This window comes from Cryptotermes secundus, unplaced genomic scaffold, assembly GCF_002891405.2.
Source record: "Cryptotermes secundus unplaced genomic scaffold, Csec_1.0 scaffold262, whole genome shotgun sequence".
NCBI lineage: Eukaryota > Metazoa > Arthropoda > Insecta > Blattodea > Kalotermitidae > Cryptotermes > Cryptotermes secundus.
The window spans coordinates 911,524-979,258 of record NW_019739214.1 but is presented as its reverse complement, the minus strand read 5'-3'; the positions used below and the strand labels follow the sequence as shown (position 1 = coordinate 979,258).

The following is a 67,735-nucleotide window of genomic DNA, read 5'->3' as shown; positions in this document are numbered from 1 at the left end:
GAAAGATAGATGGGCGGATAGAAGTGACAAGAAGACGAGGAAGAAGACGTAAGAAGATGCTGGATGACCTTGGGGACAGAAGAGGATACTGTCATTTGAAGGAGAAAGCTCTAGATCGCATTAAGTGGAGGAATTGTTTTGGAAGAGACTGTGGACCTGTCGTCTTGACAGATTACTGATGATGATGATGATGTGTCTTAATTAAAACTAGCATGTGTTTCTACCACTATGGGGGTCGTTTTTCTTATATTCTGTGTAAACCGTGTCTTGTGGTGTGTGCTCCCTTCTTAGCTGCGAGTGTTGTAATTACAAGAAGGGAAAATGCAAAATGTATGCAAAATAAACCACTTCTCATAAAGCTCAAATCGAATTACATATAGAGGGGAGGTGGAAATAGTTGCAATCGCGTCAGATCTCGTGCCCTTCATGACTGCAGAACGTCTGTCAGAATGCTAACTCTAAGCTTGCCATTGTATGAATCCGCCGTGAGGACGCTATCAGCATGCGTTCGCCTTGCAGGGAGACAACCTTATGCACTTGTGAATAAGATTTAAGCTTCCTGTGAGGGTATTTCTTTCACGTAAGGATTTCTGCCGTGCATGGTGATGATTATAAATATGATACGTGTGCTCCATAGTGCTATATTTCCACGTGCCAGGAGACTTGTGTCACGCGTGTGTGAAGCACGAGGAGCAAGTCAACATATTGGGGCACTGCTTTCATGTTTAACACCGTACCTTCGGGGGCGATATTTTAAATAATGTGTTGATTTATTAAAATTAACGTAATTAAATGTGAAAATACTTATGATTCATAAGGAAAGCATATACTCGTAAGTATATGATGCTGTCTCGTCACCAAAAGGAAGGGCAAAATTATGACATAAAGACAAGAAACAGATGTTCTGAAAATGTGGCACAGTTCACATATTTGGGAACAACAAATCAAAACCTGATTCAGGAGGAAATTAAGAGGAGATTGAACTTGGGTAATGCTTGCTACCATTCAGTCCAGAACCTTCTGTCTTCTCGTCTGCTGTACAAATACATAAAAATTAGAATATACAAAACTATAATTTTGCCTGTGGTTCTGTATGGTTGTGAAACTTGGTCTCTGACTTTAAGGGAGGAACACAGACTGAGGGTGTAAGATTTGAGGCTTTCACGGCGGTGACTATGAAGAAAGCGGTCTTCTGGGATTTGGCACCGTGTATATGTGGTGTTAACACCATATATACACGGTGCCAAATCCCAGAAGACTGCTTTCTTCATAGACTGAGGGTGTTTGAGAACAGGGTGTTGAGGAGAATATTTGGACCGAAGAGAGATGAATTGACAGGAGGATGGAGAAAACTACATAATGAGGAGCTTCATAACTTGTACTCTTTTCCAAGTATAATTAGAATGATCAAGTCAAGGAGGATGAGGTTGGCAGGGCATGTAGTACGAATGGGGGAGACGAGGAATGCATATAGGATATTGGTGGGAAAGCCAGAAGGAAAGAGACCACTGGGAAGACCAAGGCGTAGGTGGATTGGACAATATTAAAATAGATCTTAGAGAGATATGATGGGATTGTATGGACTGGATTGATCTGTCTCAGGATGGGGACCAGTGGATGGCTCTCGTGAACACGGTAATGAACCTTTGGGTTCCATAGAATCCTGGGAAATTCTTGAGTAGCTGCAGAATTGGCGGCTCCTCAAGAAGGGCTCAGCTCCATGAGTAAGTGAGTAAGTAAGTAAGTAAATAAGTAAGTAAGTAAGTAAGGAAAGCATATCTAAATGTGAATTCTTGAAAGCTGTTCACGCGGAAAATTAAAACAAATAAAATAAGAATGATTTTTAAAACAGCGAAGTAACTTCTGGTGATAGTCCTTGGATAGTTCAGTTTACCATTCCTTCAGGAGATCAGTACTTGTCTTACAATTCCTCAGGGAAAAACCCTTTATCTTCCCTGACCTCCGAGAAACCATAAACAAAGACCGTTGTCCATTCAATGATGCTATCAAATGTTACATCTTGATGAAGGAAAACTGAAATTTCACTATATCAAACAGTCATATTCACAAATTATGATTCAGTCTCAGCGTCCGTCACAAAGACACTGGGTTGAACGAGCAGCCAAAAGGATAAAATACTCAGGTATTCAAAAACGCTTAAATTAACAGCGTCTGCCTGTATCTGACAGCATTATCTGCCGTCCAGTTTCACCAAACCTGTAGCACCTAAAACGGAAGGGCTCAATGCGAAGGCTGCGCGCGCGTTGTCGAAAGCCCCACTGAGAAATTATCTTCTCAAAGAGGAAGCAAGAGAAGGAATGGGGAAACTGTAACACACAGACTCGAAAAGAGAGTTAATTAGATATAAGTCACTGTAGCAACGAGGATAGAAGGGAAATCAGGAACTGAAGGAACAAACTAACAGGAAAAGAAGCTTAGTAAGCAACCAACTTTACAACAGAAAACTCTATATAAAACTCTGCAAACGAATAGGAAAAAAAACGAATAAATGGGAAATTATTAAATTTGACAACTTCTCATCTGAGGACAAAGGAGACAAATTTCGCCTCTTTTCTGAAACGCAATCGTCAAATTAGAATCGCTGCAGCATTTATAGCTCACAGTGTGGGTGCACTGAAGCCATGCACGAGAAGATCCCCGATACGTGAGGATAAATTACCAAAACTATAAGTCATTGCTGAAATCATCCCTAGTCTCTTTTGGCGATTTTCCCAGAGTTTAAGGTACGTTATAAGATATGCAATATGTGGTAGTTGTGAAAACTGAGATTATTATTTCCTTTATACCGCTACTCTGCTTTATTAGATTTCAATCCTTGAAACTACAGCATACCTTCCATTTTATTCATTTCTTTTTTCACATTTATTAAACTCCAGTTCTAGAGAGAAGTAGAACAGGTGTTACAACAAGTCCCTCGTTTCGCCGTCTGCGTGTATGTTTGCGTTAAAGTAAAAACCTTAAATCCATTACTGTCCTTCCCAATAGCAAAAACTCTGAAGGCGCGTCCACATTACTCGTGCTCGTGTTCATGTGACTCGCTATGCTCGAGTAATGTGGACGATATGACAAATCACGAGACAAGCAAATATTAAATTATTAATTTAAAAACTATAGCCAATAAATTAAAATACGACTACAGCCTATACACACTACGAGTAAATATACGGATCCTCACGCGCCGAAGCCTGGGGATCAATTGAAGTAGTGTGGACGAAGATTTACGGGCACAAGTAAAAGCCAGACGAGTCTCCCTACGAGCACAAGCCTGGCGAACATGAGCATGAGCACGAGCACGAGTAATGTGGACGCGCCTTTAAGGACACAAGACAAAACCAGTATTCCCTTATAGGAACTACAGACCACATCTGCTCTTGGCAAAGAGCCACATCGAAGTTGGAAGACCTATTTATTTATGGTTCTTTTCAGTAAGGGCCAGTTCTCGACAGATCTGCGTCAGTTGGAACTGTTTCTGACCGATTTAATACAATTCTGTCCCGTCAACACCAGTATTTATTCAGTTGAAACTGTTTCTGGACCCTTGTAAACAGTCATGCATATTCATCGGTAGGCAGAGCTGGAATTACGTAATAGCAATGAGTATTTATTGATGAAATATTACCGATATAAATAAAACTGATATTGTGCAAAAAATCGCTGCGAAAATCGCTACCGACGCCTACTGATGTGATATTAAAGCATTTCATCTCAAAGTCGGTCATAGTAACCGTTACAAAATTTGGAAACAGGTAAAAAATACGTCAATGTTAGGTACAAATGCAGAAACGCACTTCTTGATATCAATATGCAAAGTCTCCAGCAGAAGGCAAAGAAGAAAATTCTAGGCCTATTTTGCATACTGAACTTTACAGGCGTTGCCAGGAAAATATTATCGGCATGTGGACTCACTCCGACATAGAGAATAAATTCATCATGGGTTGTCAGGATTCATACTGTTCCATGATATGCAGGTAAAACCTGCAGAAATTTCTGTTTTTCAATTGAACAGTGTATTTCTAAGGTTATATACGTCGTATTTTATATTCATATTGTAGCAAGAGCAGCGCGTGCAAAAGAAAAGGACGTAATAATGAATTAACTTGAAATTTTTGCTGTAGTTAACTTTCATTTTTTGACACTGCGTATTTTTTCTTCGCATTATATTAAATTGCTTCCTTTAATTCATTTAGTTCACTTTGTAACAATACCTATTTCTACTTCCCTTCAAGGTGATTCTGGTTAAAAAATGACTTAGGAAGAAAAAACGAGGAAAAATAGAAACTAAAGAAAAATTAATTATTCTGATTCATAACAATTTTGCCTAACATTTTGTAACAGGAGATTAAGAAACCAAGACTGGAAAAAATTATACCATAACGTAGCATAAAATATCCAAAAGGCGTTTTTTTGCATATTATTAAGTTTAGCTGTTTAACTGTGAAAGTAATACCTGTGATTAATTAATTAAGAACCACACCATGAATATGTGTGGGGGAATGGCGGTATATCTTCACAATTTTGACGTCAGCATTAGATGGAGGGGAGGGGTCAGTTTCAAGCCCCGGGAACTTTCCTCCCGGGTACCCATGGATAGGAGGCTTACGCTCACCTGTCGTCGGTTTATAAATGGAATTTTAGTAAAACATAAGATACGTTATAAAAAACGAGCAAATTCATGTTTCAACAGCACAGAACGCATGGTATCTACTTAAATTATGTGACGCTGCATACGGGAAACATGAAAAATTACATGTTGGAAAGTTCTCGAGTAGTTGCGTGATTGGCCCTTTTCGAGAAGGGCTCAGCTCCATGGAGTTATACATATTTTGAAAAGGATATATTTGTAGCCGTGTGGTCTGAGGCGTAAAACATCTTCTGCCTTTCGAATTTTTGGATCCTGGGTTGGAATCCCGCTCGGGACAGGGATATATACTCGGGTACTTTCTGCGTTTGTGTCGTCCTGTGTAGGCACAGGTCTTGCGACGGGCTGATGACCTGTTTTACGGGTTCCATAATGCATCGAGATTCATACAGCACTTTCGGTAAGTAATTCTGAAGTGGAAGAGGCGAGAGAGGCCCTAATCTGCAAGGGCTGAGAAGGAAAAACAGTAGAGTGCATATGTACCGGCCATTCAGAGTTATGAACTAGATAGAGATTTGGACTTGTTATGCTGTCTGGCTGCAGCAGCCTTGCCATTTAGCGATCTCATCCCCATCTCACTGCACTGAACACTCGCAGTAAACACATTTAAGTGTTACTGCCAGAGTTATCATTTTATGGCGTGTGTGAAGAACGCAGACAACTGCGCAGTATCATAATTATTAGTAGAGTCTGCTCTTACGAATAACAGTAGCTTGTTTTGGGAGTTAATGAGGTAAACGAACTCAAAACGTGCATATTAATGTCATTCTTGGGAAGCACAAGTCTTTATTATATTTGGGGTTCTCACAGCGCTGACTACGAAGAGGACAGTCTTCTGAGCTCCAACGTCGCGTTGTTTGAAGGAGGCACGATGTTTCGGACAATGGGCTGCATCTCCACCTACGGGCCTCTCTGTTTTTGGACATTATTCATTGTCCTGTATATTTTCTAAAAAAAATTAAAAAAAATCGTCATGTTTTTTTTTTAACACAACGTTTCGGAGACTGGATTCTGTCTCCGAAACGTTGTGTTTTTAAAAAGAAAGAGGACGTTCTTTTTAGAAAATAGACAGGACGATGGATAATATCCAAAAACATAATACTTGTAGCAATGTACCATCGTCACAAAGTTTTAGATCTTATACCTCTCTGTTCGCGTTTCGCTTACCTTATTCTCCGTCCATTAATTCTAGAGGCGATATGCTCCTCCGAAAAGTCGCAATTTCCCCGAACTATATGGAATACATCGAAAAAGACAATACTCTTCATAAATCTTTGTTCATTAGCAATTTTATTATTATCATCATCATCATCATCATCATCATCATCATAGCTCTAAAGCAGCTTTTTCAGTTTCTGAATCCTATACACAGTCGGTAAAACTCCTTGAACGGGGGATCAGCCCGTCACAAGGCGTCTACCCAGACGCAGAACAACATGAGCACAGAATAAATGCACACAATTCAGACATCCATGCCTTCAGTAGGATTTGAACCCACGATCCCAGTGTTCGAGCGAACGAAGAAAGTTCATGCCTTAGACTGCGTGCCCACTGTGATCGGCAGAAATTTTAGTCACGTTTGATATTAGGATGAATCACTTAGTATAAGAGAGTCAATTTACATAGTGCAGTCCAAATCAGCTGATTTGGGATTGTTATTGGTGTTACTGAATGGAGTAGCGCAAATTGAGGAAACTGCGTTACCGTTTCCTCAATTTGCGCTGCTCCATTCAGTAACTTGTTCAACTTAGGCTGATAACAATTCTCGGAAACTGGTGTTGCGTTGCGATTGCCAGTTTCCTTGGTGTGCCCTCGCCCTAGTACTCCAACATCCCTTCCTCCTCTATTAGGAATCGCCATGTGTGACTACCATATCGCTCATCCAGCAGCACTGTCTTCTGAAAAATAACGCCATGTAATCCTGCAGAACTGAAGTGGTACGCTTTGCAATCAAGGGGCCGGGGTAGCGCAGTCGGTACAGCAGCTGGCTACAGGCTGGAAGGCTGAGGGGTTGGAGTTCGAGTCCCGGTAGGATCAAGAATGTTCTCTTCTCCACGTCGCTCAGACCGGCTCTGGGGTTCACTCAACCTCCTATCCAATATGTATTGGGGGCTCTTTCCCCGGGGGAAAGCGGCCGGGGCGTGAACGCGATCACTCGCCTTCAACTAGTTCCGAGGTCAATAAAATGTGGATTTATACATTCACTTGCCCATACGGCTTCATGGCGCAGTGCTGAATTAATTAAGCACGGGGACAACTTTACCTTTTACCTTTTCACGCTTCATAATCATTGCTGAGGTAGCCTCAGATTGAACATACCATTCATTTCTGGATCAATAATAAACTCCCTGGTTAAGTGCCTCGCAATTCATATTACTGCATGAGAATACGAGGGAAGCGCGTACTGAAGTGCCACAGTAGGAGCGCGTAGGCATGCCTGAGTATTCCGGACGTCAACACCAAAATGTACTTTAACACCTTCTCCGCCCCTCCTCTCGACATACTTGTGAGTGCTCTCACTGGAACTTCAAGCGTCTTTCTGGGTAAGCGTTGGCGGTGAAAGGGGGAGAAAACTAAAGGAAGAAAAACCAAGGAACTGTTGAAACCAAACAGGAACCAGTAACGGCAGGTGACAGGACTACTTACAGGAAACTGTCACCTGGAAGGACGACTTATCAAAGTGGGATTAAACAACAATCCAATTTGTGAAAAGGTGCCAGAAAAAAGATGAATCAGCCACATACATCTCTTGTGGTTGTGAGGGTTACAGCTAGATTAATATTTCATTACCTGGGACACTACTTTATGGAGCCAGGTGACTACGGGGCCCCTTACGCCGTGCCACAGCTCAGGTGGTTAGTCGCCGGCTTCCCACCGCGGGGGCCCGCGGTTCGAGCCCACGTCAGCTAATGTGGGATTTGTAGTGGACATAGTAGCACTGTGGCAACTTTGTACCTCGGTTTCCCCTGGTAATTCTCATTCCACCAACTACTCCATATTCATTATTCATCATTCTGGGCTGGTACAATAGGCCGGAGAGTGGCCGACGTAGCAAATCTCAGTCAACACCAAGAAACTAGAAAAAAATGCTCCTTACGTAATATACTACACTTCTTTCAAATTGTAGCATTGTTGAAAGACTGAAATAGACCAATAGATCACTGAAGGTCGCGGTTCAAGGGCCGGTCAAGGCCTGCCCCTTTATTTATTCCTTCATTCAAGGGTAAAGATAAACAAGGTAATATCGTGAAGGAGTCACACATGGCATATTACAAAATGATTTGGGGGTAAGAACTGTACTGTATACGTGAACAATGGATAATGTGCGAATCCTGAACCTTATGATGCGAATGAGTGGGAGCAAGGCTAAATGCGTGACATGTATTTACGATGTTGTCCTGAATTCGTTCTATACGCCACACAGTAAATTACGATCAGAAGATAATTCAAAGTAACAAGACTGTTGAACTCCGGGTTACGAACCTACATACATAGCCACTGACCCCATGAAGCATCATTCTTTTTGAGAAAGTGACGGTGGCTCATCTGATTAAGAAAATTCCAACATTTTATGAAATCCGAAGGTCTATTATGGTGTTCATATCAGCCTGTCACCGGTTCTGAACCAAACCAATCCAGTTCACAATCGTACAATCAATTTCCTCATTAACCATCTGAATTTTATCCTCTTACCTATAGCGCAGTCGGTATGGTGATTAGCTACGAGCTGGACGACCGAGCGGTCGGAGTTCGAGTCCCGGTATGGTCAAGAATGTTCATTTCTCCATGTCGTCCAGACTGGCTCTGGGGTTCACTCAACCTCCTACACAATGGGTACCGGGGGGCTCTTTCCCGGATGTAAAGCGGCCCGGGCGTGAAGCTGACCACTCGCCTCCAACTAGTGCCGAGGTCAAGAAAATATCGATCTATACATCCACTCCCCCCATACTCCTTCACGGTGTAGTGCTTAATTAATTAAGCACAGGGACAACTTTATCTTTATGTATGTCGATTTATCCCAAGTTGTCCCTTTAGATCTTTCGACGGAAACTGTGTTTTCAGTCCGTGCTGCATGTCCCGACCATCACAATCGCCTCAACTTCATTACCCGAGTAGTATCTGGTATAAAATGTGAAAGTCGACATTATGAAACGGTCCTAATATTCAGCTCAACACCCTCTTCTTAAATCCAGTCAGTCTATTTACGAAAGGCAAAGTTTGGTACTCGTGTGAAGGAAACGTGTAAAATTTCAGTACTTTCACATAGGAAGCACAAATGCGAAAGATTCCGAATTGAACTTTAGCAATCATTTCCCATATTTCATCCTTAACGTACTCGTAAACGTATGCATTCATTCTGAGGTTAGATTAAATACGGGTGCCTCACAATTAACAGAGTGCATCCTTAAGACAGCCGGTCACGACAGTCAAGTGGTCTAAGGCATGTATTGTCTTCGCTCGCTCGGAAGCCGGGGTCCTCGGTTCGAATCCCACACAAGGCATGGGTGTTTGGTGTGTGTATGCGTTTATTCTGTGTCTGTGTTGTCCTGTGTTTAGGTAGAGGCCTTGCGACAAGCTGATCACCCGTCCAAGGAGTCGTACCATCTGTAAAATGATCATGAAACTGAGGAATCGGCCTTATGCTCCAAAGTGAAAGCAAGAGGAGAGAAAAAATCCTTAAGACAACAATGGATCCAGTACATAGCTCGATACTGTGTTCATATCAAATCTCTCCAGGGCAGCGGGTATTTTAAGTGACGGCATTCGTGGTCTTCCTGAGGCAAGGGACGGGGTAGTACCTCGATCAGGCCATGATCGCTTACTTCCAAACAGTTTACAGTTCATTATTCATCAATCATCCGACCACTGGACGTTCATGGCCTCAGATGCTGACAGCGTCGTAGCGTGCATCATAGACATGAGTATCGGTGTCTGGCGCCTTCACACATCGCTTTAGTACTGTGAGAACACAGTGATGAGAAGAATATTTGGATGAAACAACAGGAAGCTACAGAGAACTACACATGGAGGAACTTCATAGGTTGCACTATCAGATGAAGACAATGACTATTAGGGTGGCAGGGCATGTAGCACATATGGGAAAGAAAATTAAAAGCATACAGGGTTTTGTGAGAAAGAAAGAGACCACCGGAAAGACATGGACATAGAGCGGATATAATATTAAAATCTATCTTAGAGGAATAGGATGGCGGTATTGACTGGATTCGTCTGGCTCACGATAGAGACCCGTGGCGGGCTGTTGTGAACACGGTAATGAACTTTCGGGTCCCTTCAAATGTTGTGATTTTCTTGAGCGGCTGAGCGACTGTCGGGTTCTCAATAAGGACTCGACACCATGGAGTTAGTTAGTTAGTTAGTTAGTTAGTTAGTTAGTTAGTCGGTTAGTTTGCTGGTTAGCCAAATCAGTTAGTTATCCAGCCAGTTACTTTGTTGGTCAGTTGTTTGTTTGCTTGTTATGTCAGTTTGCTTGTTGGTCGGTCAATTTGTTTCTTGGTTGGCTGGTCATCTTGTTTGTTAGTTCTGCACGTGAGACCGGCTAGTCACGCGTGAATAAAACTGGGAAAAGAAGTAAATTTCATAACAGCTAATCTACAAAAAAAAAAGTGAAATAAGCCAGCCGTTGCTATGAAAAAGACGAATCAACAGGCGTCCACTGGTAGGCAACGGCTGGGCAAACAAGTTCCCGCGCCAACGAATATGCAAGCAAAAATTGAGGTATCGTTGTTCTATAACGACCGAAACGATGTTTTCTGTTGGATCCGCCTCGAGGCTGTATAACGAAGATCCAAGACCGGCTGAGATAGAATTGAGACAATCTCTTGAGATGGCAGTCGATGATGAGTGAGCAGAGACGGTAATGAGTCAATTGAGTGTTAGCTGAGGGCAAGAGTGCGGCAGAGAAAAAGCTTCCTGTGTTCTGCAGTTACAGTGAGACTTATGAGATCCGTTGCCAGGATACGACTAGTGAAGACTGAGACCCTTAGCGTGTGTAAAGGCGAACTGTAAAGTATGTAGATCAGCGACAGCGCTATATTACTTGCAGTTATGAGTGCTGTCAATAAATTCCATCATCCAATCCAAAAGTAAAGGTAAAGTTTCCCTTTGCTTAACTAATTAAGCACTACGCCATGAAGACGAATGGGGGAGTGGATGTATAGACCCACGTTTCCTTGACCTAGGCACTACATTGAGGTGAGTGATCAGCTTCACGGCCCGGCATCTTTACCCCCGGGGAAAGATCTCCCGGTGTCCACTGGATAGGCTGAGTGGGCATGAGAGGCGGTCTGGACGACATATAGAAATGAAAATGTTTGCCCCCAACGATACTCGAACTCCGACCCCTTGGTCCTCCCCACCGTAGCCAGTTGCTATACCGACTGCGCTACACCGGCTTCTCATCCAATCCAAACCCCGTCTAATAGTCACACACCCCACATACTACGTGACAGTATGTTGCTGCTGACACTATACTCGTGTGAACACGTTCAGGCAAAGCGGCGCGGACTACAGGAAACTTGTCATGGAATGAAACGCTGGGATTTAACAAAAGAGTTTCCTTCTGAGCTAATCAGTCGCCACCGGCGGCACGGTTCCATAACATGTTGTTCGCTTACCATGTGTCTTCGCTGCTTGATACCAACTGGCTGGGAGGCCCCCGTGGCTACTGACCACCTCTGCTTGTTGATTTTCACCGACAAGCCGCTGTGAGCGCCACGTGCCGTATCTCTGCGCCGTCGCGACGCTCGTATCGTCCTACTCACCCCCAAAACCGTCTCTACAGCAGACCCAAAGTAATAAAGAGCGGGCGTCAGGGAAGTAGAAGATCAGTACAGTGGTAGCTGTGGACAAGTCACATTGTGACCTCTGATCAGCGTTCTTACCAAGAGCGTCAACAAGCAAACGGCTGACAACTTAGCTGCGTCGGGTTACTCCCCCTGTGCCAACTTCTGACACTGTCAGACACAGGTGAGTACAAAGCTTCTTGCTACTGTCACACAGCACAGAAATTATTGTGCCTATCTCAAGTTGCAAGCTGAACGCGCACATTAATAAATCGTGTTTATAGAAGTCATAGTTAATTTATTCGCTCCGGTATTTTGAAACAGTGCATTATTAAAAACGTTTTCTTAACAAAAATTTATTTAATAATACCCTGAAAATTATTAATAATATTAAAATTATAAACACAAGTTCTTAAACATACTTCAATTTTCGGACGTCAAAAATATATACGTAAATATAAGAATACTCGTATAATATCATGTCCTTCATATACAAGATTTTTTAAAACTGTGATATTTTTATGTACGCTGAATTGTGGGGTATGTATCTGTAAAAGAATCACTCCTTTGTGGAAAAACGCTCTTTTAGAAATGGTAGAAGACCAGGTAACTAAATAAACTGTTACAGTTGTGGAAGCCATGAATCTAGTTGACTGAACATCATTCTATTCTCCACAGCTGTATCCTAAACACAAAATTTAAGTGTAATTTATTACTGGCGTCAACATGAATACGGGGTCACCTGTCATGCATTGAAAACTGTGTCTCTCAACTCATCCATGAAATATTACATACAAAACAAATATTCTAACATTTAAACTACTTTATGTGTCTCATGTTGGCTTTTGCTCTATAAATGATGTATGCTGTATCCACACCGGTTATCAGTAACGCAATTAGAAATTATTCCTTTCATAATAAACGGAGCACCACTAATTCGGGGATCAATATCTTATTTTACATGTGACATGTTTACTTGTGATATAAGTGCATGTTTTATCCTGCCTGACAACAGAGAAAGGAACTGACAAATCCAGACGCACTTCCGTGTGGTCCACATCAATGTTTATTGCAGTTTATTGGGAAAGATTTAAAATAATCGTCATATATAACCAGTTATGAAAAAAAGATAAAGAATATGCAGTAGATGCCGTTTTCATGAACATCAGATTTTGTTAAATTATGTTTAAACATTTATACGTATATTCTGCATAAAAAGAGATACAATATGCGGAGATGTATAGTTTGAACATTAGTTCACTACAGACAAGAATATAGCAAGAATTCAAATTTATCTTAATCCCTAAAATGTGACAGCTGAAATAAGTAATATTCCAATTTTACGCCCAAAACTACTTGTGGGTAAACGAAAAGTACCTTTATGACATAAGCCAATATGATTTACTTTAAGAGGGTTTATTATGTCAGAAATATTTTCCGGTGACCTCCATATTTACTGAATTATGCTTAAGAATGCAAGCGGATGTTAAAACCAAATGGTCCGCTTTAAGCCAAAATCAAATTCTGTGAATAATTTTATATGTCATCTTTTTTACAAAATTTCATCTGTATCAGAGAAAGAGTTCATTTATTAAAGACGGGACAGCGATAAACAGGTAGCATATAAGCTACTATGTAATTGCTTTGTGTACGTAATTCACAAATATCTTGGAACTGGACTCAGTAAATTTTATCTGGACAAGCCAGAACAGACGCATGATTCTTGGTATGTGAATGGTGTTCGATCGCGGTTTCTGTGATGTATTATATTAAACATAAAAAAACACGTATATATCTGTTTTGTTATATATTTGTGTGGCTCGGATAAAACTCCAGGGTCAAACTCCCAAATTAAACACATTTCAATAAAGTCAAAGATTGTAAGTTTTGAGGTTTTCACGGCGATGACTATGAAGAAAGTCAAAAGATTATTTCCCACTCATGTATTATACTCGTGCATAATCTACAGAATCTGCAATAAATGTATATGTTCATTAAGTACCGGCTCGCGAATGAGTTATGCCCAGTGGCGTAATTCATATGCACATTGGAGTCTATGCAGTCTGAATCTGGAAAGAATTGTTAACAAACTCCACTGTCTGTGTTCCACTTCTGGCATTTCCTTACTCCCTCTCTATGAGAATTTCTGCTAAAGTTTCTGTCGATTAATCGGGAATATCAGAGTACATATGGAAGGATGAAATGGATATAACATCCATTTGTCGGCTTTCAAGTTGACAAGCAAATAGCACAGAGAGCACTCAATCATTATCTGACAGTTCATCTTGACAGTATGACAGAATGTAACTACGACTTTCCTCACTTCAAGTTGCATTCTAAAATATACAGCTGAAACTTTAAAAGTCAACTTACAAGATGAAATCGAGTCTTAATCCATGCTTCTCCCATTCAGATGAAATATATCCTGTGTCCCAACAGACGAAGTAGCTGTTGGAATTGATATTAAGTAGCAAGTGCTTGCTATTTTCTTTTATGCCATTAAGAACCTTTGTTTTACATACGTATAAAGCAGTCTTTGTGGCTCCAGATTTCGAAAGTATTGCTAATAATATCTACAATTTATCCTTATTAATTTATTCCTTCTCCCCCTCCCTATGCACACAGAAGCGTCTAGCGGGCGACACCGCCTCCTTGGCAAAAGTGCTACAATGCAAGCGAAGGAGCCAAGACGCAAGTTTATGTTAATATCTACGACTGTTTTCGCCAAAAATGCCAGTTGGAGGGCCAAATAATTTGTTTCGATTATCAGAGCAGTATGGATTGCGGATTACAGAATATGCCATATATTTGGCTCACAGCCAATATAACATAAGATAAATCATCCTTAATTTACCCCCTCCCTGCCTTTAGTTTCATTGGTAACATTTCTAAAATGCAACCTTTTTTTGTGTCTAGACTTCCTTCTCAAAACACAAAGTTTCTTTTATATATATACCCCCAGAATCTGATCGCCAGAAAATCTGCTGACACCATGTTAGCAAGAGCTTTCAGAAAGAAAATGACAAGATATGAATTTGCAACATCTTCCTATCAGAATTCTTACAGTTCACCGTACACTGCGACACAATTTTACATTCACTTTATTAATACTGCGTATCCATGTAATCTAACAAATATCGCTTTGCCTAAAACCATACTCATTTCCTTCTGTTCTGAAAAAGACGCACGTTTCGATGTGTCGATAACAATATAATCTACAGCAACCAGTGAAAGTTCTATGAAAAAAAAATATATCTTTAATATATTAACCACAAATTTAGTGATGTATATAAAATGGCACTAACCAAATTTCTTGTACCAGTAAAAATATTCTTCCACGGCTTTCTTACACTTCGAACATACTGTCACGATTGAGTGACTATTAGACGGGGTGTGAATTGCATGTTTGGATTTATTGCATTTATACGCTTAACTCGTAATTACAAGTAATACAACACTATGGCTAATCTCCGCACTTTACATTTCACTGCTGCAAACACTAGTCTTCTCAGTCTGTTTTCACTAGTCCTTTCATAGTAACGGATGTCAACATAGGAGATTATAACAGTTTATACAGTCTTTTCTTCACGACCAGACGTCAAACTCAACTCAGCTGCAGAGAGTAACTATTATACCCCAATTCAATTCCATATCTCGATTCCTCTGCTCCCAAGTTCACATTCTGGTAGGCTGGCGTCTCGAAGCTCAACTGACCTTCTCAATTAAATCAGCTGGCCTGGGGTCCTCGTTATATAGCCTCGGATCTGATCCAACAGAAAACACCGTTTCATAACAATCCCTCCATTGTTGCTTGCGTATTCGTTGTAGCGGAACGTCTTTACTCTGGGTCCACTATTGCGTCGTCATGACACAATATTCTACGTTTCGTAATTCGTGTCACAGATGTTCCTAGTAAGGCTAAAGATTTTCGCCATGGATGTGCTGTAATCATTGGAAATAACTCAGCTCCCTTTCGCAACAGGGAATTGAGTAAGCGCAGATTACTGAACAAAGTCCGGTGGTCAGGATGTCACGAACTTCTAAACTAAATTTTCTCCCTTGCAGTTTGTGACCACACACGGAAGAAAGGGGAAAAAGTCAATTATATTATTTCGTCCTAAACCGAAAACTTGTTCACGAAATTAAATTCGTTACTAAGCCGAGAAACAATAAAAAAACGCGTAACATCCATTACGACATCCCTGAGTTATATTTCGTTCTAAGAAGTAACATAAAATTAAACAATAGTTTATTGTCTTACATGTTAATAATGACTCCATTAATACTAGTTACGGGTTCCAGCTTAGGAAGTCCATTCATTTGCAGCACTCATGAGCCCGTCGAATTCCTCCATTAAGGGAACTAGCACCAAGAAGTACAGAGCAGTGTTACTAACGAGGGCTGAGGAATGTCACCACACACAATCAGCTTTCAGAGCTATGGCGTACTTATCTCCTAACGATGGGTTCGAAGACCTCATAGCCACAGAACAAACCCTTCAGAGAAGATGGTGGCTGAACGTAAAAACGAAGTCTTTAAAAGGAACAGAACAAAACAGGATCCACTATAGTTTTCATGCTGATCAACACACGATGGTTACCATATGAGCCAGTTACTTTTGCAGCAATCGTTAACAGTTACTCGCATTTCTAGCATTATAAGGCCAGGTCAGGAACTTCTGGGAAGAACTAATCGCCTACTTTCCTTTGATAGGACATGAATTCTTCTATGGTTGCGTGTATTCTTTACTGCGGGAATGTTTACTGAGCCTGATGTTTACATCAGGGAGGATACAAATACAGACACACAGACTGATGGGTGTGGTTTATAAATTACACGGCTGAAATGGGCTCAGGTGCCATGATATATATATATATATATATACTAAGTTTCATAAAGACTGGTTCAGGCATTCAAAAGTTGATAGGGAGGAATGAACAGAGAAATAAGCAGACGGCATGGTAATCTCACAAGACTACTTTATTTTTTAAATATGAAAGTAGGCTAAAATGCTGGCACAGTCTGAGACACAAAACAATCAGATTCCCATGTTTTACGTTCTCACACAGTATAAATTTGTTGGATACGAGGTTGTAATAAAGGTGACTATGAAGAGGGCGGTCTTCGAGCTAAAACTCGTTGCAGTTAGGAGAAAGGTCAAAGTTTGTTACGAATATATGGCCTCCATCTTCACGGTCAAAGATTAAACCAGCAGAAGCAGGCGGAAATCAAATCGTGAGCCACAAAGCGATAATTGGTGAAGCGACCACAAACCATAAAAATTACGAACTGAAACACACCCGCAAAGAAATTATTTTTTTATTATTAGTGGGATGGGACTAAGTCCCTTGTACTGCGGCCCAGATGATAGGTGAGGGTGACTGTGGAGCAATTGGTGGAATGAAGATTGGCAGGGGAAACCAAAGTGCTCGGAGAAAACCTACCCCAGCGCCACTTTGTCCACCACAAATTCCACAAATTTTACAATAAATTTAAGAAAAAATTAAATGATTTTGAATTAATTTTAACAGAAAGTGAATTACAGCGTATGGTAATTTAACTGGTGAGAGCCAGATTGTGAAGCCAACATTTAAAACCGTGAGATACTGCAGTTACATGTGAAGTGAATGAGTGACGTTCAATACAGTATAAGAGCTTTGGCAAATGAAGACACCTGATGATGGCCCGTTGGGGCCGAAACATCTTCTGAACGGGAAAGTGAAAGGCAAAGAATAAAAACTGCTGCACTGTTGACGGAACTGCAATTGAAACCGAGACGCCATAGATGCACTCAGTTGAGTTCCGTTCAAGCCATAATCCAGTTCTTTTTCCTTTCTGTTCAATTCTCTCGTATGCCACAGACATCCAGCTTTCCTGTGAAAAGACTGCGATACCAGTTCTGCCTGATTTAAATTTGCATGCAGAAAAGCAGCCAAGGTCCTTCAAGACTGCTAAGTACACATAACACGTGACAGACACTTAAAATAACATACTTTAGATCCATATATCCACTGCTTTACATTTAACGTGAACGTATTGACGCCATAAAGCACTTCTAGGTTCTTACACATGGCGACATACTTAAGGATCCTCGCATCAGCCTGTATGTGGTGCCATGCATAGCATCTGCATGTTGCTACTTTTGATCCATTGCATAGTATTAGTCATGTGTTTCCGTACATATGCATGTGCATTGCTAGAAGACATACCCACCACTTATTCCAATAACACGGATTACTTGCGAAAGAGAGAGCGAGAGGGTTATATACAGCCGTTTCCACTGACCTATAATAAGTAAAGTGTTCCGCTGACAGTATAAATACTGGAGTCTGGCACTGTGAGTAGCACATGGCATGTGGTGTATGGACTCAAGAAATGGCAAATGTTAATCGTCGGGCTTAAAATTCGAATGGCCTTTCCGGAAAAACAAGAAGTACTGACGTCATATCAGGACATTTGAGGAACTCATGGACCACAACTGATTACAATTCTTTTTCTTTATTCTTGCGGTGCAGTGAGATGCGTGCCTTGGTGCTTCTACCGTAAACGAGCCTATTGTACCGGCCCCGGATAACAGATGAGAAAATGGAAAATTAGTGGAACCATAACTGACAAGAGAAAACCTATGTACTCGGAGAAAACGCGAGCACCAACTTTCATAATTCGTTCACCACAAATCCCATATTGAAAGCTCTTGGATTGAATCCGAGCCTCAGTAGTAATAAACCGGCGACGGCCTGCCTGAGACATGGCATGGCTGAGCGTAGTATTGACTCCCAGTCTTGCTAAGTGCCTGCATATAGATACTGTGTCAATAACAGTACAAAAGTATCAAGTGTACATATCAATAGAATTAATAAACGCATAGCACGTGTATTAGGTTCATATACGCATATTATATACAATACCAAACAACAATACATGCTGACACACAGTCATCTGTTGAGTAATCACACTCGTACTTCATAACGACTATAAATTTAGGCGCTGATCACGGTTGCCGCGACGTCTGAGGCATGAAATGTCTTCGCTCGCTCGAAAACTGAGACCGTGGGTTCGAATCCAACTCGAGGCATGGATGTCTGTTTATGCGTTTATTCTGCGTTTGTGTTGTTCGGTGCGTAGGTAGAGGCCTTGCGACGGGCTGATCCCCCGTTCAGACTGTGTATGGGATTAAGAAACTGAAAAGGCGGCCACAGAAACAGAGAGAACTTTAACTTTACTTATTAATACCATCAGAAAGAAGAACACCTGAATACCTGCATGAATTGACACACCTAAATCTATCTTGAGTTTGTAACATGGAAATAAATGATCGCCTATAATGTGAACAATTCCAGAAATACACAGACCTCTTCGCGAAAGAAGTAGGTCTCGCTACCATGACCTTGATACGCCCCTTGCTAGCTGAACGTCTTGCAACGAAAATGAAACATAAGCGAAATGTGTGGATACATTTGCAGTACTGCTTCAAGATTCATGTAATAACTGATCCCTTACGCTGGTCACAGACAGGCGACTTTCAGTTTCATACTAACAAGTCAGAGAATTGTAAATCAATAAATCCTTTAAGAAAAACATGAATGAATGAATGAATGAATGAATGAATGTATAAAGGTTGGGCCTTCTCGGCTCTTGCACCACGACCTACAGTGGTCTATTGATAGTGCTGGAAAATCTAACCTTCCCAGATCTGACAGACTGTGCGTTGCGAGTGACTCTCTCTAATGAAGGCATGTATTCAACTGCTCGTTTTCTGCTTTAGAATTAACGGTAAAATTGAAATTAAATTAAATTAAAGGTGAAAGAATGGTTAACTGCAGACAACTCGACCCATTCTACCAATGTGTACAGAAGTGATGTTCACCGAAATGGGCAACAGGTATAATCAGCTGATTTAATTGTGCTGGACAGCAGTGTGCATTCCCAGGAGCTGAACACAGTTCCCACGCAAACTTTAATTACGGTGAATTGAAAATGGCATCCAACCCCGATATAAAGGTGGAAAATTTTAAAGCATAAATTAAAATCTGCGCACTTCTAACAGATGTTAAAGAGTGGAAAAGTTCGTTGCTGACAAAACCTACTGCTTCATCTCCCGGCAATGCGTAAAGTAGAAAAACAATATCACGTAAGCATGATTCATACCTTCTGAGCAACACTTCGAACCAACCATGGCTGTATATACTCACTAACGTTCCTCTTCAGGCTGAACTGTTATCGAGAGGAGAAAAACAAGCTGAAGCAGCATAAACTACGAACTATATTTTAATAACTGCACTAAGAAAGGGTGTAGCAACCATGAGTCCAAGCCACTCCCCCAGTACTGTCAGAACGTACGAGTTAGCCAGTGAAATACAACTTATTTTCGTTTATTTTCAGTGGTTCTCCTCCTCTGTATACACCCAAAATCATAAACACGAAGACCGAAGTGAAGACAAATATGCCCCGAGTACGCATCGCCGTCCTGGGGAAAATCAACGTGGGCAAATCAGGTAGGTACTGAACATCCTGGTAGCAATGATAGCTAAATGGGCTAAGTGAAGTGTAAATATTGTATTATCTCACGAGTCTCGGAGTAGTTAAAGAGTCGGCACACTCTGTTGGAGTGAAGCAATACAATATAATGAGGAAGGAACATATTGTACATTCTTCCAAAAGCGAGATCTCGGGTTTATTGCCTTTCTCCATTACTAAATAAGAAATTTGCTTCATTTATAAACTATGCAGTAATAGAAGAATACCGTCTTCTGGAATCTGGCGGCGTGTAGATCTTGTGTGAACCAAAGTTTCGAAGGAACGTATCGCCTCCATCTTCAGGGTAGAAAAATTTGCGAGCGAGAAACCAGCTAGAGCAGGTGCCTGCTACCTACCATGAAGATGGAGGCGATACGTTTCTCCGATATGTCGGTTCACAGAAGATCTATACGGCGCCACATCCCAGAAGACGGCATTCTTCATAGTCACTGTCGTGTAACCTCAAATCTTACATATGTAGTAAAGAATAATAAGACCATCTACCAGGAGAGAAAATCCGTTACGTATGTGTGCCATACGTGCGAGCACACTTCCTTATTTCGAAATAATCTCGATACAGTTGCCCATGGGCGCTTGAGATTGCTATATTATGGCATTAACTTACTGCCGGCAACTGCAGAAAACTTTGGGGATAAGGACGCAGTAACATTATGAGCGAATCTGGCTATGGTGCAGCCATACTTAGATAGTGGTTATGCGATTTCAGCTTGGCGGTTACAACAATACAAAACCAGCTCATATCCTAAACGAAGTAGTTAACCTAAAATACGAAGCAAGCCCCTTTCAGCCTTGTAATGTGAATTAAACTCATACGCAATTACAGATCAAACGAAAAACAGTGAGAATTTCGCAAAGTAACATTATCTCTGAAGTTTTTCCCCCCTTAACACTACAGCCCCAGTGGGCCTAGGCCTACCTCCATGAACTTCTCCGTTCACTTTGTTTTTTTTCTAGATCTTACACATTCGGTAGGACTCCTTGGGCGGGTGTTCAGCTCGTCACAAACACAGAAAAACGCACACAAACAAACTAAACACCCATGCCCTGAGTGGGATTCGAACCCACGATCCCGGTTTCCAAGCGAGCGAAAGGCAGTACATGCCTTAGACCGCTCGGCTACCGTGACCGGCATCTCTCAAGTTTAACAAAGAAAATAAACACTTGGAAAATGCCATGTTCTTCGTTGTTCTCCCACATTAAGGAACAACACAAATTTAGGGGGGGATAGCAACAGGCTGCTGATGACAATAATTCGATCTAAGTAGAATGGAGTGTGAGAAGCTGACGATAATTTCATAATGCCTGGGAGGCTTAAGTATAGATGGGAGAACTATTAAAATGAAGCTTAAAGAATTAGGATGGATCTCTGTGAACTATATTCATTTGGCTGGAGATAAGGGCATGACAATGAACTTCCACGTTTTATATGAGAAAGGGGGAAGAAATTTTTTTACAAGCTGAGTGAATGTTGACGTCTCAAGAAACACTCCGGGGAATGGCCTCAGTTACTTTTACACTAATATGTTTCATTTAAGTGATTACCTGCATCCATCTTATTTCTTTTCACACTCGGTCAATTAATAATTAAAGGGCAAAACTGTCCTTGTGCTTAACTAAACATCACGCCATTAAGATGTATGGGAGAGTATGGAAGAGCAGAGGTATAGCTCCACACTTTCTCAACCTCTGTACTAAATGTAAGCGAGTGGTTAGTATCTTGTCCCAGTCGCTTTATCTCCGAGGAAAAAGACCACGGTACCCACTTGATAATGGTGGTCCCCAGAGTCGAAAACTACACAGGCTTACTTTTACCTGGCCTCGACGAATTTATACACGGATACATGTTCTCGTCGTTCAAATATTAGCCAACTAATTGCTTCAGTGCTGGCACTGTTTAACAAAGTACTCTGCCTTTGAGGTCAAAAATATCTTTTCGCGCTTACTGATTTATAAAAATCTGTAAAAATGAGTACTCTATACATTACATAGCATATGTGTGCCGTAATGCTTCGCCTTGCTAGAAACTGTGCGACCACAAGAGTTAGTTAAATCTGAATAGGGCATATTAAAGTGAACATCACTGATCACTTGAGCCAGACAATGTAAGAGCATACTCCCTTCATTCTTAGCCACACGCTCTGACTCATCCTACTATGTTCGCCAAAATCTTAGAACAAGAATATCCCACTGCCTTATGCCACTGCTTTGCTGACAAGAAAACCTGACTAAAGCCTCATTTCAAGAGGTGAGTTCTACACTGTACTTATTCATTTTCCAGACAATATAAGCATTCGTTCTTCTTTAACCCCTTAAAGCCTTGAAACATTCTGTTGTGACCGACTGTTATCCGGCCTGCCTGTCTTGGTGCCAACCCCCGTTTTGGGCACAAGACCAGATTTTTGTTACTGTCAGACAGATGTGGGTTTGTTCATACGGAGCGCCCCCTCTAAAGAAAGGATGGGTCTGTCGTTTACAATTGATGCAGGCCCTCCCCAGCGTAGTCATTCTCAGGTCCGAGTCCCACTGGACTCATGACCATATTTTATGGTCTCAGATTCGAGACTCCCCCAAACCTGGAGGACCAGCTCCCCGTATTTATAACACCCAGGAACATGATAGCCCAACCATACCCCCAAGCACTAGGTTCCCTTTCCGTCGCGTCCTACGACTCGCACGGCTACGGTGAAGGTATTCGAACCCGCTTACACACGGGCTTTCCTTAAAGCCGTAGTTTCCTCCATATAACATACAAAAGTTCAGTTCGTACCTCACAGGGAAGGCATTACTTCTCCGCTACGAAAATCAGCCGGTTAATGATGTTTACGGAACGAGTCGCTGTTTATTCTAAGAACCAAACGAAACACACAAATACACTGTGTGGGTAGTGATGCATATAGAAGCATTGGACTTTAAAGGGTTAATGTGATGTACAGCAGTATCTGTCAAATTAACGTGGGCTTTATGTTAGTAGTACCGTATGTTTATGGATAATATATAAGATAAGTTATTTATTAAGTTGCGTTACTACGTCACTAAACATGGCATTCTGCAAAACCGTAAGATTTCAAATAATTACCAGCTACATATATGAAATAACATAATAATTTCCTCTTATTTCATTAATGCTTCAAATTATTACTCATATGAAATACTTAAAAGTGTACACTTACTTGTCTACGAGTATAGCATACAGGTCTGCATTACTTGGTCCATATATCACAAATATCGACATATAATTGCAATATTTTACAGAACTCTTTCGTGTTTCAATCGGTAACGGCAAAAATATCCCTGTAACCGGCCATACAGACCCACAGGTTTGTGAGGCCCAAACATTTTCTAGACGATCGACTCACAGATGGAGTTAAGGTTGTCAGCCTTAGGCGCCGGCCGTCCTTTACCCCCAGGAATATTCCTGGTACTCATTTCTGTTAGCAGTTGAGTTGACCCCGGGACCATAGTGAGGCTGCAAGAATTAGGTCAATTGAAAAATTCAAAGATCTCAACGGGATTCGAACCCGCGACCTTCCGGCTTATAGCATAATAGTGCCTCAACTATCTACGCTACAGCGTGCCCCCGTGTTTCCACTGTGTAAAACTAAATAAATATTCTGTTGTTATAAAACGGGGAGTCAATTAAGAATTTCGTTAACACGTTTATATTACTAATTAGAGAGCAGAAATCCAGCAAGTGTAACTAACTGAACAGGAGTAATTAAATGATGGTTAATACATGAGGAAACATATAACGGAAAACTTTTAAAAGGTGTAATGATTCAAGCTCTCTTCTGTAAACGCTTCACATTTGTCAATGTTGTCTAACGTTTACTAGCAATAAGGAAACATAGAACGTGTTAACTGCTTTCATCATCAAGGTCAGACACTGTATGATCTTCCATTTAACAAATCTAACACGGAGAAAGTTAGCTCAGGCGTTAACACTTCTTATTTGTATTCAGGTAGTACCCGGTTCGAATCTCGGCACACCAACTATCCTGAGGGTTTTCATGTTCTTGTTCAGTTTCTCCAAGCGAGTGTAGGGATATAGCACCTTGATGTAAGCCTCGGCTGCTTCCAACCACGTCCGTTCCAATTCGTTAATTGTTATTATTCTAACTTTCAACGGTACAGAGTTTCAGCCAACAACAATGTCGCTATATAAACCATAATAAATCCGACGCGAAAAATTCGCTTGGCTGATTGTTAATTCGTTGATCCTCAGGTTAAACCTATTTAGTTATGCTGTTTCAATTTCAGAGATTATACAGCGTAGAATGACTTGGTTGACGAAAATGAATAGTAGTTTTTAGCATTTTTTTTAAGTTTCTTGGGGTGGCATGAGATTGAGTCCACTTGGTACATTGACCACTATCTGGCCTATTGTACCAGACCCGGTTGATAGATGATTAATGTGGAACAGTCGGTGAAATGAGAATTGGCAGGAGAAACCGAAGTACACGGAGAAAACCTGCCCCAGTACCACATTGTTCACCACAAATCCCATATGACCTGACCTGGGCTCGAACCCGGGCCGCCGCGGTGGGAAGCCGCGCGACTAACCTCCTGAGCTGAGACACGGCCTGTAAAATGAACAGTAAATAAGTGTGGATTTGAAATGAGTCAGCTCGACTTATTTCGGTGTACTAACGCGGTACGAGATACCTTACTCATACTATTCCAGAGCGTTATAAACCTGGTCGATACATCCAACGATTTAGTTCTCAATCAAACCTGATTCCAGACGCCTATACTCATTCATGTTGCGATCATCCTGTAACGCTTTGCAATCGATATAAAAATATATGCCCGATGAGTAACAAAAAGTGACTCACTGCGGTTGGCATTCATTGTCTTAAATGTGAACTTCCTGCATCCAACATGTGGCTCACTGTTTATCTCTCCTCTGTATATTTACAGCTCTGACGGTGCGATACCTCACCAGAAGGTTCATTGGCGAATACCGTTCAAACACAGGTAAGACCACTGTTCATTTCCATACTAGCAAGGTCACCTTCAAGGTACCTCCTCCACAAACAGATGTATCTAATAACACTAAACACAACGCAATCGATTCTAGTGCCACGTCGTTAAAATTAATAGCACTATCAAACATAACAATTAATAATACGATTAAACCCTGTCACATGTTCATGAGGAACTGGTATAGCTCAGTCGGTATAGCAGCTGGCTACAGGCCGGACAGCCGAGGGGTCAGAGTTTGAGTCCTGGTAGGGGCCAGATTTTTTTCCTCTCCAAGTCATCCAGGCCGGTTCTGGCGCCCGAAGAGCCTCTTATTCAGTGGGTACCTGGGCCTCATCCCCCGGGGTAAAGCCACCGAGGCGTGAAGCTAACCACTCACCTCCAAGTAGTCAAGTCAAGAATACGTACGCAGATCTATACATCCACTGCCCAATACGCCTTCACGGCTTAGTGCTTAATTAGTGAAGCAAAGACACAACTTTACCTCTCAACATTCTGTCAGAGGCTCATTAGTGAGACTGTAACCTGAGAGGCTCACCCTTTCTAATAAACCTTTGTACTCATGTTCCTCGCCCTGAGGCATACCTGGTAACTGAAACAGACCCCATTTCCGAAACGTTGTTAGGCTGAACAAATAAGGCTCAGATGAACGGCATTTATATGAATTTATTTGGGTAAGATGCGAGATTCATATGAAATGTTCGTCGAAAACCCTGAATGCAAGAGTCCACCTGGGAGATCTAGCTATATATGGGAGGATACTATTAAAACAGATCTTGAAGAAATCGGGTGTAAGAGTCTAGATTAAATTCAATTGGTAGATGTAGAATTCAATGCCGATTGCTTGTGAACACGGCAATGAACATTCAGTTTCCGTAAAAAGCGTGAAATATCTTTATCAGCTGAGCGATTACTACCTCTTCAAGAAAGTATACGTACAGAGTGAATCTAAATCATTGTCGGAGTTTCCCTTTATAGGATACGGAAACCCCGACAATAATTTAGAATCACTCTGTATATATTACTTAATGTGTTGATAATACAACATTTGGGCCGTTTATATAACACTAGAGAAATGTCTGTAAATATTCTCACGACAATGAATACTGGCAATAATACGTAGAAGACCTGCCGTGTCTATGCGACGGCCGGTAACCCCCCCCCCTTAAGAACGTGACAAAAATATAGGGGAACTGTGTATTTAAGCATCCTCTTGCAAGTCACAATTAAAACGTCTATGTATAACACAGCCCGTCAATAATTGTTCCTTATTATTCCACTTACATTTTTAACACAACACAACATAACCTAGATGGCCATCTTCAGGTGTCTTAATATATTAAAACTGTTACACTGCATTAATATGCGCTAAATCACACCTTGTAGTCCACTTAATTTACTTTAATAAAATAAAATCCATTAAAATTTTCTATTAAAATTCTCTTTACTTTTGTGAAATTCTATTCCACCTCACAAGCGGTGTCGTGAACGACACAAGACAACCAATCTTAATACAATCTGATTAATGTAACTGCTCTCGGGGGAATAAGTTGGGAGATAAGTAATACAACACGAAAGTCGGTATTACTAACAAAGTCTACATCCAATCACAAGACAGAGTTGATCAGAATGTTGCAAAATGGGATTGTCTTCAATGAGGAAGTCGCAAATACAAAAATGAAATGAGGCAGTATCTAGACTATGTGTTGATATTACCATTGTCAGGATGTCCTTCTCAGCAAATGTCGAAAGTAATTGTGTGAGGAGCGGAGCGGGACTTGGAGGTGAGACACACAACATGATGGCCACGGTAGAACGAACATGGAAATGAAACAGATTCTGTTCAAAACGACACAGCCAATTTAATGCTAGAATGGAATGAGGAGTTCTTTCTCGTGCTGATGATAATCTTTTTAAAGCACAGTCATTACTATATCTGCCATATGTTTTAAGAATCAACAACTCCCCGTTTTTATAAGAAGTGAATTTGTGTGTTTTTCGTATGACTGTGAAAACTGGCGGCGATCATGTCCCTATAAGGCATTAAGCAAGTTGGGTTGTTCTGGCAACACCGGAATGTGATTACTGTGAGGTACGAACTCAATTTTTAAACATAATTTAAATGAATTTCATACTGAAAAAGAAGAACGCATATATAAGAATATTCCTGGTTTGAATCAGACCCAATACAATCCATAGATATATTCGAGAGAAACACTGTCACGATTTAGGCGTGTGATTATAGACTGTGTAAGGATTGATGAATGGATTTATTGGATTTAACGGAACTACAACCGCTTTCAATGCTATCGTTAATAACCACACTCTACAAATGACTAAACGCTAAGTCTTCTCCAGCCTCCTGTGCCTTCATTAGTCGTTGCTTGGTAACACCTCTCAACAATGGAGATTCTTCACCTTTGTGCCCATGTCGTTACTGTCCGACGAATATCCTGCAACCGAACTGTCAACTGAATCAGAGCGCCTCTTCTCAGCCTTCCTTGCTGAACCCAACTCTCAACTGACTGGGTTAAAGTCAAAGTCACATTCCGACTGACGGTCAGTCAGTCAACTTGTCTTGGTGTCGAGCCCCCTTATTTATTACTGTTTGACAGTTACGGTCTTGTTTTCATGGGGCGCCCTCTCTGCCGAGGGGAAGGAGTCTGTATTTTGTACATGCTGCTGGTCCTTGCCAGCGCAGTCTTTCTCGGGTCCCTTGGAACTCGCGACCGTATCTTATTGTCTCAGATTTGAGACTTCCTTTTTCGCCGCCTCCTACGACTCGCATGGTCACGGTGGAGGTATTCGACCTCGCCTCCACACAGGGCATGTTCTGAAGAGTCCTTGACTGGGTCACCCCAATTGTCTTCCTTATAACCCCTCTGCTCGTACTGAATAGAAAATACAATTTCCAAAATTAACTCTATTGTTGCATGAGTAATCGTTGCAGCGGGAACGTGTCTACCGATACATTGCCTAGAAATGGGTTCCATTAAACCTTTGTTTATTCGCCTATCTCGCGGTCATTGCATAGCAACTGCTATAAAATTCTGTATTTTTAAATTTAGTCTCGTGATACATATAAACCAATGAACGAAAGGAATGAACATGCTACAAGCTGAAATTTTGCTTTCCATAAGTAATTAAAGACATTAAGAAGGAACTGTTAGTATATACAGAGGAGCATTTATTTTTAAAAAAATTAAAGGATTAACCTACTCGCACCAGGATTTAAACCTGCATTCTGGGTCAAACTGTATAAATCTGGCATCTCATGAACCCATACACGTGCCAAGTTTATCAGTGGACTTGCAAAATGTTAAGCGTTGCCGACAACATTTGCCATGTAGATTATAAATAATTAATAATATTATCAATGAATCATCTCGGTATAAAGATTAGGTTGGTGCGCTTACTTCTTAATCAAAAGATTTCCGGTTCGAAGCTAAATTGTGAAGCAGACTTTCCTAATAATGTTTATGTGGTTTTCTTGAATCATGTAAGACAAATGTCTGGGTGGTAAACTTAAAATAGGTCACAATTTACCCCAGCTTCTTTCCTATCCCACTGGTCATTATGATGTTCCCATTCCTACTGAACATCACACAGCGACTGCATGTATTTGTCAGAGATATATTAAGCTCTGCAAATATGCCTGAGCAGACGGTTGAAAATAAATTACTATCCAAAATCGGTACAGCTAATTTTAATTCGAAAGAAAAACACCACCATAACTAGACAGAAGGGCAGTTTCACAATGCCAATTTAAAGCATCATCATCCTCACCATTTTCATGTTCTCTATCTTCACCGCCATCTTCACTTCAATAATTATAAATCTTCCTGTTCCTGTTTCACGTTCCTATCTCCTCTTTGGGTAGCCAAAATTTAGAATTTGAGGTTCCTCGGAAACGTCGGTTGACTTTCAACGGTCTATACAACGTTATATCCCAGAACCAATATTTCCTCTTCTTCTGAGCGCATACTGGAAGGATTTCTTTTGTATTTTCATATCGCCCGTTCTTTGCAGATGCACAAAACACCACAAGGTAAGGTCAAGTTGTCCCTGTGCTTAATTAAGCACTATGCCACGAAGGCTTATTGGTAAGTGGATGTGTAGATCCACATTTTCTTCGCCTCGGCACTAGTTGTGGGTGAGTGGTCAGCTTCACGATCAGGCCGCTTTAGCCCCGGGGAAAGAGCCCCGGTACCCATTGGATAGGAGATTGGGTGGACCCCAGAGCAGGTTTGGACTATTTGAAGAGAAAAATTTGTATCATACCAGGACACGAACTCCGACCCCTCGATCGTCCAGCCCGTAGCCAGTAGCTATACCGACTACGCTACCACACTCCTCAAAATTCGTTGCTGAGTGCATGCGATACAACACCACGCAAACGAACCGAATTACAAATGACACAACCTTTGTACACAATTGTTTGCATGTTTGCATAACAGACTTCATGTTTCATTACACCACAGAGGCTCAGTCAAAAGTCACTTCTCTATTATAATAACAATTATTGTTATTGTTATTATTATTATTACTATTATTATTATTATTACAAGATTTGAGGTTCTCACAGCGGTGGTTATGAGGAGTTCTGTCTTTTGGTATATAATGACGTGTAGTCCGCTGAAAGCCAAGTGATGTTTCGCAGCAACATGTCTCCTCTAACTTCCTGATATAAGAATAAGTGAAGCAAGAAACAAACGTAGCTTGCTACATGCTGATTTTTTGCGTGGCTTATTCTTTGGCCGTGAAAATGGTGGCAATTCTCCGAAACGTCGGCTGATTTAGAACTGACTACGCGTCGTTATATCCCAGCCGATGCCAATCTTCATTATCATTATTGTTATTCTACGCCAATGTAAACACGGATTGTAAAGCGGCTCTATGACAAAAACAAACAAACTCCATGGCCCGTAGTCCACAAACGGACTACACCGACCGAGCAACCTCCGCTTGTCGGCGAAGTTAGTGCCAACGTTAGTGGATACAGAGTGTCGTGTGGTCAGCGCAACGAATCCCCATGGCCGTTAATTTCGGTTTTCTAGACCGGAGCCACTATTTCCTTGAAATATCTCCTCAATTATCCTCACGAGGCTGAGTGGACTCCGTTCCAGACCCACTACTTCTCAGAAAATCTGGTAGCTCCGGGAATCGAACCCGGAACTCTGGATCTGTAGCCAGGAACTCTGACCACTAGACCACAGAGGCTGTCAGACATTACCTTCTGCCAGCTTAAAGTCTAGTTCCGTTGATCCATATTATTCACCAGTGAGAACATAGTCATCCCTTGGCAAGTTCCTCTTCACTCCAGCGTTAGGGTTATTTATAGCGGATTCCACGGCAATTCCTTAAAGCCCTGCATTTACACTGGTCTTCGGCTTAAACTATTTCTAGCGAAGATAGAACCCACGCATTTTAAATGACGTCAGGCAGAAAACCACACGTTTGGTAAGTACACATTTTCATAAACATCTGAACTTGGCGGGCCAGTTGACAGAGTAAATAAATATTCAACCAATTCTGTCGAACATGCAATACTCACGGCATAACTGAAGCGTAATAATTATGAGCTTTCTGTGATAGTTATTAACGAAAGTTTTATTTCTGGTAATTTGGCTCCATGTTTTTTGTTTGTTTTTTTTTTCGCTGCCTCTACAGCCCCCTTGGGCCCTGGCCTCTGATTTTTTAGTTTCATGATCATTTTTAGAGACAGTAGTACTCCCTGGATGAGTGATCAGCTCATCCCAAGGCCTCTGCTGAACACAGGACAACACAGACGGACAATAAACAATTATTTGTACCAAATATTCATGCCTCATGTAGAATTCGAACCCACGATCCCGGCTTCCGAGTGAGCGAAGACAGTTCATGCCTTACACCGCTCGGCTACCGTGACCCGCAATTTGGCTCGATGTTACGAACAAAAATTCAGTCAAGAGTGCCGTCTTCTGGGATGTCTTCGGAGGAACGTCGGTTCTTACTATATCCACACGGCGCCACATTCCAGAAGATGGCATTCTTCATCGCCCTGAAAACCTCAAATCTTACAAAAATTCAGTAATCAGACAAGTCTGATTTACGTTCAGGCCTCTGTTTAACTCTGTTTCATTACGAAATTTTAATTGATTATACAACTCACAAAACAAGAACACAAATACAGTCCTTCCTAATTTTAAAATCTATACCAATAACTAGTTTTCTTCCGCTCTAAATCAATCAATAAAATCACTGGAACGTAAATTAGTTATCTCAATCTACATTCGCTTTCCGTGCGTAGGGCTCATCAGAATTAGTTACAAGCAACGAAGATGTCACTTTTTTTAATTACAAAAAAAATTCGTTACAATTAACATCATATCAATCACCGAAGCATTCTGAAAATTAAACCGGAAATGAGAAGCAAGAAGAAACGATAGTCTGTGACTACGACTTGCAGGATAAACGTACTGGTCCAGCTTCCGATACGGTGACCTCCAGCCATCACTCCAAAGCCACCAAATCACAGAAGGTTGCAGCATTTCATAGGGAATTGGTAACATCGCTTGAACAGTGTAGCCTTGCCACGGGTCTTCTGCAACCCTATATCGTATAAACCCGTTAGACTTGTATTACGCAAGATCATTAATGATTAACGTCGCACGAGGCAATTCCTCACTACGCCTTCATTTCGGGATGGGTTTGTCTCCAGCCGCAGCGTGTCTTGATACTGGGAAGCTCTGGCTATGAGTTTCACGAAACGACCGTGCAATTACTAAAGGACCTTGAAATACAGTCGTACAGTTGTCACGTGACATCATCTGAAACGGTGACAAAGAGAGATTTTGTATACTGACTATGAAGAATTTTATATCAATGTCAGAAATATCCTATTAAGTTATTTATATTTTGTAGTTCATTGCCTAGCAATTAAATGAGGGACACACTTTACAGAGCCTTTGCCCAGCAAGTTTAGGAGGCATACACAGACAGATGGGAGGGATGGGGTGGGCTCAGGTGCCATGATACACACAAAAAGTTTCATAAAGACTAGACCTGACACTCAGAAGTGGGATTCACAGATACACAGACAGCACGGAGATAACATAAGCTTACGTGATGTAGAAACAGAGAACATATCGCGAAATGGCAAAGAGCTGTATTTATTGGAAAGGTTTAAACCTAATTTGGACGTATTTCTATGCCCCATTCTATTGCTCATTTTTCTTCCTGACCTGGGAAAAGCAAATGTGGGATGTAACAGCTTTCAAGCAGACGTACTAAAACATCCTGGCAATAAGTTTAGAAACGGCTACCCACTTTACGGCACATTGATCAGTTCCCTGACGTCTACACGAGTAACTAAATCTGGACTGGTCATAAACGAATATAACAACCCACTCACACTCGGGGCTATAATTAACTAACTATTTCGTCGAGTCCAGAATCCACATATTAAGGCGCTTTTCTCTGACATTTTATAATTATGATAAAGAGATGAAAAATTATGTCATGACTGTTTCCTGTCAATATACTCGTAGTCCAAAAATCGTTGTTTCCTGTCAACATAGTCTCAAAACCATATCCTATTTGATTAATTTACACTGTTTAGCTCGAAATCCATACAACTACTTTCCTCTTTTGCCGATCGCAGTGGCCGCGCAGTCTAAGGCATGAACTGTCTTCGTCTGCTCAAACTCTGGGATCGTGGGTTCGAATCCCACTTGAGGCATGGATATCTGTGTACCTTTATTCTGGATTTGTGCTGTTCTGGTGCTGGTGGGGTGATCCCCTTTCCAAGCAGCCCTACAGACTGTGTAAAAGATCAAGAAACGGAAAAGCGGCCAAGGTCCAACAAAAAGGGCTACAGAGACATGGGTAGACAAACAGACTTTCCTCTTTTAGCTTCCTACGTCTTATATAATTCATGCCGTAATGGCAGACAGGAACAGTAGTAAAAAGTATGAGTTTTGAAAAGTTTATGCTCAGCTAATGATTAAAATAAATCTGAGAAATTTTAGGTTTATATCTTATAATGTATGTAAGGGGTGGGCCATAAAAACGGCCCCCGCACTGCGACCTTCAATGATCTATAGGTTTATATCTTATTAAACTTTATATGTGTAAACAAGTGTCAAATCCATATCTGACTTGTGTGCTTATATAAAGATAAATTGTATTCGGCTTGAGCACGTGACGAAAGTATCAGCAGCCCATATATGACAGCGAGTAGTGAAACGCGAAATTTAATGGTGAGATGATTACTTGGCATCCAACTATCACGTGATGATAGTGAACATCGGTTATGCATGAGGAAAATTGTTGATGCTCAGACAATACCCATATTTAGTGACCATGGTCAATGTGTTCTAACGGAGTCGAGAGTTCCTAAGTGACTCTGGAGTCCGCGTGCTTTTAGTCACTTGAACAGTTCCAGACCCTTCTGTGGTCTTGATAGGCGTCACATCTATCCGCTCAGCCCTTATTCTATACATGTCTGCTACAGGCTGCTTGCATGTCATGGCCGTCGTCCTATACCTCAACAGTTTTCATTTCTCATACGAGTTACAGTCTCCCAGTTCAACTCCACTTTTATTACACTTCTTATTTACACAAAACCTTATCTGAAGCTACGGCCAATGATTCATTAGCACAGAAGTCTCTCTGGCGTTGATTCCGTTAATGATTCATTCGCCCAACACACTCAACTAGTTAAAGGAACTTGCAGAAACGTCGTAGTTATAAATGTTTATAATGTTTCGTTAACAAACGTCTCGAATGAAATATTTTACCATTCACACGTTTAGAGAAATCTTCCAATGATCGTGTTTCAACTGACTAGCCATTGATAACACAGTATTTTTTTTTCAATGGCTCTTCCAGCCCATTCAGGACCCAGGCCTTTTATTCGGTTCCGTAATCATTTTTCACAGACTGTAGGACTCCTTGGACGGGTGATCAGCCTCTCTCAAGGCCGCTGCCTAAACAAAGGAGAACATAAACAGAATAAACGCATACACACACCAAACATCCATGCCCTGAGTGGGATTCGAACCCACGACCACAGCGTCCGAGCGAGCGAAAACAGTTCGTGTCTTAGACCGCGCGACTACTGTGACCAGTCAATACCACAGTATGTCAAGGGCCAAATTCTGATATCACGCAACTGCTTCACTATCTGGTGGGCGAATTTTATGCAGTTACGTTGCACTTGAAACAGTAAAATGTATTAACTAACCTACAGAAGAAGCATTTTCGCGCCTGTTTAGTATATCTACATGCAATTCGAAATGATAGAGAAAACAATTTTATCCTAGAACGATTTGAAATCATAAAATTTAATTTAATATTTTTAACGCAGTCTTAAATTCTAATTTGTATTCAAACATATATATTTAAAGATATTTTGATTTTATGCAAACTGAATTCATCTGGCTCATGACAGGGACCAATTCTTGTGAACAATTTAGCCGCTATTTGGTACAAGTATAGGCTGTGCCACTGGCTTCCCACAGCGACGGCCCAGGTTCGAGCCCGGGGCACCCAGCTCACAACCCTTCGCTGAACCGACTGAACTATGCCGGCTCCTAATTGCAATGAAAATTGTTAGTATTCGTCTGAGCGGTTCGGTATCTCATCCGAAAAGAAATATTAAGTAAGTCAATGCTTAGATCCTGATATTAACTGAAATCTTCCAACAACAATCTTGTGTTGCGCAGATCTTCTAGTGCTTACAGATAGTATCATTGTGAATCATAGTCTCATATTTCTCACGCGTGACGGAACAAAGCTTTAAATACGTAAAGAAATAACTCTGTTTGCGAATGGAACATAATGTGCTTAATTTGAATACCGCCACCAATTACGTGATGTTGTTGCGAGTGCTTAAAGCACGAACAGTATTTGAGGTGAAAAACACCAATGAAGACTTCTCGTGCAGATGCACGCCCGCAGCGATATACAGGCGAGCTGCAGCGTGCGCCGGTGAAAACAATCACTGTTCCTTCACAATTTACGGTAATGATCCTTGTGTGGCCTACTTTCAGTTCACCGATTTAAACGCTCCTTTAAGAATGACGGAATCCTTCGTATACGAAGTTAGCCAGATGGAAGGAGGTTCGTTACCAAGTTATGTAATTTAATTGAAAGATGAACCTTTATACTTTCGTGTTACTATAAGCTACAAGTGCCCGATATAATAATCATTAAAACTTGAAGGGAGTTCGTCACATCGAAGGTCACCTTGGAATGGGTTCGTTAATGGTAAAGACTCCATAAGGAGAAAAATAATTAGTAATTCCCAAGGATCTATGGAGGGCATTTCACATTTTTAATTGAATATCTCACATATGTTCTTCAATCCCAAAGGCGCTGGTAATTCATACGAAATGCTTGGAATAGAATCTCCCTTAAACATACCTTAATATATCTCAAAGCAATTTTTAACTGCATTAGTTTATAACAAATTAGGAAATTGCCCATCGCGCAACAATTCTGGCGCGTTCGCTCATTTTTGCTTAAATACCTCGAAACGCGAATAAATTGTGAAAAAAAGTGTACTGACATAATATACGGGTTTTATTTTTCTCTGCATACTTTGTCCGAAACATTTTCTCTCTCCAATAAGTATTTAGCGCTAAGATGCGAGCGGAAACGGTAGTACCTCTTTATTTAAAGCGACTGTTACTGTTTTAAGGAAAATTATAACGTTGCGCAAATGTCGCAACATAATGTCGACTTTCAAATGTCAGATTTCATGAAAATTCATTCAGCAGTTTTCTACTTCTCGCTTGCTGGCAGGCACGACGAAGGTAAGAAGTGCATTTTTGCAACATTTCGTTTCAATGCACAAAAAAACTGGCTATGATGTTTATTTATTATGCGATGAGGACAAACATTTTCCAGATAAAATGTTCACATTCTTTCACTGTCATATGTATGAATAAATATGCCTATAACCGGAAACGAATTAATTCTAAAATTAATGTCTAGTAATGATAGTTCACCCATATTTTTTTCTGAAGGAATCCAAATCAAGTGACCAATTTATTATTGATGTTGCTATTGTTACGGTTTTTTAATTATTTCTGTGATACGTATGCAGTAATACCGATTTTGATTAATGGCGCGGCCGGAGCGTAAAGCTGACAACCTTACCGCCATCTTTGAGCCGATTGTCTAGAAATTGTGGGACCCTTAACGTCTCACAACCCTATGGGCCTTCATGGCCTGGTACAGGGATAGCTTTACTTTTTACTTTTACTAGTATGCTTAAATGCCATATCTAATGTTCGAGAAAATTAATTACCGTACTGGAGTTCGGTTGTTAATTACGTTTTAGGAAGTGGTACTCTACAATAAAGGCTAAGTACATATTAAACGCATACAAATAAGTACTCAATACAGCAGAAAATGGTATAATTGGACTTGCGTCAAATAACTTTAACATAATAACGAAACGCGACCGATACCGTTTGGTAGCTCTGCATTCCTATGAAAAACAATCAGCAATCATCTCACAAAACCGAAACGACTAGCCACAAAATCAATCTCAGTGACGCTGAGTTATTGTAGGCTTTGTCCCCTTTGCGCCCCCCCCCCTCCCCGTGACTTGCTTGAAGCTCGTTTCTTGCAGAGATTACGAACTGCGCTATTCGTTCTTCTTGCTGGATATCAGAACTTCAAGCCAAATGCTTTAAGCTGGCCGCCGTACAGACAGAAGCAGCCAGGTTGACTCTTTCATGATGCTTCTATATTTATGTTACTGGGCACGAAGGAGACATCTGGGACTTCCTGCTGAGAGGAAACAAACAATGGGTGATAATGAAGCCTGAGAAAGAATGAAAGAGCCCATTATTATGGTGAAACCAATATTTGCACCCTTAACCCTTTGAAAAAAAAAGGAACTTATTTTAATCATTATTTAAAAATTTGGTTCCCTCCTGACATGAAACGTACTGTGTTTCCATTATAGTTGCTTAAATATGCTAAGAGCAATAGCTGCTGCGTGTTATTTTTGTGCGTCTTGTTCTACGATACTGTTGGTATCCAAAATCTATGACGTCGAATGGTAAAGTCACTCATGAATGATTTGGAAAGGACTTGGAAGGAAGCGGTAGTGGTCTAATAGAGGTGATACTCGTATATAGTAATCTTCTTGGAGGAACTGAGGAAAACCACGAGAACTCTTATCAGGATAAGTACCCCGACCGAAATTCGAACCGAGCAGCTCCCGAATACAAGTCTAGCGCGTTACAGCTGAACGGCCTTCTCGGTTGTGTTTTAGTCTTAAAATCATACGAAAGAAATAAATTCGGCCTGTGGACAAAACGCAGGATTTTTTTAAATGTTAAACCAGGTGGTGTATAATACTAACCAATGTACTCGTACTTTCAAGGGTTAACTAATTTCTAGAGAATTCTTTCGTTCTCTATAAATGAAATTACTAAGTCCGTGGAACAGATTATCTCTCTACGTGTCTGTGGCTCTACAGCCTTGTGTTGGACTTTCGCCGCCTTTTCAGTTTCTTAATCCTATACACAGAGGGTAGGACTCCTTGGATGGGGTATGAGCCCGTCGCAAGGGCGTTAACTATACACAGAACAACACAGAGAATAAAAGCACACAGACATCCATGCCTCGAGTGGGATTCGAAGTCACGACCTCAGTGTTCGAGAGAGAAAAGACAGTCCATGCCTTATACCGGACTAGATTATCGCTTAAGTAATAAAATTTCTCAGTTCCACACTGAACCCGAAATTACCCCACAGTGACCACAAGAGTTACCAGCTGGTACATATCATGAACTATTCAAATCTCGGTCTGTATCTCCTAAGTTCGCATTCTCTAGTCACTTGCATCATACAGCTTATGCTTGTTTTCCTTAATTACTGATTCCTACTAAACCTGTTTCGTGTGTGGGTGTTATTAATTTCGACATTTAGTGTGATATAGTGGGTGCTGAATACAAGGCAATGCTCGCATAGATAGCTGAGCTGTGTTACGGTATGTCCCGAGTGGTTCGCTGGCGCCAGGGTTTCCTGCCTGGCAATGAACGAGTAGGTGAACAAACAGCAGAAAGAGTAGGGAAAACTTTTTATTCTAAAATTAGTTCAACCAGTGTGCAAGTATGCTGTAAGACATGAGAGCTATTTGCAGGGGGCTTGAAGTCAATATCAGGGCTTGGTTGCCTTCAAACCGAAGTCTGTTTCTAATGTTGGATATACTAGTATTGTTATCGACAGAAAGAAACAAAGAAAGAACATTCGTTCTGGTAGAAAATGTTATCACTGTTAATTTTTTGTAATCCTAATTATAACGATAGCCGATCATAGTGGGCGAGGCACGAACTGTCTTCGCTTGCTCGAAAGCCGAAATCGTGGGTTCGATCCCATTCAAGGCATGGATGTCTGTGTGTACGTTTATTCTGTGAGTAGGTAGCGGCCTTGCGAAGGGCTGATCACGCGTCCAAGGAGTCCTACCGACTGCGTAAAAAAAGATTACGAAACTGACAACGAGGCCGGGGCCCAATAAAGGACTGTAGAGGCATTCATGAATGAATGAGTGAAATAATCAGGATGAAGATCAAAGAAAAAGAGGCTGATTAGTTTAATTTTGTTCCCTTTTACTCGTCCTGGCTTAGACAATGCTTGCGGCCATATTAGGAAGGACAATAAAAATCTCGTATCCACATTGGGAAATGGATAAAGGAAGCAGGAGGCTCTATGAAGCGACTATTAACGACTACGTTGATACTGATCGCACTGGTCTCACATACTGATTTCTGCCGACCAGTGATCGTTAGACGATTAGAAACATATAATTCATCCAGTACTTATTTTTTATAATTATGCAAGATGTGAGGAGGCATGTGGTAGCGTAGTTGTTTGAGGCACTATGCTACAAGCCGTAAGGTCGCGGGTTCGATTCCCGATAAGACCACTGGATTTTTCAATTGATCTAATACTTCCAGTCGCACTACCGCCATGGGGTCGACTCAGCCTCTAACGGAAATGAGTACCAGGAATGTTCCTGTGGGTAAAGGGCGGCCTGCCGGCGCGTAAGGCTTGAGAGCCCTGCCACCATATGAGAGCCGGTTTTCTAGAAAACGTGGGAGCCTCGAGTTCTCACAACCCTACGGGCCTCCACTCTCTGTTGCAGGGATAGATTTACCTGTTATATGCAAGAGGTGTAGTTCTCACACAGATGACTATGAGGCGTAATATCTTCTGAGATCCACCTGCAGAGTCGAAAAATAAGCCGGCTTTGTCGTTTGCTTGCTATTCTTACTCTTGGAGCCTGAAAGTGGAGCTAGAACTTTCCTCCGAAACGTTAGTAAACTTCTAACAGAATACACAGTGTTACGGCCCTATCTCTTTCAAAGGGTAGTGTACGGTTAAGAAGTTCATACATTTCGGTTAAATTGTCAGAATTATAACATATGTTTATGTTCATGCGAAGATGTAAATTCATTATAACGTACCATAATTACCGCCTTAGAAGTTATATCATGTTTACTTCAACATCGCGGAAGTTTTAATTATACTTAACACAAAGCTGTTCTGAGCGAAAGTGGTCATAGTACGTACAAACTTACTTCAATTGCATCTGCACGCTTTGCGCCTCCAGGAATTGCACTTTCAACAGGGGGGGGGGGGAAGAAGAGAAGAGAAGCAGATCCCATTTGTCATTGCGAGCTTCCGACTTGTCCTGTTGCTGCCCGCAGGCACTGAAGCAAATCTTCTGTCCGGAACATCTGAAGTGATGTGATTACTTCGTACTAGTGAATGGAGGGAGAGCGGGGCAAATGAGATTGCTAGACAAACGTATCGTAGGACTAGGAACAAAAGGGAGGAGTTTCTTCCATTCAGACGGGTTAATGGCCGACTTTACTGCAATGCTTCCGAGATTCGAACTAAAGTGAACTTCCTCCGCACCCCCCCCCCTCTTCCATTTCGCTCAGTCGTCCATTAGCATAGTTCCATCTTCAGCTCAAATGTAACTAATTTTAACGCCAAAATATTCTGCATTGAAGAAGTCAGTGTTTTCTGTCTGTTAGTATGAGTGAAGATGGACGACCGGGGGTCCATTCCCGGCAGGGGTAGGATTTTTCTTTTCTCCACAACATCAAGACCGGCTCTAGGACCCACACAGCCTCCTATCCAATGGGTACTGGTGTCTGTCCCAAGAGGTATAGTGGCTCAGTCGTTAAGCTGACCACTCACCTCCGTATATTTCCAAGGTCAAGTTGGTGGAGTTATACCTCCATACGCTCATGTTTTCATGGCATACGAGTAGCGCTTAATTAATTAAGCACAGGGGAAACTTACCTATCAATACGAAGTTTTGAGTAAAAGACCGGAGTCTTCCGAGGTTGTACACACCGACATTTCAGAACGAAATTCTGCATTTATCTTCAGGGCTCAAATATGTAAGAAGGAATCGGTTGGGTTTCTCATGCAGGAGTCAAGGAAGACGGACACACAGATTCATTAAAATCTAAAATTCTTATTTGAAATTTTTCGAAGCACAAATAAAAGTGACGTATAACTATGTAGTGTGTTAGCTATCGAGTAAGTCACTCTATAATGATGGATTTGTAGAAGACAAAGTTTTCCTTGTGATTAATTTTTTCACGACGGGCCCAGCGGAGCACTTTTTACGCAGTTCAGAGTTACCCCCGGCAGCAAACAAATTCCCCAATTGCGTCGAACGATGTGTGAATGTTTCACATAATTTCGCAGAACAAGAAAGACGCTATACAAATTTTAAAGCGTCACAATAAAGAAACTGTAAGAATCGTGTTCATTGTCACATGCCGTCGTCAGAAACATTACACTTAGCTGTACTCTCTAGTTTACAAGTTGTGTGCTGTATGGGGCACAGCACCCCACTTGCGTTAGTGAGGCCAATGAAAATGACGGGAGTGACTCTTCTTATGTTTCAGATCTGCTGTATCGCCAAACAGTGACAGTCAATAATTCCCCCCTAGAAGTGGAAATCGTTGATGTATCAGGCGAGACGGTAAGTTCTTTACGTTCATAGATGATTGACATTGAGTGGACAGTGACACAGCTCAGGCGGTTAGACGCTGACTTCTCAGCACCAGTTTCAGTCCCAGAGGTGATATCCGTTACGGATTAACTGACATTTTAGCACATCTGTCCACGAGTTTCATACATTATCCCCTTCTGATCATCATTCCAGCATTTATCCATAACCAACCCCTGAGGCGTGAGACCTGACCAGGCACCACATTATCACATCCGCGATACAAAATGTATGGGATTTTATCTCAGGCCGGGCATTTAGTTGGTTGCAGAATATGGAATGTAATTATTAAAATCTAACTGAGGGTAAAACTGATCCAGTAAAACATAACTCCATCACCACATTCGGCATTGATTTCACAATGATCTGTGAGGTGATCAGTCATTTACTAAGTTCACAAAATGGGAATCTTACACTAGGTGTGCCATCTGGTTTAATTACCAATTACAGAAAATTATGATTGCTTATGGAACGTTGTGGTTCATTTGGCTCATTCTCATGTAATATTTAAGGGAAATTTCTGTAATTTTGAACCCAAAATATTTGCTATTCCATTTACACTGAAGACGATGGATGTTACATGACCTGATTTTGGAAGGAGAAATTTGTAAATGGTCTAAGCTTATCAGAATCTATTTAGAGGGCGATGCCAAATTACTGTCGGGGTTTCCGTGGCCTATAATTTTTAAATCGGAAGCAACCAAATAAAACCGCTTACAGAATATGAAAGTGTAACTCAAAAAGTTTTATTGTTTGTACAATTAATAGTGCAGAATGCTAAATCACCTAAAATAAAACATTCTGNATATACACGGTGCCAAATCCCAGAAGACTACTTTCCTCATTCTGATTTACGCTTTCATATTCCGTAAGCAGTTTTATTTTTTTGTTTGCGGTTTGAAAATTATTTGACATGGAAACCCCGATACTAATTTAGAATCACACTGTATTTCAGAAGACAGGTTAATCTGATTGTGGGCGTTCGTAGTTTTTTAAAGATGAGTGCGACTGTATTTTACAATAGTCCAACATGTGTCAAATCTAATCCAACTCATGATCCAATCCCTACCGATTTTAAACCTCCCCATAATATTACAAAGCACACAACAGCTATATCTAAATGTAATCAATGCTTTTTCTGGCATCCACAGAGAGATTCTACATTTCCACTGGAGCAAGTGCAATGGGCCGATGCTTGTGTCGTAGTATACTCCATAACGGACAAGCAGTCGTTCGCATATGCAGTGGAGGCACTCGAGAACTTCCAAAAACTGCGGCCGGTCAGCGCAGTTCCCGTCACGTTACTGGCCAACAAGGCGGATCTTGAACACCTCCGAGAGGTGAGTTTTCTTCCAGCATCGTTGCATAAGTTAGTCCATGTAACGGCTTGGCTACGGGCTGGATGACCGGGGATCAGAATTCGATTCTCTCCAGCGTTCAGGCCGTCGGCTTCGGGACCCAGCCCACCTATCCAATGGATTCCGCGGAATCTTTCCCTGGGGCAAAGTGGACAATGAGTGAAACTGACTATTCACCTCCCCTTCCAGCCGAGGTGGTTAAGAACGCGCGTATATATTACGTACCTCCAGTCTCCCCTACGACTTCCTGATGTGGTGCTTACAAAGACTTGACCGCTTTACTTCGACCAGCTGCACTCACTTACTATGTCAAGACTGAAGGCGGTTACTCGCCGGCTTCCAAATGCGGCCTGCGTTCGGGCCCAGGTCAGATCATGTGGAATTTACGATGGACAAAGTGGCTCTTTGGCAGGTTTTATCCGAGTGCTTCAGTTTCCCCTGTAAATTCGCATTCCACTGACTGCTCCATATTCGTCATCTATCGTCGGGTGCTGGTACACTAGGCCAATTAGAGGCCCACGTACCAAGTGACTCAGTCTCATCCCACTCCAAGAAACTAAGAAACTAACTACTATGACAAGAAATCATGTTACAGCAACGCTCTCCGCTAGGGAACATTCGCTTAGCAGCAGATATTTCACCAATGGATTATTGTTATAGCAACATTTTATGCAAGGAAACTCCCCTTGGCCAAAACTTCCGAAGCCATAAGCGAAAAGGCGTTCAAAATTAAGAACAGGGGTAATTTCTGGTAGAAGCCTCGGCCTCAGATGTTAATTGATTTAGAAGTACCTAACACATACTTTATTGCATGATAAGACAGATGTACTTAATAATTGGACGGTGTTGTTGAGAAGGAATTACCAATCAACGTACACAAGAAAGTGAGAATACGTGTGTAAAATTACTGTAATTAGTGGGAGGAAACATAAACTTATGGTTACCGCCGCCATCTCGTAATATCGACATGATTATTTTCGGAGTTGTAGTACTTCTGTGACCGCAATCTGTTTCAGTTATCTCTACATCACATTCTCTCTGCTTAGTCACGTGACTTCGGAATGCAACTGCGCGTAATTTGTTTTGCGAGATCTGTTCTGGAAAAAAAAGCCTTCCAATAAGCTCTTTACAAAGCGACTGCACTGCAGCATGGTTGTACGTAAAGCCACTTTTCATACAGAGAACAATAAAAATTATCAGCTGTACTTACTCTGGCTTTTGTCCTGTTTACAGGTGGAGGAGTTGGAGGGGCGTACTGCAGCAATTCAGAACGGCTGCCAATTTTTCGAAGTATCAGTGGCTGAAAACAGTGCGGACTTATATCAAGCTTTTGAAATGCTGGTGAATGAGTGCCGTTGTCTTCAGGGAAACAACGGCAAGTCACGTAAATTCTCAGTATCTAAAATGATCGGTACTTTGATTGGCAGCAGCAACAGCAATAGCAAGAATGGCAACATTGGCAGCCAAACGCAACAGCAGACCCAGGGGGGCACCGTGGTGGTTTGCCAGAAGTCCGACCTCCACCGCAGCCGTGTCCTTAAAAGACGTCAGAACTTCACGGCAACTGCTTCGCTTTGACTGGACCAGGGCCCGGCAGGTCCTAGTGATGCTGCTACGCGATGTGCCACGGTGGTTCCATGAGACTCCGTCCTGGTCTGATTTCCCTAACTTGTTACGGACGTCCAAGTCTGCAAGCGAGGCGGAACGAGGACTTGGCCATTTCACACCAGTGGCTCACTGTGACGTCCTCGTGGCGACGGCCGCTGCCATTATTTTAAACTAAGCCGACACAATAACTGCCTTCGTTCTGGTTAAGGCGATGGTACAAGTTAGAAGAAGATGCTGAATCCAGGTGGGAACTGTCCTACTTTTAAAGAATGCCGGTGACATTATTAACAAAACTTGGCACAATGTACTCTCAAGCAACGCCCCGATTCCAAAACCTGGGGTTACTGTCAAGTTAATGAAGAAGAAGAGGATAAGTGTGTGAAGAACTGCCTCTCTTCGGCACATTAAACCACAGACTAGGTAACCTGTTCACATCTCTCCTTTCCGGTGATGGATTTAGTGCCATGAAAGTAATGTCTCCGCTTCAGAATTGTGTAACGAACACACCCGTCTTCCCAGCCTCTGAATGACAGGCGCCACGTGGTGAGACAAACAGAAAATCAATAAGAATAGGCCGGCCTATATTTGTATAGTCTATATCCGAGCACAGCAGAATACTGAATACATATCAATGTATCCTAACGTCTTATGAGGCTGGGTGCAGGAAGCACGGCTATAAAAAGAACTCTGTTTTTGTGAGTTTTCAATCTTCAAAGAGCTTTAATTTTATTTAATACACTTTTAATTTATAAACTGTTCAGTTCCTTTTAAATTAATTTTATTTATTCATAACTGTATAAGAGTATACTCTTATACAGTTATAAATAAATAAAATTAATTCAATTAATTCAATCAATTCACATTTTGAATCCCATATTAAATATACCACATGACATTGTAGTAGAACCGAAATATGCCCGTCTAGTGAACCTACCCTGAAACAATGTTTCGGACTATTCGTAATGACGCGTTCGAATGACTACTGCAACTATTAAACACCTTTTTCATTAAGCTAAATTGCTGTAATCAGGAACGACAAGAACGGCATACCTGCCTAATTTCGTAGTCCTACATTAGCGCAATAAATTATAAATGTAACACTTCCAATTTGGATGTTACAGACCAAAGTGAACAGTATATTAAAACGACAAAATAAGAAGGAGTGGTCACAGAGTCCCTGACGGAATACTTTTCCCTATCTGGAAGTACATTACTTCAGAGGGAACTTACTGCTACCAGGCTGATCGGTCAGCTGCTTGCTAATGCGCCACTAAAGAGCCTAAACACAACAGTGAGATGGGCGGTATTCCAAACAAATGGGTTGTGAGTGCGTCACGTATTTGGAATGTGCTTTAAGGAAAGTCTGGTATCGGATTTTGACCAATAACGTCATATAACTTAGACTGAATAAGTATCCAGACCGATTCATATTACACCTGAGTTTCTAATTTTATTCCTAATTAATACGGACAGAGAATAATGTCCTCAGGAAATTAAAACTCTCCTGGACTGTCTAGTGTATAGATCCAACAGCCTGAATGGAAGTAAGAGAAAATACCACAACAAAACTAGGCACGAACTTTGCAAACAGAGAAGATAATAAGTGACATGTAATATTAGATCTCTGTTTTAAATGTCTGCTGTAAAGTCAACACATTCCATACTTTATACCCTTAAATGTGCGTATTTTCCAATAACTGCATACTTCTGTCCATTGATGATAATAATAAGTACTTTAATTAAATAAACATGGTACAAAACATGATTCTTGTCAAGTAGGGATACCTACTTACAATAATTAAGTCCATAAAAGGTTTGAAACGGACAAGGAAATTATGTATATGTGACATGAGAATTTTGTGTTATATAACCATATTTCAGTGCCAGGTTTCCAGACTGAAATATTTCCTATATTTCTAGTTATTGGAAATGGCTTTAATTAGTTAAAACAATGCACAAAATAAATTATATATTCATAATGTCATATATTTATTTGTAAATCTGTGTTTACATCTGTAATTGTTGAGAGCTAGTTTTTTGTATGTGCGCCCACTGTGTTTCTGTGTGTGTGTTTTTTGATGCCGCTGGGTTTCAGAGACCCACAGAGTGAAAAGACTGGCCGCATAGCATCGTGTTGCCATGGAAAAGAAATGCCGTTATGCCTTCTAGTGTGTTTAGCGAAAATTTTCAGTTTTGGGCTTCTTGCCAGTTCGGAAACAGAAATAACACCGAAGCATCTGCACAAAGACAGAATCCCCTCGTGCAAGAAGACGTCGGAATCTGCGTCACTAGCTGATGCACGAAAATCGACGTCTGAATTCGTGAATTAACTTTGAAAAGTTCCTTTGCTCTAAATATAAACTATGAAATTACACCGTTTCCTTTTAGGCGGGAACCTACTAGATGCAAACAATTTGCATATTCTTTGGTAATCAGTTGGTATAATGTCCAGGCTACGGGCTGAACGACAGGAAAATCAAAGTTCGATTCATGACAGGTGAAAGAATTTCTCTCTCATCAGCAGCGTCCAGATCGGCTATGTGACCCTTCCAGTCGTCTGTCTAATGGTTACTGATGGTTCTTTCATAATGGTTAAAATGGTCTGGACGTGCATCTAACCTCTGTCTAGTGCCGAGCTTAAGAATGCGTGAAGTAATACCTCCAATTCTTCATGGCATTGAGCTTAATGAAGCATAGGGACAACTTCATCTTCAATCTTTAGCAACCACATTATGTTTCCCTCTTCCGTACTACAACATCTGTCGCTGTAGGTCTCGAAGTTATAACTGCAGTGACTATGAAGGTCACTCTTCAATGTGTCAAGTTAACGTTCTAACATGTAGGATATGAGATTCTCACAGCGGTAGTTGTGAGAATGAAAACTGCCATCTTCTGGGATATAGCGCCGTGTAGTCCGTATATGAACCGACGTTTGGGAGGAACGTATCACCTCCATCCTCAAGGTCGAAATCAGTCAAGAAACCAGCAACAGCAGGTGTTTAGGCAGACCCTGAAGATGGAAGTGATACGTTCCTCCGAAACGTCGATTCATATACGGACTACACGGCGCTATATGCCAGAAGATGGCAATTTCCAACTTTCTAAAAGTTTAAGGACCGATGTATATACATTTATACTTAATATACAAGATACAATTTGCGGTGTTTTTCCAATGAGAGAACCACNCATATACACGGTGCCAAATCCCAGAAGACTGCTTTCTTCACTTACAAATGCTTAGTTATGTCTGTTCATAGATTATTTACCGTTGTTGTCCGTAACTCAAGACTGTACGGCGGCGAATGTTGGAAGGAATCGCTCATTGCCTGATTTAAGCCACCATCCCGTTACTTACATAGAGGGACTACGGATGAAAAACTCCGTGGTTTTAGTCCACAAGCGAACTATACCGACCGAGCAACTGCCGCTTGTCGTCAAAGTTAGTGCCAACTTGAGCAGATAGAGGGCGTTGCGTGGTCAGCGCAACGAATCCCCGCGGTCGTAATTTCCCTTTTCTAGACTGGAGCCGCTATTTCCTTGAAATAGCTCCTCTGTTATCTTCACGAGGCTGAGTGGACCCCGTTCCAGGCCAACTACTCCTCAGAAAATCTGGTAGCGCCAGAACCCGGGACCTCAGATTCCGTAGCCAGGAACTCTGACCACTAGACCACAGAGGCGGTCAGAGGGACTACGGAAAATGAAGAAAAATCTGTCAGGATAACCGATTTACCTGCAGAGATTTGAACAGTACACGTCCCAAAACAAATAAGAAGCGTTACAGCTCCTGCCACCTTGCCCAATAATCACAAACAGTACTGAGTTTAATTTAATGTCAGAAGTATCAGTATAGTTACAAACTTCTATGGGCAACACGGTGCTTCATTTGAAACGAAGCCTTCAGTCTTAAAAGAAGAGTAACGCACGTTCAATTTATACTGGCGGAACTACTGGTAGATTTCTAAAGCTTTATACATTTAAAAATGTGTTAATATCGTCAGAACTGATAAGGCTGTGAAACCCGACATTACAAAATGTTCCCATTTGTACCTTATCATTACCGTCTTACATTAAATAGATGAGAGATTCGCCAGAAATGAATTTAAAGTGCAATTTATGGCTTCGAGTAAACAACGAGACCGTCTTATTTTATATACGTATAAGCTTGTACTCGTCAATGATGGTATGAAACTGTTGTTAATGCTGTTGTTTGTTGTTAAATATGATGTCACTGTAATAACAACTCGTGTTGTCTGAAATACACGCGTGCTTTCATTACTTGCCAAACAACTTTATATTGTCCTAGATTTTAAAATGGCTGTGATCTATTGGATTTTTGTACTGATTTCTACAGTATACACTGAATTTTGGTACAATACATGTAAGTTAAAATGAAACTGCTTTGTCACTGTTTTTTCCCTTAAGATCCCTATATCATCTTAATGTAAAAATATTAACAAAATTGAGCCGAATAGTAAGACGTGTTAAGTATGATAAATGGTACATACTAAATCTTCACTTCTGAAATGTCTAATGTACCAGAACAGTATAAAGTAACTCCCGCAAGAGAATCATAAGAGAAATTTACAACGTTACAACCAGCATCACGGGGGGGACCGTAGGTGCATTTGGCCCATGCTCCTAGCTTGAGGGGGACCAAGGGTACCATTATTTAATTTAAAACTCTAATGAGCAAAAAAAATTATGGGAATCTGTTTAATTAAACTGTCGACTTTTTATTCTTGACCCTTATTCAATATTTGTTTGATATAAAATCTTATTTTTAAAGCACCGATTAAATATATTAATATACATTTATATGGCTTTTGCAATGGGGTGATGGCGCCAAATTTGTGACAAGACCGGCTTCCCTGTAGCCCCTCTCAGGCCTGGTTATAGCAAAAGTACTTAACCAGCTAAATTCAGGGAACAAGTCCTCCGGGAGGGACTTTAAGCTGTGTATCCCGTGTCGTAATTTTATGGCACGTAAAAGAACCTCATATCCCCAAAGGGGATCACTGAGCCAAATTCCAGGACGTTTCCCGCCCAACAATAGTCTCTAAGGGCTCTGATAGATGGGGAAAGCATTACAGACACCGCTAAGCAAGTGGCCGAACTCGCTTGCTCGGCGGGACTGATGGTACGCACCATTTATCGGTAGGGTATAGAGACTGGTAGAATATCACAGAGGGAAGCACAATAGATCAAACTGGTCGCGGTGCATGGGGAAACCCACCCTCTCTAAATAACTAACTAATTAACCAGCTAAATCATTCCACATAATAGAAACCTATTTCCCCAAGTACTATTAAGATATTTTTCTTCCTCCGATTCCCCCTTCAAAGATATGCCCACCAAAATTGGTAATTCACTTCTTGTTTCTCCCATTTCAACTATACTTCCAGTTCCAAAATTAAAAATACCAGAATTGAGCAACGCATGAAGTATTATTTCTACAAATACATTAAACGATAGTTATAACGGACCGGTAGATGGGTACACGGTGTCCATTACCGCCGATGTCCGCTATAGCCGGGTGATGGGATATTCACGGAAGGACACCGTAGGATACATAGCCATTACACAAAATAAGCATAGAAACACAATGTGATTACATAAAGGTTTTTATATTGGGTTTGTCTGTTTTTTTTTTTTACTTTAAATAGTTTTCTGACAGGTAGTGACCAAATTCCGGCAGAATGTATTCAAGCTGGAGGCGAAATATTTCATTCTATGATCCATAAGCTAATTACTTCTACGTGGCAAAAGGAAAAATTGCCTGATCATGGAAGGGGTCTATTATTGTACCAGTTCACAAGAAGGGTAATAAAACTGACTGCAGTAATTATCGGGTGATATCGCTGCGAACAACTTCATATAAAATTTTATCCAATATTCTTCTCTCAAGGTTAAGTCCATATATAAATTAAATTAGTGGGGGATCAACAGTGTGGCTTGCGATATAATAAATCAACTACGGATCAGATCTTTCGCATTCGTCAGATATTCGAGAAAAAATGGGAGTATGATGAGACAGTACATCAGCTATTCGTAGACTTCAAGAAAGCCTATGATTCAGTTAGGAGGGAAGTACTGCACAATATTATGATAGAGTTTAGGATACCCATGAAAGTAGTTAGGCTGATTAAAATGTGTTTAAAACGAAACATAATAAAATCCGTATAGGTAAACATTTGTCTGATAATTTTCCTATCCAAAGAGGTCTAAGACAAGGAGATTCTATACCTCTACAGCTTTTCAGCTTTGCTTTAAAATATGTCATTAGGAAGGTCCAGGAAAAACAGGTGGGCCTGAAATTAAACGGGACACATCAGCTGTTGGTCTATGCCGATGATGTAAATCTTTTCTTTTTCCTTCGCACTACAGCCTCAGTGAGCCTAGGCCTACCTCCATGAACTTCTCCGTTCACTTCGGTTTTTCTAGATCTTACACACTCGGTACGACTCCTTGGGCGGGTAATCAGCTCGTCGCAAGGTCTCTACCTGTACACAAATGCAGAAAAACGCACACACACAAACTAAACAACCATGCCCTGAGTGGGATTCGAACCCATGATCCCGGTTTCCAAGCGAGCGAAGACAGTACATGCCTTAGACCGCTCGGCTACCGTGACCGGCGATGATGTAAATCTACTGGGTGATAATATAGATACCATCAAGAAAAACGTAGAAACTCTTAATTGAAGGTAGTAATGTTTTTTTTTTTTTAATTTGCTTACCGGGGGGTGGAGTCCAACTGGGTCCACTCGGCACTGCGGCCACTGATTGGCCTATTGTAGCCTGCCCCATGTGTTTATGATTATGGAGAATTTGGTGGAATGAAGATTGGCAGGGGAAACCGAAGTACTCGGAGAAAACTCGCCCCAGCGCCACTTTGTCCAAGACAAATCCCACTTGACCAGACCCGGGGTCGAAACCGGGCCGCCGCGGTGGGAAGCCGCGACTAACCGCTTGAGCTATGGCGCGGCCTAATTGCATGTAGTTCCGAGTCCTGTGTATAAGTGGTCAATAAATCCATTCACCAATCCAAACACCGTCTATAGTCACACACATATCACGTGACAGCATTTTATTTTCGTTTAATCTATTGTTTTCTAGAAAAGCACAAGTCTAGACGAGTCGGCCATGAGAGAAACATTAACTGCCTACAGAATCTGGGTGGAAAATGTCAGGAAAGGAGGTAATAAACGAGACCGAGGTGTGAATGAGAAGAAAGTATTAACATTTATATTAAGAAAGCGGATTATTCTGTAAACTGGCTAAGGCTCGGGCCAAGAACCGCAACATTTGTGGCTGGAATTAACCTTTCGGTGTACAAAACACAAAGAATTTTATGCCGGAATTTAACTATAAATTATTTATGAAAAACTCAGTAACACGAAATTGGTTTGTCGACTGTCCCGTCAATTTGTTTGCTTGTTTATGTAAGACGTGAGGTGTTCACGACAGTGACTACGAAAAGTGCCGCCTTCTAGGATGTGGCGCCGTCTAGATCTTGTGTGAACCTACGTTTCGGAGAAATGTATCGCCTCCACCTTCAGGGTAGAAAATTCCGCGAGCGAGGAACCAGTCTGAGCAGGTGGCTGCAGACTGAGTCACCAGTCGAAGAGCACCCAGCTATATCAGAACAGGAAGGGCGGGAGGGTAGCCTATATAGGACATCAACAGAGTGGAGAGGGGAAGGGTCTATGGAGATGGGCCAGCAGGTAGCAGGCAAGAGCCAGATTAGGATTGTGTCGGGGGAAAAGAGGCAGGGCTACCGTGCTTGCTCGCTTGTTCTTTGTTGCTTGATTGGTTACGTGGATAGGTAAACGACAGGTTAATTTGCTGACTAATCAATAAGCTTGGTAGATACGTCGCTATGTAGTTGGCCGATCGGTCAATTATTTAATTAGGGTAGGTCGGCTTACCATTCGCTCTGTTCTGACCACAGAACACTAAATGTACCTTTCGATTACACGTAAGCGAAACATGTAAATAGTTTGGAGTAGGCCTGTGACATTTTCAAACCACTCTGTTCTTCAGTTCCTGTGTCTCCACAACACGTGTCACTCCGGTGATAGAGCAGTTGCAGCATGGCATGGCGAAGGACTAGACTACGTATGTGTGCTACTGGAAATGGAAATGAATTCCGGAGGGTTCATGATCTTTGCCATAAACGTTTCAACTTTCTGTTCACAAACCGCTTTGTCTCTATGCCAGAGCAACAAAAAATGGGATCACACGTTCCTTCATATTGTGACGTGTATAATGACTGCTAGGCAACGACTCGGTAAACACGCCTCCTTAACAATAGAGACTGTGTTCCCTGCGTGGTCCGTGCAAAGTGGTTATAAGGAAGTATTCAACAGAGAACAGTAGTGGAGTCGAGAATACAGTCGAGTTCGAGAAGCCAACCTTCAAGCTTGGAAGCAAAGGAATACTCGTAGAACTGAGTCGAGTCTTCGGAATTGGCTGTCGCAGAATAATGGCAAGAATGGAATTAGGGGTTGCATAGAAGGCTTCATATGTGATTTTAAGTGATAGTGAGAATGTTATAAATCCGTTGCCAGGATACGGCTAGATAAGACCGAAAATCCATGTACGTGTGGAGCGGTGCACTGCAAAGTGTGTGTGGAAAAACGATAGACCTGTATTGCCTATAGTGTCGAGTTGTGAAGTTATAAGACGCAATAAAATAGACTGGATTGATCTGGCTCAGGATAGGGACCAGTGGAGGGCTCTTGTGAACACGGTAATGAACCTTCGGGTTCCATAAAATGCTGGGAAATTCTTGAGTAGCTGCTGATTTGGCTTTTCCTCAAGAAGGGCTTAGCTCCATAAGTAAGTACTTTCTTTTATTGCTAGTGGGGTGGGACTAAGTCCCTTGTACTGCGGCCACTTCTGGCTTATTGTACCAGCCCCAGATGATAGGTGAGGATGATTGTGGAGCAATTGGTAGAATGAAGATTGGCAGGGGAAACCGAAGTACTCGGAGAAAACATGCCCCAGCGTCACTTTGTCCACCACAAATCCCACTTGACCAGACCCGGGATCGAACCGGGGCCGCCGCGGTGGGAAGCCAGCGACCAACCGCTTCAGCCATGGCGCGGCCCCATAAGTAAGTAAGTAAGTAATAAATCCAATCATCCAATCCAAAACCCCGTCTTATAAGTCACTCGCAACACACCAGCATGTGACAATATTATATGATACAAATACGTATATACGTACATCATACGGTATGTCTTCTCTCTGAATGAAGATGTCTATCATATTCTGAACAGACAAAAGGAAAGCATTAGTACGTAATACACAAATTTGTTACGCAATCCATTGCTTTAAACTATAAAAACGAAGCAGTAAAGATCGAACAGCAAGTTTGTCGTGCTGGGAAACTGATATATTGAGACCTTCCTTTAAAGGAGTGGAAGAAGAAGAAGGGAAGGGAGGGGAAGGGAAGGGCTTACGACTTCTCCTTTATAAGAATAAAGAGACAAGAGGAAAATACAGGACAATGACCATACGAGAAAATCTGTGATAGGCTTATACGTTCGGTTCGTCATTTTTCTAGCATATACGTATACTGAATGTCTAAAAATTGTAAGATATAAACTACACGACGGTATACTGCTGTAGAATTTGCTTCCATGCCCAAACTAAATAAAAATTGGATTTTAAGGCAATATTTTGACATAAAAGAAAATAAGAAGAGGAAAGAGACATGTACGGCTATGAGACATCTGATAATAACAAGAGCCAGAGAAACCACTAGCCTGATAATACGTGTGTTATTGTAAGCATGATGGTGATCGTGTTAACAGTTTAGCTTGCTGTTTTCCGTGGCATATAAATGTAATCCAAGCAGTGAACGTTAGATAGCGCAGTAGCAATACCTACAGACGATATAATCTATGGCACAAATTTCAAGAATATGACACTTCTCTTCTACTTTAGGAAAATAATACAAAAACAAAGACCATTAATTTCAGTCAGGCCTGAATGTAAGATAGTGGTTTCCTAATTTTATACAACGGCACGTAAACAGCTTAGGAAAGATTTAATCCCGCATCTTTCTCCCTCTCCTTAAATTTGTGTGCGTATACCAAGAAGAGTCTTTCATTTTTAGAATCAACACATTTTAGGGTTTTATCAGTTTCTATTTATCTCGATTTTACATATATTATGATATTTTGAAAGTCTTATTAATTCAATTTTACTATGTAACTTTCCCAGAATATCTCATATTCCTCATAAACCACTGCTGTGAAGTACCACTACAAAGTTTGCCCTGAGTTACATAAAACCTCTTTGGCCTCAAATACAGCAGCAACTATGCAAAGCTCTAATCTATCAGCATTTCAAGACATTTTATGTGTGACCATCAAGATTAGAATATATACAGTCGAACGGCATCAATTTTTCACTGGTTGGAGGTATCGAGGATGGCGAAAATCTATCTACTGCAAACTTAAAATACGTAAAACTTCCTCAAATAAGACTACACGACAGAAAGTAACATAGCAGTCACGTTTGAACTACGAAATTATACACATTACAACACAAGAAAAAATGCTGTACAAGCAACCTTCAGGCAAGAACAATAAAAGTCACACTTCAATAGATGGAAAGGAAGATAGCTGGGGAACAAATTAACAATCAATTTATTTAGCTTAAAGGTAAATAAAGTGTGCAAACTACGTATCATTTCATAGACATCCGCTGTTCACAAACTAAACGTAAAATAATTTTCATGCTTCGATGTTTTCCATCGTAATACTACTTAAAATAAATATTTATACCATGTGTTAATATACGTGTCATTTAAATACTAAAAATAGGAAGTTAAATTGTAAATTAATTCCGCCATAATATTCCTCTACATTTTTTAATACAGTATGGCTCCCAAGATCTTTTGTTTAGAACATTTAACACGCCGTTCATCAACAGTGACTCCATAAACAATTGTTACGTTTCCGTTAAGTGTGCGGAGGTTATTACCTTGAATAAAAAAAACACGTCATGTGGGGAAACTGAAAATAACATTTATTTTCTTAAAGGACTGCAACATTTTTCATAAAACTGATTCATTACGTTTCGTGTTTATTAGCACGTATAAAATATAACATATTTACACTTTCAGGTAACGTGACGGTTCATATTTGGAATTTAAAACAATTATTAATAGCAATTAAAAGTTGAAATACGGACCTTGAGAGAATTCATTCATTTTCTGCAGTATTCGTAGGCGCTCAAAGGTAGTTATTACGGGAATGCAGAAAGGTATACAGACCTGCCATATCTGACTGTGTATCTTTTCACCCGCAAAACTGAGTCTAAGAGAAGAATCCTTTCTTAGACGCTAATAGGCCAGTTACTCAGGAAATGTTTCGCCTTTTCTACAGCCCGAAGTTCATTGTCGTGTTCACATTAGCCCGCCTCTGGCCTCAGTCCTAAGTTAGATGAATCCAGGCCAAAACCACAAGGTCTCCCAAGTGGTCTCTTTCTTTCATCGTTTGGCCTGTCTTCCGCCCCCCCCCCCATCACGTTCATATGCAAAGAACGGGTCTCAGAGTACTCATATCATTATGCCACGCCATTCTTTTCACGCAGTATAAAATGTAGTTTCGTTTGAATACAAATCGTCGGAAACAACATGAACACAGCGAACTACAGAACACCCGTTTGACCCAGTTATTTGTTTGTTCCCCTGTGTTCCGTCTGGTTTCCAGACATGCAGACGGCTAATAGCAAAACTGTCTCTGGCCAACGTGTTGTGCATGCCTGGCCCCATTAGCTGTAGATACACGCGAAGCAAGTGTGTGTTTGCTGTAAGACCTTCAGTGAGCGAGCTCTGGGCGTGTGCGCTCCTCAGCGAACAGAACGCTAGGCTGCGGAAATGGGATATGTTCCATGCTTACTATAGATACGTTCCTAGATCTGGAGAATGCTTGGAAGATATCCTTTCAACCACTTTGGCAGTCGTTCGGGTCATCAAAACGCACAAAGTTTCTTTGAATGTGGTGATGTCGCATTGCATACACATTAACGGCAACAAATCTCTGAAAACTCTCTGGGCGAAGCAGAATCAAGGAAACATGCCTCCTTTCATGCAAACGGAAGATTATAGTCCTATCGAGTTCAATCTATTTCACAGCCGAATACCCAGTCTCATTCAGTTTAATTTCAATATTGTCATGTGTAGCAATTATGCGTGACATTTAGACGGGGTTTGGATTGGATGATTGGATTTATTGACACCTTATTCACACCACTGTGAACTACAGGCAATTACAGAGCTATCATTGATGTACACAATTTACAGTTCACTGTTACACACACACTAGTGTGTTCAGTGTCCCATAATCGTATCCTGGCAACGGGCTTATAAGTCTCACTGTCACTTCAAATCACACATGAAGTTTTTTTTGTCCTACGTAATTCCTTTCTTGACATTATTCTGTAAATGTCAACTCAATCCAATTTCTCTGCTACCAAGCTCGTATCCTGGTAGACTGGCGTCTTGAAACTCGACTAACTCTTATCAACTGAAATCTTCTTTATAACCACTATCCATGGAACATGCAGAAAACATAGGCCCTCTATTGTTAGGAAGGCGTGTTTACAGCGCCGTTGCATAGCAACAGAAGTTACTCTATTGTTTTTTCCGTATTTGTTGCTGAGGGAACGTATTTACAGAGTCGTTGCCTAGCAAGTAACGTCTATTCTGACTTCAATATTCCGACTTTCCTGCGTCATGTCACAACATTATCTCCAGCCCCTCTTGCTTCGATCTCTCAAGTGGTCTCTTCCCTTGATGTTTGGGAACAAAAACTGTGTCTGCATTTCTCGCCTCTCGTGTATAATAAGCAAGAATTCCTACGGCTCTGTATGGATATAATCCTAAATAACCGGAGAGTGAGAGAGAGAAAGAGGTCTGCCATCAATTAGATGGCAGGATCATTTCGTCCAATCGGAAGATCAGAATATGTCAAAAGGCCTGAAATTTGCATCTAAGGATATAAATTAAACGTGATATGAGAGAGGACCGCCTCTGTGGTCTAGTGGTCAGAGTTCCTGGCTACATATTCAGAGGACCTGGTTCGATTCCCGCCGCTATCAAGTCTTCTGAGAAGTAGTAGATCTGGAACGGGGTCCACTCAGCCTCGTGAGGATTATTGGGGAGCTAGTTCAAGGAAATAGCTCCGGTCCAGAAACCCGAAATTAATGGTGGGGATCCGTTGCGCTGACCATGTGACACCCTCTATCCGCTAAAGTTGGCACTAACTTCGCCGACTAGAGGCGGTCGGTTGGTCGGTATAGTTTGCTTGCGGATTAAAACCATGGAGTTTGTTTGTTTGTTTGTTTTTGATAGGAGAGAGGGGATTGGATGAAGATGACTCAGGTTAGGGACTAGTCGGGTTCTAATGAACACATTCAAACTCGTTTTCCTAGGAACAGAAATTCTTAACCACGTAAGAGAATATTCGTCAACGAGGACTCTGCTCCAAGGAGCTAGTTTAGTTTGTAAACTACTCTTTTTTTTTATTGCTAGTGGGGTGGGACTAAGTCCCTTGTACTGCGGCCACTTCTGGCCTATTGTACCAGCCCCAGATGATAGGTGAGGGTGATTGTGAACCAATTGGTGGAATGAAGATTGGCAGGGGAAACCGAAGTACTCGGAGAAAACCTGCCACAGCGCCACTTTGTCCACCACAAATCCCACTTGACCAGACCCGGGATCCAACCCGGGCCGCCGCGATGGGAAGCCAGCGACTAACCGCTTGAGCTATGATGCGGCCAAACTACTCTTGAATACGAAGAGTCGTATGTTCTGGATGGAACTCAATGGAATGTGGTAGAGGTCCGTCAACATTTCGGATGATGCTTCTTGCTGGTTTCTTGTTTACCTTCCTATTCGGTGCTGATGACAGAAGCAGTACGTTCCTACGAAACGCTTATGAACTTGTGAATTATACGCCCGTGTATCCCCGGAGACAGCAATCCTTTATAGTCACCGCTGCGAGAATCTCAGATCGGACATAAACTAAAAACCTTTGACTGACTAATTAAATACGGAATTGACTCAGCTAATACTAGACAACAACATGTTCAAAATATTTAAAATTTACTTACACAAGTGTATTGTGTAGGTCCTTCACAGCGAAATTCGAAATGAATGACGAAACTTTCAGCAAGAATGCTTACACTGGACTTCCACTTTGACGCTGAACCGTCTTCCTTTTTAAAAACGCGTGCGTTTTCTTTTCGAATTCCTCTTAGTACTTTTTGTTCCTAAACATGAAGATATATTGGTGTAATTTATATATATTAAAAGTCAAAAAAGGAATTCATACACTACTCCAATTAATTCCAGCATTTATTTTTAGAAAGCAGGTATTATCTCTGTTGAATACAATTAGTTTGTTCTGCATAAAATGTGTTTATTTTGTGTGATGGTTGTTACTGCCTCTCTCAGAAAATCAATAACCATCACTCTGATCTCCTGATTACTGCAAGACGTCAAATTGTAACTCTATATATTATATTTCAGGCACTCAATGTAGTCACAATAAGGACCGTCTTCTGAGAAGTAACGCCCTGTAATGCGGTACGAGTTGACCGACTTTCCAAGGAATATACTACCACCATTTTCAGCACTGAAGATATGTTAAGCAAGGAGCAAGACGCTTAGTCTTCCTGTTTCATTTAGGCACTAAGTTCCTCTATAACAAGCGAACTTCATGGAGCTGAGCATTTCTTGAGAAGCCGTCAGTTCTGCAGCTACTCAAGAATTTACCAATATTATATGGGACCAGAAGGTTCATTACCGTGTTCAGAAGATCTCTCCACTAGTTCCCATCCTCAGCAAGATCAATCCAGTCTGTACCACACAATCCTATCTCTCTAAGAACTATTTCATTATCATCCATCCACCTACGCCTTGGTCATCCCAGTGGTCTCTGTCTTTCCGGCTTTCCCACAAATATCCTATGCATTCCTCTTCTTCCCCATTCGTGCTACATGCCCTGACCATCTCATCCTCCTTGACTTGATTATTCTAATCGAAGAGTACAAGTTATGAAGCTCCTCATTATGCAGTTTTCTCCAACCTCCTGTCAGTTCATCTCTCTCCGGCCCAAATATTCTTCTCAGCACCCTGTTCTCAATCATATTCAGTTTATGATCCTTCCTTGATATCAAAGACCAAGCTTCACACCCATACAAAACCATAGGCAAATTTTTTAGAAGTTCCTCTAAAATGTAGGTAAATTTCAACTGATGTTACATCCCAGAAGACAGTACTATTTGTCGCTCTAACTAACAAACTAACTCATGGAGATGAGTCCTTCTTGAGAAGCCGCCAGTCGCTCAGCTACTCAAGAATTTCCTAATACAGTGTTTTAGGGAACCCGAGGGTTCTTTGCCGTGTTCAAAACGTCTCTCCACTGGTACTTATCGTGATCCAGATTAATCCAGTTCATACCATCCCATCCTATTTCTCTAAGATCCACCTAGGTCTAGGTCTTCCTAGTGATCTCTTTCCTCCTGGCTTTCACACCAAAACCCTGTATACATTCCTGTTCCCTACCATGTAATATTTCGCCTCCTGTCTGAACTAGTTCTGCCGGAATTTGATCAATACCTGGCGATTTATACCTTTTCAATTTTGCAATAGCGATTTCAACCTCAAAATGGCTAGGATCAGGTACTAATGGCTCAGCTGTATGTATTTCCATCTACCCGACTTCACTGGCCCTATATACATTCAGTAACTGAGAGAAGTCTCCAAACTGCACGGCGTTACACTCAGAAGGCTGTATTCTTAATAAAATAAGTAATTTTCATTTGTCTTCTAACTGAACTCGGGCGGCTTTTTCGCTTCATTTAGTCCTCAAAGAGATAACTTTTGACATCTATCTGTCTGCCTACGGCTCTACAGTCCTTTGTTGGGTCTTGACCGCTCTTTCAGTTTCTTAATCCTATACACAGTCGGTAGGACTCCTTGGACGGGTGATCAGCCTGTCGCAAGGCCCTTACCTACAACAGAATACAAACACAGAATAAACGCACACAGAAGATCATGACTCTAATGATATTCGAACCCACGGTACCAGCGTTCAAGAGAGGGAAGACAGTCCATGCCTTCAACGGCGCGGCCACTGTGATCGGCCTTTTGACACCTACATTTGTTTTAAAACTTTAAAGCTCACTGGTTACTGCAGCGAAATCTCAGTGCTATTGAGACGTGGTGTGAGCGCTGGAACATAAAGGATAAGATAATGCTCAAACCATCTACTTTTCTCACAGACACACGCCCTGAGGCTTATCGTGTTCTGAGTGTACGGAATAACCCCTTCGTCACTTACGTACAAATCCAGTTGAAATCTTCGATAAGGAAATTATATGCAGACTGCACACAGAAAAGATTGAACCCAAGGCCTTCAGAACATTTATTATAATCTACTGGCCAATCAAAAGTGAACGTTTAAGCTCAACATTAAACTAACCCTCCATAAAGCCTGATTAGATCAGTAATGACTTATGCTTGCCCCGGGCGGGAATTAGGCAGCAGACATTTACCTCTTAAAATTGCAGCTCCAACAAACAAGGTTCTCCGCGCCACTGGAAATTTTCCAAGGAGCACACCGGTCCACAATTTGCATACGGTTTTCAAATTTCCGTATGTACGCTCGTATACGACTATGTAGCAAAATTGTGCAGGCAACAAGCAGAAGTCACACAAAACATGAGAATGAACATGTTCGCCGCACAGAACAAGGCGAAGCCAGACAAAGCAGACATAAGAGGCTTAAACTTGGCGGTGGTCAATCTTACGGCAGTTCAAATGACTAAGTTGCCGCTGCAGCATAAGATAAGTAAGATAGGATTGACATGCTTTCCAAAGCCTGCACTGATGGAAGACTTGTATATAGTGCAAGGACAAGAATTTTCAGTAATACTGTCATGATTTATGGGTGCGACTATAGACGGGGTATGGACTGGTGAATGTTTTTACTGGACACTTATAAACACCACTCGGAACTACAAATAATTACAGCACTATCGCTGATTTCGACACTTTACAAATCACTAGCATACGCTAAATCTTCTCGACCTTCACTAGACGTTTCCTCGCAACTGCTTCTAACAGTAGAGATTCTTCAGCGTTATGCACTCACGCCATTGCCGTCTGGTCACCATCTCGCAACTGAACTGCCGACAACTGATAAGTAAACTACAGCACTATCTCTTCTCGGCCTTCCTTGCAGAGATCAACTCAACTGCTAACCCTAAAATGACTGGGTCCAAAAATGGCGGCTATTTCACACTAACCTCCTAGTCTTCTCTTCACAGGCTGACTTTTATACTTACATCACATCGGCATTATATGTGGCTGATGATAAACTATCAACTTTTTGTGACTTCCCACGATATTAACACCTATGGGTTATTCATCAATTCCTAGACTCGTATATCAGCATTGCTCCTGGTAATTACGATTATTATAATTGGACCAAGCGGGCTTTATGTGGTGTGCTGAATACACTTATCACTAGGATGTAGTATAAATGTTTCAGAGCGAAATTTACCTGTTAAATGTTACGCACACGTCATGCCAACTCTCTAACAGAATACACATCTTGCCTACGTGTGGAACTTGAGGAAAGTAGTACTGTGAAATGCCCTTTATAGACACTCTTGTTTTCGAAACAAGGCTACTTTTTTCCAAATGTATAATAAAAGGTAATAGGCCAAGGTCTTAACGCGTATGCAAATTGTCAGCTACTTTAAATATTTTTACAAATTTTAGTGGAAGGAAAAGTACACGTGCGAGAGATCAACACTTTAGTATGTACAAAAGTCTCATCGTTCAAGGAGGCATAAAAATAATGTAATTGCAAGCGTCTCTTCGAGGTATTCGGGACTGCTGACATGCTACAGGTACTGGCTGGTGTACACAGCTACCTAAACTTATTTACGTAAAGAACAGCTCGGAAGATAAACACTTAAGACACGTCATCGTTACTAAAAGAATCGGAAGGTTAAATACATGTAAAGGTATGGCAGAATAATCCCTGTGTTTAATTACTTAATCACCACGTCATGACGACAAGTGGGGAGTGGAAGTATAATTCCGTCATTCTTAACTTCGGCATTAGATGGAGTTGAGGGGTGTGCTTCACGCTTTTTCCGCTTTACCCTTGGGGAAATATCCATGCTAACCATTGTGTAGAAGGCTTGACAAGCGACAGAGTTGTTCTCGTCGTTATGCAGAAGAGAAACATTTCTTGCCCTTACCGAGGATAAATCCTCAACTCCTTCATGGTCCAGCTCATAGCCTAGTCGCGATACCGTCTGCGTTCTCCGGGCTTCATATCTTGTGATCTCTTTGCCTGTAGATAAGTGAAGACAAGTTTGACAATTTAAACCAAACTGCCGCGAGAATATCCCATTGAAATGGGCATTATCCAGGAGACGTGTCCAGAGACTGTGCATAAAATTCGAAGAAAATAAATATCAGGTTGAAGAGTAACCCCACTAGCGTTTTGCAAGTGACACCGTGTTGTCTGGTATAAGTTAACTGGCATGGTGTCGCGTCCCAGAGACAGTACTCTTCACAATCACTGCCGCAGAGCTTAAATCTCACAGATAATCTCGGTCTTTATTTCGCTTCAGCTTTCATGTACATGTATGTGGAACTGCTGAGGAAATGAGAAAGATACTTCACAATCACAGCCGTGTACTTATCACGTATCAAAGTTGCAGTTGCAGTTGCCCTTGTCTGCTGGCACGATTCTGATATCTTTGTTGAGCCTCGAGGACTTCACAGCTTTCCTGGTACTCATTTCTGTCAGAGGCTGAGTTGACCCCAGGGCAACAGTGCGGTTGGAAGGATTAGGTCAACTGATGAAATCCAATGACCTCATCGGGACTTGAACCCGCGACCTTCCGGCTTGTAACATAGTGCCTCAACCAAGTACGCTACCGCGTGCCCATGTACGTAATATAATGTATTATTCATCTCACTGTTATGATACAAAAGGCTGTGTTTACAGACATCATCGTAAATGTCGGCACCAGACGTCAACCTGACATTTCTCTTAAATCTCCCTTTCCTACTGAAGAATCTATGAGCCTTAAGACAATGAACTCATTCTGTCGACTGTTTGCGGTGGTGAATCGCGGTAATGAGGCCGAGTGGAAATATCAAGACAATTGAAGACAAAGATTTCATCCTTTGGACTATTAAATTGCCGGTGACAAAGCGCAGCTAAGTTTCTCCTATATTTACTTGCGTTATTATTTTGTTACGCGTGTTTTCTTGTTGTTTTTAGTTTTTCATATACTACTGATCAGAAGTTTACTGTCTCGTCACCAAAATGACGGGAAAAATCATGATATAAAGATGGGCAACAGATGTTTTGAAAATGTGGTACAGTTCAGATATTTGGGAACGACGATAACAAATCAAAATCTGATTCAGGAGGAAATTAAGTGGAGATTGAACTCGGGTAATGCTTGCTATAATTCAGTCCAGAACCTTTTGTCTTCGCGTCTGCTGTCCAAAAACATAAAAATTAAAATATACAAAACTATAATTTTGCCTGTGGTTCTATATGGGTGTGAAACTTGGTCTCTGATATTAAGGGAGGAATATAGACTGACGGTGTTTCAGAACAGGGTGTTGAGGAGAATATTGGGACCGAAGAGAGATGAAGTGACAGGAGTTTGGAGAAAACTGCATAATGAGAAGCTTCATAACTTGTACTCTTCTCCAAGTATAATTAGAACGATCAAGTCAATGAGGATGAGGTGGGCATGTAGCACGAATGGGGGAGAAGAATGCATATAGGATATTGGTGGGAAATCCAGAAGGAAAGAGACCACTGGGAAGACCAAGGCGTAGGTGGGTGAACAATATTAAAAGGGATCTTAGAGAGATAGGATGGGATGGTATGGATTGGCTTGAACTGGCTCAGTATAGGGACCAGTGGAGGGCTCTTGTGAACACGGTACTTAACCTCCGGATTCCATAAAATGCTGGGAAATCCTTGAGTAGCTGCACAATTGGCAGCTTCTCAAGAAGGGCTCAGCTCCATGAGTGAGTGAGTGATGAGAAGTAATTAATTTCTTATTCTTCTGCTGCTCGTATCTGTCGATGGCTCTATAGCCTTGGCAGTATTTTTCAGTTTCTTGATCTTGTTGTACACAGTCGGTAGGACTCCTTGGACAGGAGATCATTCCGTCCCAAGGCCGCTACCTGCACACAGGACAGCGTAAATATAGAAGAAACGCACATAGACATCCATGCCTCAAGTGGGATTCGAAGCCATGATCCCAGCGTTCGAACGGGAGAAGACAGCTCATGCCTTAGGGGGCCCATACACATACGAGTCTGGCTCGCTAGTCCGATTCGGCTCGGGTTCAATGAGCCAAACTCGTCCGTGTGTGAGTCGCCACACTCATATGTGTGTGGTGAAATTAATCCGAGCCCGGCTCCTCGCCGAGCCGGACTCGTATGCTTATGGGCCGCCTTAGACCGCGCGGCCACTGTGATCGGGTCTGTTGCTCGTATAGGAATTGTTATTGATGGGATTATAACTTTGAGTTATTGTGAGTTTTGTGGTTATTTACTTTAATTACTGCTCATTGCTTATTTACTTCTGGTTTGTTTCGTCTTGCGGACTGTAGGGTAGCAGCAGATTATCAATTAGTATCCAATACCACATCGATAATAACACTATTACATCAAAAACGAAAACAATGGGAACAAATAAAGCACAAGGAGACATTTTACAAAATAAAAACCTAAGTAAATTTCGTGGCATGGTGACTGCGGTTCATAAGCTGCTTCTGGGGATGAGTCGGGTCGGGTAAATTGTTGCTGGCCATCGCCAGCATAGACATTCTTGGTTCCGAGTCCCGTGGTACTCATGGCCATAAATTTACTGCCTCACGAATCTGGGCGTCGTGCAACACTAACTCTCTGGAGATGTCAGAATTAGAGTCAGAGTCAGAATTACTTTACGACTGGCGGTTTACAGCCAATCAGTTAGTCTTGGCGCCAAGTCCCGTTACACTCACGACCAACTAATTTTTCAACTGAACACTTGCGATCACAGTCCTTATGTAACATCCTCTCTGACGAGAGGGCGGGTGTCGTTTAAAGTTGATGCTGGCCCTCGCCAGCGCAGTCATTCACGGGTCCGAGACCCATGTGACTCATGACCATATTTTACTGTCTCGGATTCGAGACTCCCTCAGCCTGCAGGGCCAGGTCCACGTATTTCTATACCCCCTCCCCAGGAACAGGGTGGCCTGGTTATACCCCAGGCACCGGGTTCCCTTTTCGTCGCCTTCTACGCCTCGCAGGGCTACGGTGGTGGTATTCGAACCCGCCTCCAAATGGGCTTCTCTGGGGATGAAGAACTTAGGGACACCACAGTTCGAGCAGACGTACCGAAAATAGACATTTAGGAGTCAGTTCATCAGTCTGTCGAAAGATATTATTCGATCTTCCCCATAAAAGTTCTTTGTGAGCCACTGAACTCGTTTCAATACAGAGGTAACGCAAAGTCATATCCAAACAACGTCCTCTACTAATCCACAAAGTTACAACCAGTCTTTGCCAATTATAGTTCGGAAACATACATACGAAAATAAAATTTGAATAGACGTAGGAGTGGGGGCACGCCTTAGCGTAGTTGGTTGAGGTACTATGTTACACGCCGAAACGTCGCGGGTTCGTTTCCTGATGAGGTGGATTTTGCTTTCAATTTACCTAATCCTTCCAGCCGCACTATGCCCCTGGGGTCGACTCAGCCACTAACAAAAATGAGTACTAGGAATCATTCTGGTGGGGGGGGGGGTAAAGAGCGGCCGGCGCATAAGGCTGACAACATTACCGCCATCTGTGAGCCGACTGTCTAGAGGAAATGTGGGAGCCTCGACGTCTCACAACCCTATGGGCCTTCACGGCCTGTTACAGGGATAGCTATAGAAGTAGGAGTTGTCAAATAGTGGAGTGACTATGATCTTATGAAATAAAATTCATAGAACAGGAGTAGCAGTCAACATACTGCCTCTTACGGTTATGTTATCTGAAATTAATAAAAGTCTTACAGAACAAAGGGTTTTTGCGTGCATTTTTGCTGCATATTCCTTACGAATTTAACATACTGTGACGTGTAGACCAATTTGTAGATGATGCCCGAAATACGTGCTTGCAATATAAAAAGTATTGCAAAAAGTGTTTTCTGTGTGATTCGCGCCAGGCCCATTGCTGGGTAACGACGCAGTAAACAGATTATTTTAAAAATACAGGCTCATCTTCGTGGGATCCGTGCAAAGTGGTTATAAGCGAATCGAGTTCCGAAGGTGGCAGTTCAGTTCAGTTCAGTTCAGTTCAGTTCAGAAGTTGTAAGAGAGTTGAGACAGGAGGACGAAAACGGAGCGAGTCCTCGGCAGTTGATTAATTGTGAGTTATTTTAATTGGTTGTGACTGTAAAAGAAAGCGTCAATAAATCCAATCATCCAATTCAAAACCTGTTATTATTAGTCACAGAGCCATAAACACGTGAACAGAATTCCCACCTATCGCAACTGTGACTACAGTGTTGAGAGTCTTATTTGGAAAGCAGAAAAGCTAATTAGTTGAGTAAGAAAATATATGCTTTTACGGAGCCAAAACATTCAACCTCGTGTTTATAAAAATCTCACTATTTAGTACTCTCCTAAGCTATTTGAATTCACACACTATTTCCCAAATGTTCTCTTAGCTACGTCTAAGTCTCCCTAGAAGTCTCTTCCTTCTTTTCTGACCAAATTATGTACCACAGATTCCATAGGAAACTGCACGCTGCTTAGGCTCAGAAGCCTCTGCTTGCAGCTACGTAGTTTGGAATGAGACAGTAGACCTTAGTTGAATTGTGATAGAACCACACTGAGAACTACGATGCTGTTTCTTCTTATCATCATGACACTTGAAATGGAACTGAGGCACTGCCATGCGTCGGGAAGTTAGCAGCCGGCTTCTCGTAACATTGGTTCCCAGGTCAGTACAGCAGACAAACTGACACTGGTGAAGGATTTCTACCAGCACTCCGGTTTCCCCTGACAATTCTCATTCCAAGAATGGCTCACGTTCTTTCTTGTATCTTTTGGGGCTACTGGTTCCCAGGTCAGTACAGTGGGCAAAGTGGCACTGGAGGTTTTCTCCCAGCACTCCGGTTTCCCCTTAACAATTCTCATTCCATCAACAGCTCAGTTTGTTTCATGTATCATCCGGGGTCGGTAAGTGTAAAAAGACTCTGTCCCACACCATAAAGAATAAAAAATTAGGATATACAATAGATAAACTATACCGGGTGCCAAAACCTTATTAAATTTACTGCTTAAAATTAAGTCCTTTTCTTCAACTTCCGTTCGGTGGCTGTGTGATTTTTCGTTACTGTCATGTTAATTTCACTTACTCGTTCCGACGCGTTATGGGGACACATGAATATTCTATCTACGTATCTTTATTCCTGTTACTCCCACTTGGAGCATAGTACATCCGTGAAACGCGTCATTTCACTTCAGTTTCTTAATCTCAGACAGTCGGTAGGCCTCCTTGGACTGGTGATTAGGCCGTCACAAGGCCGCTACTTACACATAAACACAGAAAAAAAAACTCAGACAAATATCCATGCCTTGAGTGGGATTCGAACCCACAATCCAAATGTTTGAGCGAGAGAAGACATTTCACGC

The 67,735-nt window shown here is 41.5% G+C and overlaps 1 protein-coding gene across 1 annotated transcript; it reads left to right on the top strand.

Annotated features, from left to right (window-relative positions):
- Positions 1-11,493: 11,493 nt before the first annotated feature.
- LOC111871692 (ras-like protein family member 11B) lies at positions 11,494-47,164 on the top strand. Its single transcript, XM_023864955.2, has 6 exons — positions 11,494-11,647; positions 19,846-19,958; positions 24,919-24,975; positions 40,916-40,992; positions 42,171-42,359; positions 43,611-47,164. The coding sequence occupies exons 2-6, from the start codon at positions 19,907-19,909 to the stop codon at positions 43,953-43,955; spliced, it is 720 nt and encodes a 239-aa protein (XP_023720723.1). The 5' UTR covers positions 11,494-11,647; positions 19,846-19,906; the 3' UTR covers positions 43,956-47,164.
- Positions 47,165-67,735: the final 20,571 nt, after the last annotated feature.

Excerpts from the sequence above, each read along its gene's own strand:
- LOC111871692 (XM_023864955.2), top strand. The coding sequence starts at position 19,907 with ATGCCCCGAGTACGCATCGCCGTCCTGGGGAAAATCAACGTGGGCAAA. Across the intron at positions 24,976-40,915 it reads CGAATACCGTTCAAACACAG|ATCTGCTGTATCGCCAAACA; the intron begins GTAAGACCACTG and ends CTTATGTTTCAG. Across the intron at positions 40,993-42,170 it reads TTGATGTATCAGGCGAGACG|AGAGATTCTACATTTCCACT; the intron begins GTAAGTTCTTTA and ends TGGCATCCACAG.